Source organism: Lissotriton vulgaris, chromosome 1_2 (assembly GCF_964263255.1).
Source record: "Lissotriton vulgaris chromosome 1_2, aLisVul1.2, whole genome shotgun sequence".
Taxonomy (NCBI): domain Eukaryota; kingdom Metazoa; phylum Chordata; class Amphibia; order Caudata; family Salamandridae; genus Lissotriton; species Lissotriton vulgaris.
This window is the reverse complement of record NC_141686.1, coordinates 88,879,189-88,951,277: the sequence shown is the minus strand read 5'-3', so window position 1 is coordinate 88,951,277 and position 72,089 is coordinate 88,879,189.

The window sequence follows — 72,089 nt, the reverse complement described above, 5'->3', positions numbered from 1 at the left end:
AGGTAAAACTAATCAATAATGCACCATACTGCATCCAGTGACTGAGTTAATAATGCACAGGCTCCAACTCTCACCCAGACATATGGTAAAAAAAATGCCCCCCGGAAGCCCGCCGCGGCCGCCCCGGAAGTCAGGCACGGTCGCCTGTGACGGGGGCGGGGCCACGTCCAGACCGGAAGAGGAGGCAGGCGGAGTCGATGCGTCTCGCGGCCCGGGGCTCCTGTGAGCGGTGTAGAGTCCCGGGGCCGCGCCAGCAGGAGGTTGGGCAGAGTCCCCGACATTGGCCAGGTAAGTTCCAAAAGGCTGGGAGGGGGGCTTGGTGCACGTGTGTGTGTGTGTATGCTCGTGTGTGTGTGTATGTATGTGTGCGACGATGACGGCGGGCGAGGGGGGGCCTCGGTGCACTTGTGTGTGTGTGTGTGCGCGCGCGTGTGTGTGTGTGTGTGTATGTGTGAGGGGGGGTGTCTCTGTATGTATGTATGTGCGTGCCTGCATGGGTGCTTGTGTGTGTGTATGCGCATGCGTGTGTGGTGTTGCTGCTTCCCAGGAGACAGCAGCTGAGCGCGTTCGCGAGCGCGTGGCCAGCGGAAATCACCTCCTTGCAGAGGCAATGTGCGTGGCCGAGGCTGTCTCCTGGGAAGCACAGTCCCTGACAAAAGATCTCGGCGGAGACGCGCTTCCGCGCGTCTTTAGCGGAGACCTAAAAACACTGCGGGTGATGTGAGTTATGTCTTTCGTTGTTTCGTTGTATACCATAACTGGGGATTTTCATTTTGTTTTGTATTTTTTTAGCCAAAACCAAAACTCACTTGCAGTTTTTTTTCCATTGACTATGTATATAAAATGTAAATTTGGAAATATATAGGCTATGTAAACATCCCAGTTTGGAAATAGGTCATATTAAAGTGATGAATGATTTATTCATTCATTTTGTGTAGTGACAAGCTCAATTTTAGTTTCATTATCCTTTATTTATTCCGACATTTAATGAAAACTTGTCTGCCAATATTTTGGGACGTCTTCATTTTTTCTGTAAATGAAGAAGTGGGTATATGCACAATGTGATTTTCATGCATCAGTTTGGGTTTCAAATAGCTTTCAAAAAGTGCATGTATCTCTTCCCTGCGTGACTTTCCAACTTGTACATTTGCAATTTTTTTTTCTGTTTGTATCTTTTATGTAACTCATGTAATCCTAAGTCCTTGTTTATCGTAAGTGGTTCTTTTGTAAAGCGCTCTAACACCTTCGGGTAATGTTTGCACTATAGAAAATTGCATTAAATAATTAAATAAATAAAAAATGTGCGACAGCTTTTAGCCAAGTTGAGTTTGTAACAACAGAACTTTGAAGGCAAACATTGTTCATTCTGTGGCATTCATATTAAAACTACCAATCCCAGAAATCAGTGTGCTTCCTGCTAAATAGCAGACAGGATGAACGTGTAATACGACTCAGAGCGTCTTGGTAACTCTGCATTAATGTATTCTCCACATGCTTTTCCATGGCAGACTTTGTGATTCTATTGCTGTGTGTAGAAGACACACTTGGCAGCACAGCAGTTTGCTTTCCTTTGTATAATTTTGATGTGCGGGGACTGTAAATGAAAAATAAGTTTCTCTTAGAACAATTATTTATTTATTTAAAGAGTTTTATATAGCGCTGGCTAGACCCGAAGGTATCAGAGCGCTTTACATGAGAATCAACAATGTTACAGAAAAAGATCAACAATTACACAATGAATCACAAAATAATCAATACAATTAGGAGAGGAGAGAGAGGATAGAGAAAAGTAGTGGAGGCGGCAGGGGAGGGAAGATAAGGGAAGAGACTAAAAGGAAGTCTGTCGAAAGACCGACTGGGTAGGTGACGACCGAGGCGGGAATCCACAGTCCATCTCCCCTATAGCTAAACCAGGTAGCTCCATCGGGCATCAGACAAGATACTTCAGTCTCAATACATTGAGAGAGGAGGGAAGGAGAGATGCTTAACTATCTGCAGCAGTCCAACTGTAGCAAAGCAGAAAAAGGCAGGCCTAGCATGCACTGTCATAGCATGCGCTGTCTGAGCAACGCACCTTGCTAGGTCTCGCCTGCAGACTGCTTTAGCTGTTGGTTGTCAAAGACCTATTGTCTACAATATAATGTACATATACATGGGCTTTGGGTCAGGGTCTAGCTGGTGATTGTATCAGTGATAAATTTGTAAAACAATATGTGCCAGGGCTCTCGTCTGTGGGCAACTGCAGCTTGCACCACACATTGCCCCTGCCATGCTGCCAATGATGGTAACAACACAACTACTAACATCACACTCCTACAAGTGGGACAATTCGGACTAATTCATGCTCCCACAGCTATAAAAATGGCTTGGGCGGCAGGTAATAGTAATTTTTTTAATGTATATTGTATACTTAGCATACCGTTATTCCGCAGGTATTTAGTTTGAAGTTTTTACTTCGCAAATACCATTACTACGCATGATTTAAGTGCGCATGCTTTTACATCGCAAATATATACAAATACATTAAAAATGCTTTTACTTCGCAGTTAATTATTACGCATACCATTACAACGCATTAGTGGTACTTTAAAACAAAAAATGAATCGTAATAGTAACCTATCCCCAGGCACTCACCCTGAACCCTAAACATACCCCCAAACCCTATCTCACCCTGACCCCTAAATATATCACAGCACCCCAAAGCCTTAATGCATCCTGAACCCCAAAAATACCCCAGCCCCCCAAAACCTTAAACACACCCTGAACTCTAAATATACACCCTGTACCCCAAAGCCCTAACACACACTGACCCCATAAAATTCCCCTGTACCCCAAAACCTAAATGCATTCTGAACCCCAAAAATACTGCAGCACCCCAAAACCCTGAACCCCAAAAATACCTCAGCACCCCAAAACCTTAAATGCACCTTGGGCCCTAAAAATACTCCCCACACCCCCAAAATCTTAACCCACTCTGACCCCTAAAAATACCCCTGTACCCAAAAACCTAAACGCACCCTGAGCCCCAAAAATACCCCAGCACCCCAAAACCTTAAACTCACCCGCCCCCTCAAAATACCCCATGCACCCCAAACCCCTAACCCATACTGACCCCAAAAAATACCCCAGTACCCCAAAACCTAAATGCACCCTGAACCCTAAAATGACCCCTTACACTCCTAACCCACCCTGACCCCTAACATTGCCCCAGCACCCTAAAACCTAAATGCAACTTAATTTGCATAGTAACTCCATTATGTGTAGCAAGTGCAAGCTAAGTAATGGAACATGCGTAGTAAATGCATGCTAAGTAATGGAACATGCGTAGTAAATGCATGCTAAGTAAATGCATTCTAAGTAATGGCATCTGCGAGTTAAAATATGTGTAGAAATGGTAATACCAAGTAATGACCACGCAGTAAAGGTAGAATACCATGCCTAGACGTTAATAATCCACATTTGTAATAATCCACATTTGTAAAGCGCGAAAAATTACCCGTAAGGGTCTCTAGGCGCTGGGGGCCGTCGGGAAGATTAGGCAAGCTATTGCCCAGAGTCACATAGTGCTGGGCTAATCTGCCGCCGGTGCAGGGGATCGAACCGTGAGCCCCAGATTCCGGAGTAAGTCTCCCTGGCCGCGGTGCCACACCTCCTCCTCCACGTTGGTCCCTTGCTCACTTTGCCACTGGATTCAAGCTAGACTGGCTGATAAGGGGCGTAACCATGAAAACGGTCCCAGGATGCTTTTTTCTGGTCCAGGGAAGGCCTTGCTTGGCAGTTCATGGTGGACTGCTCTCATGAGGAAGAGGGTCAAGACTGAGTTGCATATAGCTGGGTCTGAACTGGGGTGGCGAAGTGAGCTAAAGAACGATGATGGATTCAAACCAGATCTAATAGGGACTGTGGGTGAGTGTCTGAAAAGCTTCAGCGCTCCGTCCATCAGCTCCTTGTTTGCGTCATCTCTAAATTAGCCAGACAGTGCCACCTTGTGGCAGTCTGTCACAGGCCTCAGTGTTGACAATTAAGTGCCAATGCCGTGTACCCTAAATCACCCACTCAAATTAAGCACTGGATTGTATGGCTTTCCTGTCTACCTCAGATCCCTGTTCCTTATTAAATGGCTTTCCTCTTTAGTGTTGCGTTTTCCCACCTTTCACATCATGTCTGATTGGTTGACTATACAATCTTTCAGTGGTGGTGTGAGTGCACTACTTTGATTATTTTTCAGCACTCTATAAGATGACATCACATCTTCAATTTCTTTCCTGTAACATTAGTTCCCTTGCACCGCACATGCTTATCTGTTGCTCACCCTCCCCTTTTTCCTCTTGTTTCCATATTTTTTAAATATTCTTTCGAATTTTACTGTAAATGACCCCTGAACTTCTAGATGGAAATATGTCATATGCTGCTGGGTCTCTTTTGTGTATTGCATGTTTTATTCACTCGTTTTTGTAAGTGTCAACTCCGTATTCAATTTACGCCACTGGTGATTAGGGAAATCCTTTGTGTAACTTTCATTTTACTTTGACATTGGAAAGCTGCTTTCATGGCAATGATCTAATCTCCATGAAATTCGATTACGAAGTGATGGCATTATTTGTCATGAAAGACTGCTTTAGAAACCACTGTCAAATATGATAACAAAGTGTAGTGTCTAATCATGCAGTACTTTTTACTACAAATAATCAAACAGTGTAGTCCAGTATTTCACTTACCGTTTTTAAAAACAATCTGATTGTTTGGAAAATCATATTTTCCAGCTAACTTGGCCATAAACATGTAATATACTAAATAATTTCAGTCCTGTGGTTTATGATGTCACTAGGATCCCATAATGTCAGTTTTAAACCATATTACATGGTTACCCATTATGAATCCTATTATTCTCAATTTTTTTGCCCACTTTGCGAACCCAGGCACAGGACAACCATATGCAAATAAGTCTTGGTTCTGCTCCAGTAGGAAGAGGGAATCCAAGCCTTACAGTCCATATCTCCTATAAAACAAGCAGCCCAATATTGTTTTAAGCCTTATTCAGGGCATCTTAAGGATTTTGGGGGGCATGGGCCAAATGTATTTTTGGGGCCCTCTTCAGAACAGCTTTGATTTTAAGATCCAGTTTCAACTCTTTCTAACCCCATTTTGGCCAAATCACTGGCAGTGCACAGGCACACTCATTCAAATTCTTAATGGGTTCACATCTAATATTCAGGGATAGTTACCCGTGTTTTCGATATTGTAACACAGCAGCAGCTCACTAACATTACTGCAAATAACCTCTCTGACCCCCCTCCCATTTCTCATATGCGATGCCCTGTTTTGATCTAAAAGAAGCTTTTTTTATGGATGTCGCATGAAACATTAACACAACATTTCTCTGCAAAATGTATGTTATAAACTCGCACATCACCCATGTTACTGTTTACTGTATGAATATGTATAAATACCATAAGTAAAAAATTAAATAAAAAATAATAAAAAAACATGAAAGGAAAACGGTATTTAAAACAATCTGTTTCACATTTATTTCAGGCCATCTGGGCAAGACTGTCTACAGAACAGAGCTGACTCTATCCTGGTGGCCCCTGAAAGGCTGGGGTCCTGGGCCAGAGCCCACTTTGCCCATGCCTTAAAACTTCTCTGGCCTTATTGGGCCTCATTAATTACAGGCAGCTCAGCACAGTCCTGGAACTTCTCCAACAGGAGCAGTGCAGACTGAACTGCTGGGCAGGTTTGCTGTGAACAGCAGCCAGACTCATTTCAGCACAGTTGGGCCTCAACAGCGAGGGGCAGCTTGGATCACATGGCACAGTGAGCCCAGGACCCCCGTGATGACGCCACTTACTGTAGTGTTTGTCTAAGTGCATTTAAGAAAGGTATTATATCGCTAGCATTACATGCTCGAGGGACCATGTCATATCTGCATCAATATGTAGGAGTTAATTGACTGTAACTTTCCTTTGTTTTGCCTCGTGGCTCAGCTCACAGGCCACCTCTGGAGATAAAACTGCTTGCCAGAGATATTCACGCTCCCTAGCGCTGAAAGTGCACTTAAGAGAGACACAGGGAGGTCCGTCCTCAAAGGTTCTTGGTCAGTTTTGTTCCCAGCATGATTCTCAAGTTGTCTGCATCTGTCAGGCTGCAGAAGTAAGTGGTGGCTTAAGGCAGTCCAAGCAGCGCTGATGACATCAGAATAATATTGCACTTTTTTCCTGTTTACTCCTCACAAGACATACACAATACTCTGTGGTGCTTTGCAGTCACCTAGAAGTTAAAGGGATCTGGGGCCAGATGTAGGTAGCCAAATACCGGTCGGTAACAACCGAAAATACAGAATTTCGGCCATTACCGACCGGTATTTGGACATTGAGATGTAGGGCTCCCAAAAATCTACCGAATCGGTAGATTTACCGAATCGGTAAATATTCCGAATCAGAAACTTTTCGAATCTGTAGATTTACCGAATCGGAAAATATTCCGAATCAGTAACTTTTCCGAATCGGTAAATGTACCGAATCGGTAAATAAGAAATGAAATAATAAGACTCTTGAGATGTAGGTGACCCCTAAAATACCGAATTTGCATGAAATTCGGTATTTAAGAATTAGTATTTAGCATGGATTGAAAGCAGGTGGTAACCAGGTGCAGGCTATAAAATAGTGCCCCAAAATGCAACAGTGTAACCAGAATGGCAGCATTCTACGTCATAGCAAGGCAGCTACGACTACAGGCAGCAGGAGAGAGAGAATGGAGAAGAGAGGAGCAAGTGTACCGGCAGTGGTTAACAATCTTCCAATTGACTGAGCCAGAGATACTGCAAAGGTACAGGTTACACCCTCAAACCATCCTGGACCTGATCAGGGACCTGCACCCACTCTGGAGCACCCAACACCAAGGGCGCACGCCATCCCACCCCATGTGCAGGTGCTCTGTAGCATACACCTGCTTGCATCTGGTAGTTAGCAGAGTGTTGTTGCTGTGGTAGGTGGGGTGTCCCAGAGCTGCCTGTCCCATTTCTTCAGGAAGTTCCTGGAAGCCATGATGCAGAGAATGGAGCATTACATCCGTTTCCCGGAAACTGATGCAGACCTGCTCAGGACCAAGACTGACTTTTACCTAATGGCACATTTCCCACATGTCATTGGCTGTATTGATGGCACCCACATCCCAATATGCCCACCTGCTGCCACAGAGTACATTTACCGGAACAGGAAGTCATCACACACAATAAATGTACAAGTAATCTGTGATGCCAAGTACATGATCACGGACATAGTGGCCAGGTACCCAGGAAGCACCCACGACTCCTACATCTTCCAAAACAGTGGGATCTACACCCGCATGACAGCGGGGGAATTTGGCGACGGATACCTGCTAGATAAATTACTGTGTGACACTCCCTTGATAGATAATGGAGACGTATGTTAATTTGTGCCTGTGAGTAATGGTTTTCTCATTTCACTTTAGGGGATAGTGCATATGCCCTCCGTTCCTTCGTCCTGACACCCTATCTCAACCCCACGACCCCCAGCCAGAGACGATACAATGTGGCACATAAATCAACCCGGAACATCGTGGAGCGCACCTTTGGCCTTCTGAAGAGCAGGTTCCGCAGCCTCCAGAAAAGTGGAGGGGCACGGCAGTACTCACCAGTCATCTGCTGTAAGATCATTGCAACTTGTGCAATGTTGCACAACCTCGCTACTAAGAAGGGCACCAAGGTGGAATTGAGTGACTATTAAGACCATGACGATGACTATGCACTACCTGCACCCAACACAGTAAGAGAACCAACACCAACAGACGGCAAACATAGACGGGCAGACATCACACACAACTACTTTTGAGTAAGTAGAGAGACACAGCAAGGGTTTCAATGCAATAAACATGGTTTAATTGGCACTACGGTAAATGTCTGAAGACACATTTGTTAACTCTTAAGTGTGCCTAGCCCAAATGTGCGGACAGGGGTTACCTCACCCTCACATGTCCACTCAAAATTTGGTAGCCTTACTGTGGTTGGGTCTGCTCATTGTCTGCTGTGCCAGCGCCTGTACTCTGGCATCTGCTGATCCTCTGAATTTCCGGGATAGGGGTGCTGCTCCTGCTACTGGTGTTGTCTGTGTCCCCTAAACCTTCACCTCCTGTGGTGGCTGACTGGTTAGTCAGCAGCACTTCCATTGTTGTAGTGACTCTCCCCATCCCCCTTGTGAGATCTGTGCAGCAGTGCACCAGCCACTCCTGCATTGCAACAGAACGGCGACACAGCAGTGAAGTCGCTGTTGCTAGACGGTGCATGCCCCTTGTTTGCTGTTGCATGCACTGCCTCCCCTGCACCTTTGTGCGCGGTCCTCATGGAGTTCGTCACAAAGGGACATCACACACTGTGACATGTCCCTGACCCCATCGGCCATGTCCCTCATGCTGTCCGCCATTGATGTGATCCCCCGGTTCATGTTATCAAAGTTTTGATTCATTTTGCGCATTTGTCTGTGCACTGCACTAATTGCTTTCGCCTGCAGGCGCTGCACCTTCACCGTTGTTGTTTCAAGACCAGGGAAGACACCGTCACCATGCCCACTCAAGCTTGCCTCCCGGGCCCTACGGCGTCTTGTGCCTCCGGATACAGTGACAGGAGTGGATGGAAGACTAGCTGTATTTTCCAACATGGACTAATTTGGGATCTCACCCCTCCCTTTCCTCATCAGAGGATGTTTGTAGGATTCTTAGCGGGGGAACGTCATGCCTCCAGGGCCTGCAGATTTCTGACACCACGGAGTCTGCTGGTGTGGAAAGTTGTTGTGGCTCATGTTGATGTGAGTCAAGGAGCAGAGGAAATGATGGCAGTTGCATGGTGGCTGCCTCTGGTGTGGCAGCTGCATGTGTTAAGGGTGCTGGAGGTGTTGCAGTGCTGGGCCCTGCATCCCTGGCTTCTTCCTCACTTGTCTCCCTTTGGGGTGGTCTCTTCTCCCTCTCCTGCATTGTCTTGCGCGAAGTCTCTCCTGTGGACAGATATGGACAGTGGCTTAGTGATGCTTTCACCGTGTATTTCTATAATAAATCACATATCATTTGCACTATTTCATGGTCCTCCCCTGTCTCTAATTGTATTGTGTGGCATGCCTGACATCCTTTCATGTTGCCTGCTCTGATGTGAATTCTTATGACTACCACTCCCATAATGCATTGCAGGTGGATACAGAAGCCTGTACTGGAGTTCCTCAACACACATCCACATTGGGGGAGGGAGACAGGCAAGCGGTGAGGAATGATGGACATGTCCCTTAGCTTTCTTTGATGCAACTAGGGCTGAGCTGTCAGCATCATCAATTCCTAAAACGCTCTCTGGCTCCAGTGTGGACTCCACGAGCTCTTCCAGATCCGTGAGAGCAGGTGCCCTGTTCTTTCCTCCACCTGTAGCATTGGCCTCTTTCCTGCTTGCCACCAATTTCTTTTTGGTAATGATCCTCAGATCATACCATCTCTTCTTTAGATCTTCCACTTCCCTGGTTGTCACTCCAATGGCGTTCACCTGGGACTGGATCCCCAGCCAGGTATTCCTCTTCACAGCCTCTGCTACCTGCAGAGACTGCTTTCCAAATAGCTTGGAGTAGTGCTTTACCACCTCCTCCACCAGCACCTGAAGTTCACCTGTGCTGAACTTCATCTTCCTCTTCCTCTCTGCACCTTCCCTCTGGGGGTCTTGGGGATCCATTTTTCACTCCTGCACAGCTCAGCTTCACAACAGCCTGTCAGTGTGTAACTGCTCTCCTGGGTGATCAGTTACTCTGCACCTGCATGGGTGTGGCCACTTCCTGGTTGTGGGGTGGGGTGGAGGCACAGGATTGGTTGATTCCTCTGTTGGTTGGCTGAGGGGCGGAGTGGAGGCACGTGATTGGTTGGTAGCTCAACTGCTTGTTTTTTTGTATCCCCGATTCGGTATTTACCGATTCGGTATTTACCGATTTGGTAAATACCGATTCGATAACTCCCATTCATTCCTAAGGGCCTGAATGCCCATAGGAATGAATGGGATTTACCGATTCGGTATTTGCAGAATCGGTAAATACCGATTCGGTAAATACCGAATCGGGGATTCCGATTTTTACCGAATCAGTATTTGTTACCGATTTTTTAAATACATCTCATTTCCCATTTCTAAAATACCGAATCGGTAAAATTCTGTATTTTTGAATCGGTAAAAAATAGTTACCTACATCTGGCCCCTGGAGGCTAAGCACCTTGAGGCTGTCCTGTGTCAAGTTTAGTAACCTATCCATTACTGGAGAGGTGTGGTGCAGCGGCCAGGGCAGCTGATTTAAGAGATAGGAGTTCACGGTTCGATTCCCGGCTCCGGCGGCAGCCCAGCACCATATGACTCTGGGCAATAGCTCACTTAATTTCCGCGTTGGCCCCCAGCGCCTTGAGACCCATAAGGGTGAGTAGTTTGCGCTTTACAAATACGGATTTATTTATTACAGTTTAAACCTTTCAGCCTACAGGTGGCGCTAGCGACATGCTTATAGTGTCCTGCTGGACACGTTCTAGTGTTTGGCAATGTACTGGTGCCACTCCCCGGGGCTGGCTGTTACGCTTACCCCACACCCATTCAGCACAGGTGTCACAAGTGACAGGTGCCTGACAATAAAAGGGGCCAGGCACACAGGCCACGAGCCAGTTATGTGCAACAAATACTAGTGTCCGTGTCGTTCCTGTGTGTGCATGCGGGCCTAAATCCCACAACTCTACAATGACAACGAGCTGGTCTGACACAGCTCTGCAATTCCTTGTAGGGGGAACATAGCCTGAGTCTGAGGGTGAAACGAATGCTTGAAAAAATGTCTTGCAGACATGCAAGAGAGGTCCGGCTGTGTGAGCCTCCTGCTTGTACCTAGATGTATATTTACAACAAGGGGTGGTGAGGGACAGAGTCTCTGAATTAAGCAGAAAGCTCTCACCCAGTCAAGAGATCAGGGCTAGATCCAACACCGTTTTTTAGCTCACTGCACCATCCCAGTTTCAGAACCTGGCTGTATGCAAATTAGTCTGTTCCTGTCCCAGTGCATGATGGGAACAGGGCAAACCAAACTACAAAAGCCAATTCTTACACTGGGAAGGAAACAAGCTCCCGGGGACCGGTTTCTGGCATTACAGCCGTCTTCGGCCCGGTTTGCTTGAATCCTGATGGTGCAATGAGCAAGGGTCTCACATCTGAGAATACCCTTCCACGCTTAGGGTGGACAAAAATATATTTACAACAAGGGGTGGTGAGGGACAGAGTCTCTGAATTAAGCAGAAAGCTCTCACCCAGTCAAGAGATCAGGGCTAGATCCAACACCGTTTTTTAGCTCACTGCACCATCCCAGTTTCAGAACCTGGCTGTATGCAAATTAGTCTGTTCCTGTCCCAGTGCATGATGGGAACAGGGCAAACCAAACTACAAAAGCCAATTCTTACACTGGGAAGGAAACAAGCTCCCGGGGACCGGTTTCTGGCATTACAGCCGTCTTCGGCCCGGTTTGCTTGAATCCTGATGGTGCAATGAGCAAGGGTCTCACATCTGAGAATACCCTTCCACGCTTAGGGTGGACAAAAATATATTTACAACAAGGGGTGGTGAGGGACAGAGTCTCTGAATTAAGCAGAAAGCTCTCACCCAGTCAAGAGATCAGGGCTAGATCCAACACCGTTTTTTAGCTCACTGCACCATCCCAGTTTCAGAACCTGGCTGTATGCAAATTAGTCTGTTCCTGTCCCAGTGCATGATGGGAACAGGGCAAACCAAACTACAAAAGCCAATTCTTACACTGGGAAGGAAACAAGCTCCCGGGGACCGGTTTCTGGCATTACAGCCGTCTTCGGCCCGGTTTGCTTGAATCCTGATGGTGCAATGAGCAAGGGTCTCACATCTGAGAATACCCTTCCACGCTTAGGGTGGACAAAAATATATTTACAACAAGGGGTGGTGAGGGACAGAGTCTCTGAATTAAGCAGAAAGCTCTCACCCAGTCAAGAGATCAGGGCTAGATCCAACACCGTTTTTTAGCTCACTGCACCATCCCAGTTTCAGAACCTGGCTGTATGCAAATTAGTCTGTTCCTGTCCCAGTGCATGATGGGAACAGGGCAAACCAAACTACAAAAGCCAATTCTTACACTGGGAAGGAAACAAGCTCCCGGGGACCCCTTTTCTAAATCGTTTTTGGCCACTATAGGTGTGGCAGGGTATACTCAGACATGAGTCCCTTTCTCACTGCTCCATCAGGATTCAAGCAAGCCGGGCCGAAGACGGCTGAAATGCCAGAAACCGGTCCCCGGTAGCTTGTCTCCTTTCTGGTGAAGAATTGGCTTGGTAGTTTAGTCTGCCCTGTTCCCATGATGCACTGGGCCAGGGACAGACTGATTTGCATATAGCCAGGTTCTGAGCCGGGGTGGGGCAGTGAGATAAATAACGGTGATGGATCAAGCCCTGATCTTTGGACTGGGTAAGAGTGGTCTGCTCAATTCAGACACTCTGTTCATCACCACCCCCTTTTCTAAATCGTTTTTGGCCACTATAGGTGTGGCAGGGTATACTCAGACATGAGTCCCTTTCTCACTGCTCCATCAGGATTCAAGCAAGCCGGGCCGAAGACGGCTGAAATGCCAGAAACCGGTCCCCGGTAGCTTGTCTCCTTTCTGGTGAAGAATTGGCTTGGTAGTTTAGTCTGCCCTGTTCCCATGATGCACTGGGCCAGGGACAGACTGATTTGCATATAGCCAGGTTCTGAGCCGGGGTGGGGCAGTGAGATAAATAACGGTGATGGATCAAGCCCTGATCTTTGGACTGGGTAAGAGTGGTCTGCTCAATTCAGACACTCTGTTCATCACCACCCCCTTTTCTAAATCGTTTTTGGCCACTATAGGTGTGGCAGGGTATACTCAGACATGAGTCCCTTTCTCACTGCTCCATCAGGATTCAAGCAAGCCGGGCCGAAGACGGCTGAAATGCCAGAAACCGGTCCCCGGTAGCTTGTCTCCTTTCTGGTGAAGAATTGGCTTGGTAGTTTAGTCTGCCCTGTTCCCATGATGCACTGGGCCAGGGACAGACTGATTTGCATATAGCCAGGTTCTGAGCCGGGGTGGGGCAGTGAGATAAATAACGGTGATGGATCAAGCCCTGATCTTTGGACTGGGTAAGAGTGGTCTGCTCAATTCAGACACTCTGTTCATCACCACCCCCTTTTCTAAATCGTTTTTGGCCACTATAGGTGTGGCAGGGTATACTCAGACATGAGTCCCTTTCTCACTGCTCCATCAGGATTCAAGCAAGCCGGGCCGAAGACGGCTGAAATGCCAGAAACCGGTCCCCGGTAGCTTGTCTCCTTTCTGGTGAAGAATTGGCTTGGTAGTTTAGTCTGCCCTGTTCCCATGATGCACTGGGCCAGGGACAGACTGATTTGCATATAGCCAGGTTCTGAGCCGGGGTGGGGCAGTGAGATAAATAACGGTGATGGATCAAGCCCTGATCTTTGGACTGGGTAAGAGTGGTCTGCTCAATTCAGACACTCTGTTCATCACCACCCCCTTTTCTAAATTGTACCTAGATGTGGCATCCCCGCAGGTGTGAGGTGCACAGCTGAACCAGAGGCCGCACACCCCCAAGGGCTACCCTTCTTGCATCTGTCCCTGCAGTGCCCACAATGGGGACACGCCCGCAGCATCAGTGAAGCTGCCAGGGCACCCGAAATGTCGCTGCAGTGCCACCTAGCTGCTCTTTGAAGTACCTCACCCAGAGTAAGAAAAACAAGCATTTGCAATGCAATAGGTCTCGCAGTTATTAGACTTTGAGCTATTGGCATTGTAAATGGCAATGCCTTTTATTTATGTGTTGGTTTTGAAAACATAAATAAAAGGCATTGTCATTTACAATGCCAATAGTTCAAAGTCTAATAACTGCGAGACCTATTGCATTGCAAATGCTTGTTTTAAAGGGCCTTCGTTTTAACGTTTTTTTTTGTCGCGGGAGACCGTTTCTTACTGCAGAATCCTCTTTATTGGCACAAGTGCGTCACTGAAATACAAGTTAATAAACATATTTTTGTTTTGTCTGACGCAGATATTTTAGACTGGTTTTATTCCACGGTGTTTATTTATTTACTCCCGCCCCCTTGGGTGGGTTGGTTCCGCCCCAAAAGCCTGACTCTGGCTTCACCGATTGAGCGAGGGTAGGAGACCGTGTGCTCTCGCTCTGCGATTGGCTGGCTTCGAGGGGGGACCTCAGTCGCACGCCGACTTGAGCTAACAGGCCGGTTCGTGCGTGCTCCCGCCCGCCACGCCCCCTCCCGCGCTCGAGGCTGCACAAGGAGGAAGCACGTGGGCAGCTGGTGTTAGGAGCTTCAAAGGGACTCGGCAGCCTTTAGTCCTGTCCGGCGGAATCCAGCTGCAAGAGGACACAGAGGGCCGCTGTCTGCTGTCCGGGGGACCCTTCGGGCGAGCATCGACCCGTGAGGCGCAGCCTGCCGCAGGAGAGCCCGGTGGTGAGATTTATGTTCGTTTGTCGGGGAGCCCTGGGTTGGGAATGTTGCCAGTGTGGGTGTGAGCGGCTGATTCAGTGGTCGTGTGCGTGCAAAGTGCATCCCTGGGGCTGTCCGTGTGTCCTGTCTTGTAAGTACCCATTGTGACGGCGGGCGGCCCCACTGAATGCTTATCTTATATGTGTGTACGTGTGTATATGCAAATGTATTTAATTGGGGTCTATTGTGCTTCCCTGATGGTACTGATCTGTGTTTGATTTTCATGATGCTCATGTTGAATGTAATTGAATCCTTTTGTGACATACTGGAAATAGGACATTTATCTGACGTATGGGGGGGGGGGACATGCTCCGCATACTGGGCCCGAATTGTTAATGTAGCGCGTGACAGGCGGGCCGCCAGCTTCAGACTCCACGCGACCATGCCATAGGGGGGGGGGTGCCTGTATCTGTGCGTGTGTCTGTGTGTGCGAGGGGGGGGGTGTCTCTCCGTGCGTGTATGTGTGCTTGTGTATGTGTGTGCGCATGCGTGCAGGGGGAGGTGTGCCTGTATATGTTTGCGCTTCCCAGGAGACAGCCACGGCGAGCGGCGAGCGCGTTCGCTCGCCGATCGCCTTTTGCGAGATGCGCGCGGCCAGGTGCTGTCTCCTGGGAAGCAGAGTCAGTAACAAAAGATCTCTGGCGAGAGACAGCGCTTATGCGCTGTTTTCGCTACGAGACCTAAAAACACAGTTGTCAAATGGTAAATGGCACCGAACTGAACAAACACTCATACAGCTTATAAGTGTTCCTGCATATGTTCAAACCCTGCACCAGCACTGACGAAAGTACCACACCAGTGCAGCACAGAGCCCCGTACCGGTATCTCCAGTCCAGCATAGCCTGCATTTGAAGTGCCAGCACTGAGCAACTAGTATGCAGCAGCCCTAACCGGCCTATCATTGTGAAAGTGCCGCCCTGCCGCCCTAGCATTGTATGCCCCCATCTGCATCTCTTGCCCCCATGCGGGACACAGTCATAGATAGACAGCTGCTGCGGGGAAGGAGCAGTGCAGCACCACCTAGCGGACATTTACTGCAAACACAGGAAAAGAGAGGTCGTTCATGTCCCTGCAAAGCAATTCGAGAGTCCCATGGCACAGCAGGTGAAGAGGACAGAAGCACCGGGGGCATGTATCTACGCCCACTGAGGAGACCACTGCAGAGCCCCAACCACTGGCAGGAAAATGAGCAGAAGAGACTGAGTACTGCTCCCAGGCACCACAGCAGGAGACAGGCACTGAGAGTGCCAAATGCCCCTTGTTGGTTGCCTGTCATTGCCGCTAGGAGGGGAGAGACTGTGAATCTCTGCAGAGAGCCCCAAAAAGCCTAAAAGTGCCCCAGCCAAAAGAGGTGCCAAGAGTCCAGTGAAAGCCAAGGCTGTGAAGCATCTGGTAGTCAGGAAAACTTCAGCAAAGGCAGTTGAGCCAAAAGGCAGCAAGCCCCGACAATCAACCAGCAAGCCCACTAAAGCAAAAACAACAATTGATGGACAGAATGCAGAACAATGTCATACATTCACCCCACTACAGAAATCTGGGCCTAAATCCATCGTTGTTTGCTCACCATGCCATTTACGTTTGGACCAAGTCATATGCAAATCAGTTTTGACCCTGTGCCCAATGGGAACAGTCCAACCCGAACTGCCAAGCCAGGTCCTCCCTGAACTGGAAACAAGTTATTTGATCAAAAGTGACAAAAACTGTAAACACAAAGTTAACTGGTAACCAGAATTAATACTTATGCCTCACCCTCAAACTTACAAATTATAGCTCCAATTTGCTGTGCTTCAAACAACAAGCCAATCTCATAGCACTTCTACTAACTGGGCAGCGGTTCATTCCAATCTCATGTTTTCTCACCCCCACCTCCATGTCACTGTTCATTCTCACCCTTACGGTTTCATGCTCTCCCCACAGAACAATCTGGTCATAAAACATGGGCACAGCTACAATTGGTGCAGAAGGTGCACTGGCCTACTGACCCCTGACAATTGCTGTATTTTACTTTCCCAACTGCAGTCAAAGTCTTTTTTCCTATCTTGCACCAGAGCCCATGGCATCCTTGCTGCACTACTGCCATAAGAGTGCTAGGCCAGGACATGAAATTCTGCTCCTCTCGCTGACTTTGCAGAGTTTTTCCCACTCCGCTACTTTCCTTGCTCGCACTCGCCAACGTTAAGTTGGCAAGAGAGAGTGAGGAAAATCTTACTCCAGACAAACTCCCGGAGAGATTTCTCAACACAAACGGTCATGAATGGCTGCTACCGCTCATGTTGGATAACCATCGGCTTGCTGCTGCTACAGTAGAACATCTACTCAAGTGGCTGAAAGAAGCTTCGCCCTCTTGTGTTGCGCATGGTGCCATTCGCGATGATTTTTCAGCGCGGGACAAGCAACCGTGCAAAAAAATTATTTCGCTTGTGGAATTCTGTGTACCACAGAAGAGGTGTTTGGATGCTTCGAGTTGTTGCCTGAACTCCTCCCAGGCCTTAAGCATACCTTTCGGAAATGTCCACTGCCAGGCAGGTGTAGGTTGTGATGGTGGAGAGATGGTACCAGGGTGCGGTGTGCCCAGAGAACCCTAATATCTACCCTACATCTTAAAATTCCTAGACCATAATGAATCCTGCTTATTGATCCTCCTCGACTTATCTTCTGCCTTTGACACTGTGAACCACATCTATCTACTCTGAAACACAGGATGGGCCTTGTCGGGTTGGTATTGAAGTGGTTCACTTCCTTCCTTCAAAACAGACCCCAAAGAATAAAGAGAATCACTCTCTTTCCCAGCCCTGTACAGTAACTATGGGGTTTCCACAGGGATCCGCCCTGTCACCCATACTCTTCAATTTATTCTTGGATCCGTTAGCAAATGCCTTGAACTTTGCGAACATCCTTTTTCATATGTATGTGGACGACACTCAATTCTATTTGAAAATCACCTCCCCAAAAGACCTCATCTCACTCAACTCAATCCTGATGAACCCTCAAAACTGGCTCACAGACAACTATCTCATGCTCAACACATCCAAAACGGAATACCTTCTCTTCGCCTCCCATAATCACATTCCCAAGACTGGCCTTTGGATTAAACACCTCACTGCTTTCAACTGTTCACCCCACATTATTGAATCAGCTAAATCACTTGGAATCACACTAGACTTGCACTTGAATATGAAGATCTCCTGGTTAGCATCATCGAAGCCAAGATAGATAGGATCATTAAACCCTTGGTAGACAAACTTGATTTGATTTCAATGGAGTTAAACAGATTGGGATGCCTTCTGAACACCCATCCTGACCTAGCTGGAAGCCCAAAACCCATTGGAAAAGACTCTAGTGTCAGTAATGGGGGGGGTCAAGTGCTAATAAGATAGTGACGCCGGAGCCCCCGCAAATGGTTTGCCAGGAAAAACAGGCCACAGCAGTAGCTGCTGCTGAGAGTAAAGAGGGATGGACAGAAGTCAGGAGGAAACGTTTTATTAATCTCCCCCCTGACTGTGCGCCTTATGTGGTGGTTTTAACTAATGTACCACCCTCTGGTTCATTAATGACCCAGCGCCAGCAGGAATCACACGTTTCTTTAAAAAATAAAACAGTTTCTTGGCTGCACAAGCAATGTGGGTTCCCAACGGCCTACTCTGACCAAATTTTGACTACAAGAAGGGTTAATTGGATAGGTAATTCCAGAAAGAGTTATAGGGGCGACTGTGTTATTATTAATTTTAAGCACCCACAACACGTCGCAACCGTTCTGCTGAGAGCAGCTTCTTTGCCATCCAACGATAATAGTGTGTGTGCACGCCCACTTGGCTTTTTTTATAGTCATCCTATGACTAACCCACCTAAAGATTACATCAGAACCAGGCCACTCATGTCTTTTAACCATCCAGTTTTTGATATCCCAATGCAGAACCGATTCCATACGTTAAATTGCATGGATTCCAATGATTGACATAACCAGGTCTGTACGCCACCCTGGTGCAAGATCCCCACCCGGGTGAAGGAGACAGGCAATAACCTCCTGGTTTTGGAGCCAATCCCGGGGGCTGATTTAAACCCGAACTACGATTGTGGGGAGCCACTAAGTGGAAATTTAGACGGGGAAGATGGTTCTAATGAAACTACGAATATGGATAATTCTGGTCCAAGGAGCAAAGGGATAACCATTGTTAGCTGGAACATTGCAGGTTTGAAATCTAAGGATAATGTTCCCGGCTGGCTGGATTGTGTTAACACCTATGATATTCTATGTTTCCAGGAGACATGGTGCAGGGAAGATGTTAATTATGAGGGGTTTGTTTCCTATAATTTGCCTGCACTGGGTACTGGCCCAGGGAGAGCCAAAGGCGGTTTAGTAATATTAGTATCCATCTCTCGCCCGATTGCAGTAAAAAGGTATATTACCGTAGGAGCCCATGTACAGATTCTTTGGCTCCATTATGACTTGGGTCGTAATATTTTATTGTTAAATTATTATAACAATATTTTTGACAACTCTAGGGCAACCGTTGTAAATGACCTGGCAAATGCGATTGATAATCTGAATCTAGAAGTTAATGGTTCTTGTGATTCTATATGGGTAGGCGATTTTAATATTACTTTATGGGAATTGTCTGCACAAAAATTCTGTGGGGTCACTGATAATGCTGGATCAGATGACCTGCATTTTGCACATAATAGTTATGGGGAAACATTGAATAAATTTATGGGCTGCCACGACCTGGAAATTCTAGACTTTGTTAGAGGTGAAAATGGACAGACCATCCCCACCTTCAAGAGCCGGCATATCAGTACCAGTACCAGCTCGGTTATTGACCATGTGATTGTTTCCTCCCATATTGTTTCTTGTTGTGCTCCCCCCAGGATTGAAGTAACCTCAATTAGTGATCACAATTGTATTATCTTGGAAACTATCTTCTGGGGAGGAATTTCTGTCAAAGTAGGGAGTACAATCACGAATGTAGAACCGCACAGACAAAATGGTGTCAGACTAAGATGGGCAGGGGATAAGGCCCACAAATTAATCATTTCTATTGTCGAGGACTGTTTGGTAGATATCAATCTGATCTTTGATAATGTTACTAATTATGAACAGGTTTTATTTGCTTTTAAAGGCATTAATAAATTAATTGACGCCAGGTTCACGTGACCGAACAATGCCCAACGTAGAAAGGGACCGGCTTGGTTTGACCACACGTGCACTATTTCATTAACTAAACTAAAATGTGCTCTTGCCCAAAAGCTTAGGGAAACTGGCCTTATTACAAAACTAAGAATAGAATATAAGAATGCCCTGAAAAGGAGGAAGTGTGAGCGACAGCAACAGGCTTGGGATTCCCTCAACCAAGCCGCTGAGCTATCCAACAGTACCCTGTTCTGGGCTACGGTTAACTCCCCTTTCCTTAAGGATGAACACACTCTGGAGCTAACATCTAATGTCCTTAGTGATGGATAGGTAACACACTTTTCCAACATTTTTGATTCTAATAGTAGCATAGATGCCAACCTTAATTGTTGGACTGTTTTGCCGCTGAACATCTCAGTGGGTGAGGTCAGTAAGGGGGGGAAAGCCCAGGGTCCTGACGGGGGGCCCATTTATGTTTATAATGTGGCCCCTGAGATGTGGAGCCCCCTTTTGGCTATTGTTTTTAACGCAGCAGTCTGTTCCGAGGACCCTGAAACTTAGGGGGAATCGATCACTATACCGATATATAAAAAGGGCAGTAGGTCGGATGTAAAAAATTATCGCCCCATTTCCCTACTAGACTCCTCAGTCAAGATTATGAGCAGAGTCATGCTGGTCAGGCTAGAGGAATGGGCTGAGCAAGAGGGTATTCTGGCCGACAGTCAATACGGATTTAGAAAGGGCAGGGGTACCCTAGATCAGTGCATAAACCTTGACCTACTGATCGGGAAATATACTGAAGCTAAACAAGGCTCTCTTTATCCCTGCTTTGCAGACCTAAGTAGTGCCTTTGATATGGTCGATCATGCTCTCCTATGGACAACCTTGCTACAGCTAGGTGCGCCAGAGGGCATAATTTTCATTTTAGCCAGGCTATATGGGAAATTACAAACGTGTGTACGTTATGGCTCCAAAGGGGAATGCACCCCGAAATTTAGAGTTAAGAGAGGGATAAGACAGGGCTGTGTTTTGGCCCCCCTTCTTTTTATCTTATTTATTAATGGAATTGATGCTATTTTAAAAAACTTAAACGCAGATGCCCCTAAGATCAAAGGTGTCCCTGTGCCAGTGGTACTTTACGCCGATGACGCTGTATTGCTCTCAAGAACCCCTTTGGGATTGCAGCACCTGATTGATAGATTTTCCACCTTTATTAAGGAAAGAAAACTGATCATTAATAAAGGGAAAACATACACCATGACCTTCGGGGCAAAAAGCAATTTTTTAAATGTCTTTTTTATTGATAGTGACAAGGTGCAACATGTAGATACATTTTGTTACCTTGGTATAACCTTCTCCAAAGACAGAAAATGGTTTAATGAATTTAACAATATCCGTAATAAGATGGCCAAAAACGCAGTGGTGTTTTTAGATTTGCAGCGAAGGTCGGGGATCGCCACACCAGGGACATGCTTAATATTTATCAAGCAAGATGTGTCACTATTGCACTTTATGGAGCGGGTGTGTGGGGTCACAAATGTGACCATAATCTGCAGCAGGAGGAAAATCGTTTTTTTTAAAACTGCTGGCTCTACCTGCGTCCGCCTCAACTGAGCTAATTCATTGGGAATTGGATACTAACTACCTGATTGATCTATTATCCTTAAGGCCACTTATGATCTGGCGCTCCATTTGGCTACAAGAAGAAAAGTCCTTTAATAGATCTATAATTGAGGACTGTCTCTCTCTGGATAAACACTTTAAAATTCCCTGGTTAAAATACGTGGCTATTTGTTTCTCTGAGATATTTAATTTAAACGTATTGATTGACTCTAGTGCAGCATCCCTGATTCCTAAAGCAGAATTGAAAAACAATTTTCTGATTTTTAGCGAGTAAGTGGGAACTAGCAAATGGATCTCTATCCACTGCCCTGTTTTATAGCACTTATAAGGTTGGCGAAGGTTTTAAATTTATTTATTTATTTTGTGTACTTGTAGAGCGCAGTCCTGTCACCCAAAGGGCATCCTGGCGCTTAGAACTTGAGCGGTTGCACTTTTCGCTACTCAAACAGTTTTAGGAAGCAAATGCGTTTTTAACGCTTTCCTGAACAGAAAGTAGTCCCTGTGGCTTCTCAAAGAGAGTAGCAGGGAGTTCCAAAGTTTGGCCGCTGCAACAGTAAATGAGCGGCCACCCATCCTAACTCTCTGAAACCTCGGGACTACCAGCAAATGCGCCGAAGAGGAGCGGAGAAGTTGCGGGGACAGAATACCAGGTGAACATATTCTGCAGAGGCACTGGGCCCAGTTGATGTACTGCCTTAAACACCATACACGCGGCTTTATACAGCACTCTCAGGTGTACCGGGAGCCAGTGTAGATCTCTCAAAGCTAGAGTAGAAGAGCTAGACCTAGGGCGGGAGAGAGCCAACTTGACGGCCATATTCTGCACCCGTTGTAACTTCCCCACCAGGTTTTTTGGGGCCTCTAGAAGTAGCGCATTACAATAGTCTAAACGACTTAGTATGGTACCGCGAACTACTTCCGGCCTAGCTTGGGCGGGGATAAGGGGCAGAACTTTACGCAGCATGCGTAACAGCATCATGCATGTAGAAGTGGTTTTATTGACGTGCATGTCAAGCTGTAGATTTGGGCCGAAGATCACCCCCAAGTTGCGAGCAGATTCCGCCGCCGACACTGGCTCGGGAAAGGTGGCAGGCCAGAAATTCTCTGGATGTATCCACGAGATCCGATCAGTGGAACAGTAGAGCACCTCCGTCTTTGAGCTATTAAATTGTAAGGAGTTGGCCCATAGCCAGTCCGCTGTGGCTGCCAAGCAGCGATGAAATGTCTCAAGCGAGACCGCATTATTTCCTTCCAGGGAAAAGACCAGCTGGGTGTCATCGGCGTAGTTAAAAGCCGAGACACCAAAAGATTTTATAAGCTGGACCAAGGGGCGGAGGTACAGATTAAAAAGTATAGGGCTGATGGCCGAGCCCTGTGGGACCCCCTGCCCTACTTTCCTTGGCTCAGAGCGAAATGGAGGGAGCGAGACCAACTGTTGCCGACTGCCAAGATAGGATATCAGCCAGTCTCTTGCATCCTATGTGACCCCACACTCCTCCAGTCTCCAGATAAGGGTCCGGTGGCAGGCCGTATCGAACGCGGCCGACATGTCGAGCAGCACTAAAAAGGCTGCCCGACCACTGTCGACACGCGTACGAAGGTTGTCCAATACGGTTACCAGCGTGGACTCCGTCCCGTGCCCGGGGCGGAAGCCAAACTGTGCCTCGTCGAACCATCGATATTCTCCAGGAAGCCTGAGAGCGAGCGGGTCACCCATTTTTCCATGATCTTAATAGGAAAAGGGAGCAAAGAAATTGGCCTATAGTTGGAGAGACAGGTCGGGTCCAGCGTTGGTTTCTTGAGCAGAGGTGACACTACTGCTAGCTTCCAGCACTCGGGGACAGATGCCAACTCCAAGGACTGGAGGCAGATGGAATACAAAGGTTGAAAAAGTTCCACCTGGCAAACCTTCCAAAATTTGGGAGGCAGTGGGTCAAGCGGAGAGCCAGAGGACACCGTGTTTGCCAGACTGCAGAATTCCTCAAAAGAGGGACGGGGAAAAAGTTTTAGTTGGGGTCGACTGGAAAACATGTCCGGAGCTCCCAAGCTAGAAACTGGGACGCTCGGCTGGGGTCGACTGGGTGAACTGTCCGGAGCTCCCAGACCAGGGCCAGGGGCACCCGTCTGGGGTCGACTGGGCAGGCCAACCAGAGCTCCCAAATCGAGGGCTCCTAATAAGAGAGCACAGTCGGCTGGGGTCAACTGGATAACCCGTTCGGAGCTCCCGAGTCAAGGCTAAGACCAACTGGCCGGGGTCGGCTGAGCGGGCTAACCGGAGCTCCCAAGCCGAGAGCAGCGGGCATGGGGTTTTTAGGCCCTCTAAAATCTTAGCAGTCTTCTCTTCAAAAGCACCCACCAGGGAGTCGCACAGGGCCTGCGACGCGGGGACCGTGTTAGCCACGCACACAGGGTGGGACATGTCCCTGACAATTTTAAACAGGGCTTGAGATTTATTAGGCGCCTGATTCAAGGTGGATTCCAAAAAAGCCGCCTTGGCCAGCTTAATCTGCGCCTTGTAGCCCTGCAGTGCGAGCCTGAACGAGGCCTTTGCTGAGGGTGAATACTGCTTCCTCCAAGCTATCTCAGCAAGTTTACAGCTCAACTTCAACTGTCGAAGCTCTTCCGTATACCAGGGAAAGGCCCGGTTCACTCTCCCTCGAGACTTACGAAGGGGAGCAACCTTGTCTAACGTGTCGGTAATAGACCGGCACAGAGTCAGATAGCTTTCCTCCACCGAATTACCCAGACAAAAAGTGTCTGGTAGTAAAGAGGGCAAAGGAGACAAACTGAGTAGTCGAGACCAAGGTCTACCCAGTTTCGACAGTCCTACCCCGGCTGCCTCAGAGGAATAATCCCCTATGCGGAGGGAGAAAGCCACAAGTGCATGGTCGGTCCAGCATTGGCATAAAATATCGTTGATCACTACTGATTGAGCGTCAGCGAAAATCAAGTCCAAGACATGACCTCCCCTGTGAGTCGCTGAACAGACCAATTGCTGCAACTGAATGTCCCCAAAGGCTTGGCAAAGTGTCGTAAACGCCCCATCCAGTGGACCCCCCTGCCATAAGTTGAAGTCCCTCAGGACCAACAGCTTAGAGTGAGTATTGGATAAATCATATATTAGGTCAAGGAAATCTGATAGGGAGGGTGCCGAGCCCGGTGGACGATAGCAAAGCACACCTGTAAGCAATGTTCTCCCCAGATCTTTAATAGAGAACCCCATCAGTTCAAAACCCAAAACCTCACCGATTTTAAGCTGAAAAAGACCCATCTTTTCTCTGTAAATGATGCCAATTCCGCCACCTCTGTTCTTCGGCCGAGGGGTGTGAATGATTTTAAAGCCTGGGGGGCAGGCAAGTCCCAATTCAACTAGACAGTCCTCCCGAGTCCAAGTTTTGGTTAGAAACAACACATCCAACCCTGAGGATTCAATCAAGAAGGCAATCTCTGTGTGGTGCTTACAAAGCGACCGAACATTAAGCAGACCGCAAGACAGGGATTGAGACGGGAGAGAAGCAATATCCTTCTGAGTCCGGGGCGCCTGAATCAGCCTAAGTTCCAAAAGGGCAGCCCGAGAATAAACTAGGCGAAGAGATTGCAGAAGTCCAGAGGAAGCGGCCCTATGCGCGCCCGTTGTGTGAACAGGCGCAAACGGGCTTACCTCTGGCGCACCATCGGCGCGCCTACGACACGCCCGCTGCGCGTGACCGCTGCGCGCTTTCCTAATTACCTAGCCATGGTGACAAAGCCATCCCATAAGTTTGTATTGACCAGACTAAGGTTTGGTGTAGCACACCATTTGGTGGCGCTTCCGAATTTTACGAAGCATCCAACAGGGCCTTGTTTATGTGACGGTATATCTAAGCAGAGCACCTTGCACTTTTTACTGTTTTACAAAATGTACATGAATTTTCGTATTGCCTATTTGAAACCTATGTTTGTTAAATATGGTGTACGTACAGTTTTAAATCAGTCTATTAATGCCAGGAAAAGCGTGTGTTTTTAAGACTCATGTCTGTTATCTCTTTGGATGTCTTTTTATTTTGAAATTTATTGTATGTAATATTTACTGTGCTTTATATCCTTGTGCTTTTATGGTCATTTACATTTGCTGAATAAAGCTTCATGAATTGAATATGAAGAACCATATCAGCAATGCAACCAAGTGAGTTAAACATCAGTTGAGTAAACTAAGGAATCTCAAATCATCCCTTCCACAGAAAGATTTCAAATTGGCTGTACAAGCTTTCGTTTTGCCAAGACTAGACTACGGCTGTTCCACATTATGTGGTCTCTCCAAATTGAGCCTGACCCCGTTAAGGGCTTCCCTTAATGCCGTAGCTAGACTGATTACTGGGAAAAAAAGAAAAGAACACATTTCCCCGCGCCCGAAAGTCCCTAAACTGGTTACCATAATTCACCTAAATATGGCCTGCATGACGCACAAAGCCTTCCACTTAAAGACCCCCATCTATCCGGCTCAAAAACTAGAACTATCAGGGGGCTGCGGAGCATCACGAAGTGCAAGTACAATACCCCTTAAACCACAGCTTTTCCACAAAAAAATATTGAGTAACAGAGCCTTCACGGGCATTGCCCCAAAGATTTGAAACTCTCTTCCTCCGGAAATCCGTACAATCTCCCCGACTGCTTCCTTCAAAAAAGAAGTGAAAAAAATCCTAATGCTCAAGTTCCTGCTTGAATAGGCCTTGACTAGTAGACTACATTACTGCCCTCTATTCGCTCATCTTGATTGACTTTGGACATGATTATATACCCAGGAATACCATTGTTTAGCATGCATTGTACATACATATGTTCGAATGTTCCTCACCCAATGCTGTATCCGCTCGAACCTTATGAGAAGAGTTCCGACACCTACAAGAGCCTTGCACATGTCTTGTATAATTATGTAATGAACAAATGTGTTTGCTTCCCAATACTGTATCCCTCTCACCCAAAATTGTGAAGCGCTCTGATACCCGTAAGGGTCATGTTCGCGTTATACAAAACTTTTTAAATAAATACTATCTGAGGAGGTTCGAGACTCACTGCAAAGACTGATACCACATACAATTGAGCATACTTGGGAGCCATGGAGGAGCTTGGGGTTCCGGTAGAGACTCAGGCCTAGATGTAGGTAATTTTATTTTACCACTTCTTAAAAACCGAATTTTACTGATTCGGTATTTAAGAAGTGGTAAAATAGAGGGGGGGTGTTGGTATTACAGAATCGTTAAATACCGAATTGTTAAGATTCGGTATTTACCGATTCTGTAAATACCGATTTGGTATTGCCCATTGATTTTAATGGGCATTGAAGCCCATAGGAATCAATGGGCATTACCGAATCGGTATTTACCGATTCGGTAAATACTGATTTCAGCAAGGGTGCAGGGGGTGTCACTTTGACACCCTTTAGCACCCCAAATACAGGCATGTGTGCCATGTGGCACACAGACATGCCCTAAGGGCATGTCTGTCTGTTACATGGCATAGGTGTGCATGCACACATGTGCATGCACACCTGGATTCGGTATTTTACCACCCAATTGAATTGGGTGGTAAAATACCGAATCTGAAAGGCTTTTGGGACTCAGAAGAGTCCCACCTACATCTAGAAGTTACTGTATCGGTAAAAATACCGATTCGGTATTTTACCGATTCGGTAAGTTTACTGATTCGGTAAATTTACCAATTCGGTAAAATTGGCCCCCTACATCCCAAAAACCCATTTACCGGTCGGTAACGGCCGAAACCGCTTGACAATTAGGGCTCCCGGTTTCATGGCATTTATGTTTTTTGGACATTTTCGTCTGCATTTATCAATACTATTTTTTGTCAATTTTATGTGTATTTATCATATTTATGTTGGGGTTTGTGAAAAAATGAAGTTTAAATTAGTATATATTTCCATCTTTATTTAACCGATAAATATGCAGTAATGCTTGCATGCCTGCCAGGTTTCAATGCTGTGAACACCCGCAGAAGATAAATCAATGCACTTATATGAAAATATGCACATTTCAGTATAAACCTTATACATGTCTATTGTTGTTTAAAAATCTTTACTAAAATTCCTTTCTTTTTTAACCCCAGTACCTATCAATCCACACAGCTATTGGCCTGACAGTCATGGCAGACAGTATTGAGAGTTATTCAAAAAAGCAATCCAATTTCAGTTTTTATCCACGTTTAAAAATAAATACAGAATAGAAAATAAATGTTTTCTATCTGTACAAATCAGTAAAAAACGAAAACGGGGAGCCTTATTGGTAATATATGAAGAGGGTGCAGGACGTGAACAGAGGAAACACCCTCAGGGTTCCATGCAAACCCACCCCCACTAAACATAAATGTCCTTGCGTTGCCTGACATGCTAGTGTCAGGTGAAAAGAGGTGGAAGCAATGGGCAAGTTGAATGCTGCACGATATTTCCAAGCAAACTGTTTACTGAATTACCACACAATTGCACATTGCTTTTCCGGGGGTCAGCTGTGGCTGCATCAGTCCAGCTATTCATTCAGCGCCGTGATGCACTCCGCTACGTTTATTGAATCTTGGCCTCTGTGTACAATGTCGATCAGAGGACACACAGCTTAAAAAGCATTGCTCAGATTTCTTATTGTGCAAAGCACTGACGTTGTTCCCCTAAATATACTCCTATGGAGCCACATGGCTCAGAGAGTTAATCGCTCATTGCTGACATCTGCTGTGACCTAAAGGGCACGAGCGTGCATTCTGTCAAGAGTAACCAGACATCCATTCTGCAGAGGCCGCTGTCCAGAGGACATTACGTTGAGAACTAGTAACACCTGTCATTGGCAGTGCTTAGAAGCCGCAAACTGTGATCGTGCAGTCATTATTGTGACAATGGCGAGTTTGCAGCCATTTTCTCTAAGCCGTGGCGTGCTTTTCGTGCCGTTATCATGGTCCTGGGGTATTTTTATTTGACTCTACATGATGAGATCGGATCGCAGCCGAGTGTGTCGTCCCAGACACCGTTTTCCACGGCTTGACTGTATTCCTCACACCTCCGGCTCGCTGCGGTGCCTCTGCCGGCCCGGGGATGTGCGTGGTGTAAAACGCGGTGTGAGGATCTGTGTGGTTGTGTCAGATTTCTGTTTTGTGAAAGTGTCAGCGGCACAGAATGTCTTCGACACGGGTCTCTCTTCTCTGTATAACACGGACGCCTTATCGTCGCAACAAAATTGTTTCTGATCCCCAAAACATTTCATAAAATACATGTACAAAGACAATCCAATGGACGGGGTGCATATTTCATTTCTACGCGAGTTTTGCAAGGCATCTGCGTGGCGGCTAGATAGCAGTCTGGGGGGTGGGCACTCACCTGCAGGGTGCTGTGTACAAGCAAGCTGGTTGTGTGTGGCCCAGTGTCGTGGATGTGGCGTAGAGCAGTGTCATGGTGCGAGAGATACAAGTGCAGAACTCTTCTTGCATGTGTGTGCTGGTGTGGACTGTGGAAGGAGCAGTGTCTTGTTACTAGAGATCGTGTGTGGGGAGCCCCTGCGGTACGTGAAGGGGGGGGGGGGGGGGCAGAGTAGGTCCCTGTCATGAGAAGGTGCACGGGGGAGTACCACTGGTGTACAAAGTTGGAGAAGATAAGGAGCCAGTTGTGAGAGGTTGCAAGGAGAAGGACCTCGTGAAGCGAAAATGTGGGGAACTGTAGTACCCTGTCGTGAGCAGGTGCAGGGGAGTGGACCCTGTGGTGTGCGATGTAGGGGAGGAGAAACAACATTTTGTGAGTAGTTGCAAGGGAAGTACCCTATGGAGTGGAAATGTGGGGAAGTGTCGTACTCCTTGGTGTTGTGGGTGTTAGCCACAAGTTTTGCTTGAATGTTGCAAGTGATAGCCATAGGTTTCCCACAATTGTGTACAAATGGAAAGATTCGACAGGTGAGTAATGTGGGAGACAGAGTACGTTGTAACTCTTTCGTGGTGCATTTTATTTAATGGTGTATGTTCGTGTTGTATTGGAATTGCAATGTTTAATGCAGCTCTAGTGTGTTGTAGGTGAGCACTTCTTTATCTTATGATGCGACCTGGGGTTAATGGTTGCTTTGCAGGACTGAAATGAAATGAAATGAAATGAAATTTAGGTTTTATATAGCGCATGGCTGCCCGTGAGCGTCCCAGCGCTGGGATTGCAGAACTTCTGAGGGTGAAGTCGGAGAGAGGGAGGAAGTTATTGCGGGAAGAGGTGTGTTTTTAGAAGCTTGCGAAATTTCAAAAGATTGGTCTCAGAACGAAGATGAAATGGCAAAGCATTCCAGGAGGTGGCCGCTGTAACCGAGAAACGGCGTCCTCCAGTTCGGGCTTTTCTGGTTTTGTGGACTGTGGCCAGATGACCTTGAGCTGAGCGTAGGGGCCTGTTGGGTCTGTATGGGAAGATCATAGCTTTTAGCATTGGGGCCCTTGATTTTGCAAAGCTTTATGGGTAGAGAAAAGGGCCTTAAATTTGACCCTTTCACGGATCGGCAGCCAATGTAGTGCCTTAAGGGCGGGTTTGGCTGAGACTCTGCGAGAGGTCCCAGTAAGAATCCTTGCAGCAGCATTCTGTGTTCTTTGAAGAATGTTGATCGTGGATTCTGGGGCAGCTAGAAAGAGAGCATTGCAATAATCTAGTCTTGATAAGACTAGACCTTGAACGAGCAATTTCTGTGAAGGTCCCGGAAGTAGAGGGAGGATCTTTCTGGTGGAACGCAGTAGCCCCACACATGTGCCAGCTGTTTTTTTCGCTTGCGTTTTAAGGGATAGGTCCTGTTCAAGCCAAAAACCCAGACTTTTTAATTCAGTCTTGGGTTGAGGGAGGGGGCCTAAGCATGCTGGCCACATGGCGGATGGAAGAGAAGATATTTTATTTTATTTTCTGCTCTAACATTTGATTGTTGTGTTACTCATTTTAAAGTATACCTCTACTGGAAGGTGTCAACATACTGTTCAGAAGACATCCTTAATTTTCTGGGGAAGTTTCCAGGGGGTGCAGTAATGGGTGCAGATTAAGTGCTTTCTTGGGCTTGGCCCGTTAGCATGACTTGGTGTGGGCAGTGTTGAAGTGCTGGGCTGCACCCATGTGTGTGAGTGCGTGGTGCAGTGCGCGGTTCTCGTAGGCATGTGTGTGTTGCTTGTGGAAGATGGAGAAGGTGTGAAAATTTGTTATGCTGTGCAGTTTAGTGAGGTGGATGTCTGGGGCATTTTTGTATGATTGTAGTTGTGACAACACGTCTTGTGTCTGTGTCAGGCCAAGAGAGTTTTGAGTTAAGGTGATGTATGGTTAAACTTTCCGCTTTTGTTTTGTCTGTGCCTCGAATATGTAGACTTAGAGATGATGGGGAAACTCTTTATTGATGGAAGTGAGTCGGTTCCGTGCCTTGGTTGTCGCGGAAATGAGCTTCTTTGACTAAATGTCCTGCATGCATCAGTGTTCTATGTTATCGGTGGGAGTGTGCAGACATGTGTTGGTAGGGGCTTGTGTTTGAGGTTGCACAACGGTAGTCCCAACCTAGTTGTGGTCTAATTTTTTTGTTTGACATGTGGTGTGGGGAGTTTCATATCTTGACCTGTTGGAGAGTTTCTGTGACTCCTATTTGTTGTATTTTTGTGTCTGCGTAGGTATTGGAGAGTTTAATGGTTGCTCTTGGCAAATGTGTAACCTACACATTTTGGAGATTGAGGGCCCGATTCACAGAACTAACTTAAGACAAAATCCTAAACTTACTACCATTTTGGTATTCACAGAAGGCACTTACTCATTTTGGTATTCACAGAAGGCACTTACTCATTTTGGTATTCACAGAAGGCACTTACTCATTTCGGTATTCACAGAAGTCAGGAGTCCTAACTTTAGGACTCCTAAATGCCTTCTGTGAATACCGAAAGTCTTAAAGTTAGGATTTTGCTCAGTTTAGGAGTCCTAAAGATAGGAGTCCTAACTTTACTACTCCTAAACTGAGAAAAATCCTAACTTTAAGACTTTCGGTATTCACAGAAGGCATTTAGGCGTCCTAAAGTTAGGACTCCTAACTTCTGTGAATACCGAAATGAGTAAATGTCTTCTGTGAATACCAAAATGGTAGTAAGTTTAGGATTTTGTCTTAAGTTAGTTCTGTGAATCGGGCTCTGTGTAATTAAAAATAATAAATTATTGTTCCTGTACTTTATATGCAAGGGAATGGCTGTTCTTTGTTTTGTTGTTTGTAAGAAAGGGAGGTGTGTAGTATCCAATGTGTTCACGTTCCGTATGTATCTGGAAAGCTCAGAGTGGAATGCAAACAAATTCATGATATGATAGAATGTTGGTATGTTTGGTGTAGTGGTATCCAGGAGATTTGGATAGTTGCAGGGAGAATGGGGCACTGACACAACCTACCTGCCTAAGGGCCTAACAGGAATCAGTACATTGGAATAGTCAGAGCACCATTAAGGACAATAAAGAGGCTCAGGGCTTATACTGGCTGGTATGAGCCTTCTATTTCAACATTCCAATGTTTGTCTTTCTGTTTCTCCATTTGAAAATTTAGAACATTCTATCTTTAGTCAGTGGAATTTTCTAATAGGGGTATAGCCCTTCTGCCTTGGGCTATACATGATGTTAAAGGCCCTCACCCTCGTTCTCGGCCCTTAACTTCAGCTCAGGCCTATAAAGCGGGTTCAGGGCCTTTAACAACTAACACAGCCTTGAACAGTTGGCTATAAGGCTATAATAAAGACCTGAGTAACTCCAGACTGTGGAATGAAGACATTGCTCTCTAACCACCTTGCCTTGCTTTCTAACTACAACAGGTGGTTCGTAAAATTCAAAATCTTAGTGGGTTGCAATTCCACCAGCTTCATGAATATTGTGAAGTGAGGTCGCAGTTTTTGACTCACAATGATTGAAGGCAATCGCAGAGATGGTGACGTTCAGGGCCATTTTTAAAAAAATACCCCATTCCAGGAACACGGGCTGGTTTTAAAAAGAAAAGCTACTTTTTTTGTTTGGGAGTTGGCAGTAATCTTGTGAACACCCACCTATTCCACAACAATTTCTTTTTAATTCACACAAGAGAAGGAGTCCCAAGGGGACCCTTGACCTTTGCGAATGGGTTACCACCTCCTTTGAGATGTTTGAAACATTTCAATGTTTTGCAACACGATTTCAGTGTGGGATCCAAATCGTTCCATTGGTAGGAGCCAAAAGGCTTGAGTGCAGTGCTTAATTAGAGCCCGTAGTTTCTGTTGCTCAGCACCGGCACTTAATTGTCAACAATAGCGCTCATGACAGTCTCCCACAAGGTGGCGCTGTCTGGATAATTTATAGATTACCACAGCAACAGTTAATTGTTAATTCAATATACTTTAAAAATGACAATTGCCTGCTGCCCAACCCATTCTTATCACTTTGGGGGGCCTGAAATAGTCTGAATTGTCACACTTGTAGGAGGGTGATGGTTAGTGGTTGTGTTGTTACTATAATTGGCAGCATAGCAGGGGCAATGTGTGATGCAAGCTTCAGTGCCCTCCTGACGAGAGCCCTGGCACTTATTTTTTTTTTTAACAAATTGAGCGCTGCTTGAGGGTTGTATTTCTAAAGTGCAGTATGTTTAGATCTTAGGTTCCTGGCAGACACTTAGTCTGAGGTCAGTTTTAGGTCTGGCTTTACATCTGGCTTAATGTCTGTTTGCTGAGACGCAGTGTTATCAATCCTTTAAAATATACACAGAGTGAGCTTTGGCCTACTAGAAGGGGATTGATCTTCACATCATGCTATTGGCTACTTATTGTATCATTCTGCCTTCCAGGGACTATTTTACATCAGAAAGGGGCATTCAATCATCACATTGTTTCTTCTATTCAATTCTTTATTTTCTACATGCATTCAATACAGAAGACAATCCTTTTTTTGCAACTTTTTTAGCAGTATTTGCAAAGCCAATAGAACAGGCTATAACATGACAAACAAGGGACCCGATTCACAAAAGTAATCTGAGACAAAATCCTAACTTTACGACTTTCGGTATTCACAAAAGGCTTTTAGGAGTAGTAAAGTTAGGATTCCTAACTTTACTACTCCTAAACTGAGACAAATCCTAACTTTACGACTTTCGGAATTCACAAAAGGCATTTAGGAGTAGTAAAGGTAGGATTCCTAACTTTACTACTCCTAAATGCCTTTTGTGAATACTAAAGGCGTAAAGTTAGGATTTTGTCTGAGATTACTTTCGTGAATCAAGCCCTACACTTTTGTTTTCAACACACGTAAACTCCATTTGTGATTGCCTGTGTTTTCATGCTTTGGCACATTAAACCCAGCCCTAATCACTTTGACAATGCTCATTACAAGTAGTCCATGCATCAGGTGACCCTTTGCATGAAGCAGATGAATTTGAAATGTATCTATATTGTTACTTGTTGTAAAGAGCTTAGTTAATATATTTGAAAGCCCACTCTACTGGGCTATTTACATGGCCAAATATATTTTACCATCAGCCAGTGAGATTCAAGCTGGATCTTGCCAACATAATAAAGTTCAACAGAGGGGCTGCCTTCGACAAAAAAAGAAGGACAGATGCCAGCATACCACTGAAATGAGTTGAACATAGCAGAGTCGATTAAAAAAACCCACAGACATCTCAGGAGGTAAGTACATTTCTGTTGGACTTTGAACTAATCCTTGTACCTTATACTGCAAAAACGCTTGTTGGGACCATAAATCACCTTAATATAAACAACAAATGGTCCCAGGCTTATTAGAGAACACCAAGGAAAAGATTTTTAAAAATCAAATATACTTTGTTGCTTGAATAATCAGCACATGGTGATTAATACATAGCAAAAGAACACTTTAAAATGCGCACCAGAGAAAGAGATAAGACGCCCACTGTTTTTTCAGTAGAAAACTTAGGGGCATATTACCAAGGCGGGGCTATAAAATAATCGCCTTATCAGCAAAGACACGCTATCGCGTGTTTTGCTGATTTAGCGCCTCTTACAACAATGCCCAGCTTTGCATCTCTAATGAGATGTAAAGTGGGCGTTCCGTGCCAAAATAACGAGAAATGTCGCTAACCGACATTTCTCCAATTATCAAGCTGCACGCAAACAAGCAGAGTGTTAAGAAAAGTAGCGCTAACCACAGTTAACGCTACTTTCCTAACCCCTGCTTGTAACCTGACTTAGCCATGTAATCCAATGGGAGGTGGATTACATGGCTAAGATCACCCTGCTCAATCAGCAAGGTTTCGCTGGTTGCAGTGTGATTATCCCTGGATTTTCAGCGATAATCACACTGTTTTCCAGCTAACGCATGGATTCCTATCGCTTGGGAGATAGCATGCTATCTCCGCGATAGAATCCTGCGTTAGCCTGTGATAATTATCCTCGCGCTAAAAGCGCTAAGCGATAATTGTCACGTTTAAAGGTAGAGCGAGGGCAGCGTGTCCAATAAGGGCCATAAAATGACTGAATGATAGGAGTGGTATGAGTGTACTACATCTCCCAGAATTCCTAAGGAGGATGCAGTCCTATATTTCTTTCTGTCTTTATCTTCTACATAATCTTCTCTGCCCCTGAACCGGTGCTTGTCACCTGATCTGCAGAGAAATCTTGCCCGACGGAGAACCGGCTGAGAAGACCGGCTCTCAGTACTTTCCAAGTCGCTAGTATTTTCCTCGTGTCTTCACAGAGCGATGAGCGCTCTAACTTGATTACTCTGTCACGTCCATGAAGCGCGAGATATCTGAGACGCCAACATCGGGAACACAAATAAGAAACGCTGATTGCCCCGCGGTGAGAATGCGCTGGAATCCTTCGCATTAAGGAGCGCATGTGTTTTGATTTACGTGACAGAACGCGAGGAGCGTTAGCTGTAAGTAACATCAGCAAGCTTGGGCGCTTGATAGTTCCCTTAACCCCTTCAATGCTTGTGACGGAACGGTTCCGTCACGAGCGCCGGTTGGGCTGTGCTTATGATGGAACCGTTCCGTTACGGCCACGCCCGTTTCTTAGAACCTTCAGCACAGCGCGAAAATTCGCGCCGCGCTGAAGGTGTTAATTCACGGCCCATTTCCTGGAGAAGAAGTACGGGAGGGGCCACTGATATTTTCCACTAGAAGGAGACAATCATCTTCACAGAAGTGCAGGGCTGCACTCAGAGAGTATTTTATTTATCGTGCTGGAGCGCATTTCTTACCCTGAATTGTCAATTAGTTTTTTGCAACATAAGAATTGGGAAATACATTACCCTTTAGCCCCATGAGCTGTTGAGGGCTCGTATTAGATTAACTTTCGCTCTTTCTTCATTTTTTGGGAACTTGGTGTATTCCTTCTACAAGGATTAAGAATTACCAGAGGTCGGCCTGGTAACAGATAAGTACTGTTGTTATCTGATGACTAACTGAAATCTATTGAATTGGATACATGAAAACAAATATCACTACAAATTGAAGTGATAGGAACCTTATTTAATTTCAATGCTTTATTTTTACCTTTTGAGCCTTTTTTCTTATGATGTACGTGCAGCAGCTTTCAACAGTAAGTGTAAATTTATGCACATATCACATTGATAGAGGCTGCTAGCAATGTGTGTATATTTATGTGTGCTTTGTTATATCTTTACACAGGAGGCATTGTGTTACTAGAGAGAGAGGTCAGCGCCACTCCGCATCAATGCTCGTCGGCACATATTGACTGCTGCAACTTTATTGTTTCCTTTGTCCCTTTTTTCCCTTCCCCGATTGTGGTGTTGGTTGGTGAGTGTTGTATTACTCCCAGGTGGTCCCATATTGGGGAAGAGGAAAGCTAGCTTCTCACATCGCTCCTGCTGTATCCGGTTGATCAGGTTAGTGGTAACCTCTGTCGTGACAGAGTGACAAGCCCACGGATACTTACAGCCTGAGCGATGGACACCAATACTGTTCTCAGTTCCGTGTTGGAAACTTTAACTGCCTTACGGATGGAAGTAGATGCCTTCCCGGGAAAGAACTTAGAATTAAGGAATGAAATGGGCACCCTAAGAAGGGAGGTAGCAGGGTTGCCTCGTGGTAGCCCTACCAGCACTAGGGGAGCCTCATGCATTAGGAATTGGACTCTACCACCCCCTGCCCCACATGACACAGTGCAAGATCAGACAGGAGGTGTAGGACCCTCTACAATACAGGTTATTCACCCCCTTCAGTTGCCTTTAGCTCCACCTGAGAGATATTTTGGGGATCCAAAACAGTTCGAAATTTTTTAGGTCAGTGCAAATTACACTTCATGTGCAAACCTGCTGTGTTTCCAGATGACAGGTCCAAAACAGCCTTCGTTATGTCCTACTTGGGTGGGAACACAGCTAGTTGGTCCTTCCCACTGATTGAGAGGAATGATCCTATGTTACTTAGCTTCCTCCTCTTTTGCAATGAAATGCGTAAACTCTTTGACAGGAAGGCACACCAGCTTTCCCTGGATAGGGGACTCATTACACTAAGGCAGGGCACACAGGACTTATTATCATACATAACCACATTCAATAGGCTTGTTGTAGAGACAGAGTGGCCTGCAGAGAAACGGACTTCCTTATTCTACCAAGGGCTACGAGCCGAGCTGAAAGACGTATTGTCACAAGTGGTTCATATGACAACTGCCTGTGATGAACTGATCGACCTAACTGTACAATTAGACCATCGCCTTCAGGAACGAAAGGGTGACAAACAACGTTCCGAATCCCATTTTTTGTTCTCACGTCCAAAGGCCCTAACAGAAGAACATCCAACCGTCTTGGATGGAACTGAACCAATGCAAATCAGTGGCATAAAAGGACCCTTGAGTCAAGAAGAAAGAAACAGAAGACGTTCACAGAAGGTATGTATGTATTGTGGAAGGCCTGGTCACTACATCAAGGATTGTAAATCAAAAACTAAGACAGTCTCTAGAGACAACAAAGGGCCTAGGAATGTACCGGTGGTGGACTTCCTGTCAGAAAATTCGGAAAACTAGAATGCTCAAGCAAGACAGAGGCCCCATGTTTGAAGCAAGAATCAGAAGAGGTCTTTTTGGCGGTGGCTAATACTGTTCAAACGTCTGTGGCCCATATGAATATGTGTGTCATGTTGGAATTGCCAGGAGAGAATCCCATTTTGGTACATGCCCTGCTAGATTCAGGGGCTACAGGCAATTTTATTGATCAGCAATATGCACATGAATTGGGTATATCATGTATACAAAAAGAAAAGCCGAAACCAGTCAGAGCTGTGGATGGAACTGCCTTAACGTCAGAACCAGTACGTTTCCACACACGTAGGCTGCCCATGCAATTCGGAATTAATCATTTTAAGACCATACAATTTGACCTTATTGATGCCCCGAACTTCAAACTAATCCAAGGAATGCCTTGGCTTACGCTACATGAGCCACTAGTGAAATGGGCAGCCCTTACTGTTACCATAATTCCTCTTTTTGTGCGGAACATTGTATCCGGGACAGAAAACCAGTAATTACCCAGACAGAAAGCGCGGCTGAATTACTAGCTAGTGCTTGTAGTACTCAGAGTGTGTGAAGTGTTTCTACGTTACCACAGGAATATTCACGCTATGAAGTAGTGTTTGATGAACAAGAAGCAAACAAATTGCCTCCCCATAGGGACTATGATTGCGTAATAGACTTGGAGCCTGGTGCCAGCATTCCTTGCAGTCGCATCTACGCAATACCAGAAGCAGAAACCATCTATCTACAGCAATATCTGAAAAAATTGTTATCCTCTGGCTTTATTCGCCCCTCCAGTTCCTCGGCATCCTCGCCCCTGTTTTTTATGCCGAAACGCGAAGGAGGCTTGAGTGCGTGCATAAATTACAGGGCAATTAACAGAGTGACAAAGAAAAACAGATATCCTCTGCCCCTGATACCTGTTTTATTGTATCAGCTAAAAGGATCCACAATCTTTATCAAGTTGGATCTTAGGGGAGCCTACCATCTGGTACGCATGCGGCGGGGGGATGAATGGAAAACGGCCTTTCGCACCAAATTTGGGCTGCGTGAATATCAGGTAATGCCCTTTGGTCTTTGTAATGCCCCGCCGCATTCCAATACTTCATGGATGAAGTATTGAGAGGATTGTTGGACGTTTCTTGCATCGTATACATCGATTATATTTTAATCCACTCCGCTTCCTTTGCGGACCATGTAAATCACTTTGCTGCAGTGCTGGAACGCCTGCAACGGTATTCTCTTTACGCTAAACTTGAGAAATGTCTTTTTCACACTACAGCAGTGGAATTCCTAGGATATGTCATCGGACCCAAGGGGATTTGTATGGACAAGAAGAAGACAGATGCCATCACCCATTGGGAATCACCCTCTAGTGTGAAATCCTTACAAAGCTTCATTGGCTTTGTTAATTTTTATAGGAGGTTCATCAGAGACTTCTCCAAGATCATAAAACCTATGACACACCTGCTACGAAAAGGAGCCATCTTTCATTGGAATGACGCAGCAGAAAAGGCGTTTCAAATGCTAAAAACCTGTTTCACCAGTCCACCAATTCTAAGATATCCTGATCCCAGTCAAACTTTCATGATGGAAACAGACGCCTCCTATTATGCCATAGGAGGAATACTTTCGCAAAGACATCCTAAGACAGGACAGCTTCATCCCGTTGCTTTCTTTTCCAAGAAACTGACTTCCTGCGAGGTGAATTATAGCATTACCGACAAAGAGCTGTTGGCCATAAATAGGGCATGTGAAGAGTGGAGACACCATCTGATGGGAGCACGTCATACGGTAGAAATATATACCGACCACTGGAATTTGCTCTTCCTGAAAAGTGCCAGAGCTTTAACACCTCGACAACTTTGTTGGTCCTTGTTCTTTGCTGACTACGATTTTATAATCAATTGTAGACCCGGACCCCAGAATGCGAAAGCGGATGCACTATCAAGACCCATGCCCTTGCCAGAAGCCGGTTCTGCCCCTGCAGATGACCCTCCCATTATCCTCCAGAAGGCTTTGTTTTCAGCAGAAATAATGGCTGTGACAACTTCTTCTGCCTCCCTGGAAGATGTGAGGAAACAACTTGAAAATCTTGATATGCGGGATTAGGTCCTCCAAGATCCTCAACATCGTTCCATGTTAAAGAACTTGCTGTTTTATCATAAAAGACTGTATGTTCCTGATAGTCGACTACAACAACAAGTTCTGCAATGGACTCACGACTCGTCTTTAGCGGGACACTGGGGAAAGCAGAAAACCCTAGAACTCATGAATAGATATTTCTGGTGGGAGACCTTGAAGCGGGACACTGAAAATTATGTCTCAAATTGTTCTATTTGTGCTCAGACCAAGTCTCAACATCAGCGACCCAGCGGTTTACTTAAACCCATACCCCTACCTTCAGCACCATGGCACACCGTACCCATGGACTTCATACTGGAGATGCCTCCCAGCTTGGGTTACAACACCATACTTGTAGTCATTGATCATTTGACAAAAATGGGTCACTTCATTGCATTAACCAAACTGCCTACATCGGGGGAATTGGCCAATACCTTCTTGCAAAATATAGTGAAATTGCACGGACTACCTTCAGTTCTCATTACTGACAGAGGTACCCAATTTACATCTAAATTTTAGAAAGCACTATGTGATGTTATGAAAATCGATGCTCAGTTATCCACAAGCTATCATCCTCAGACTGATGGGAAAACGGAAAGGTTGAACAAGACCATTGAACAGTATCTAAGATGCTTTACCTTGCAACATGGAGAAGAGTTTAGAACGCTCTTATGGACAGCTGAGTTTGTGTATAATAACGCAGAACATTCCTCATTGGGTTGCTCTCCCTTCTTTTGCCTTCAGGGTCATCATCCCAATACGATGTCATTCGAACAGCCTATCACGTCCACACACCCCACCATACAAGAACATAATGCATATCTCAAACCAGTGCTTGTGAATGCTAAAACACATCTCGATGCATCCGGAGCTCTAGGTAAGCATAATGGAGACAAGAAGAGAACTTCTGAGCCTTCTTATAAAGTGGGGATAAGGTGTGGTTAAAAACAAAACATCTGAAGTTTAAGAGGGAATACTAGGTTGAAACCTAAGTTTGTAGGCCCCTATGCCATCCACAGTATAATCAACTCCGTGGCCATGAAACTTACATTACCGACATCATGGCACATCCACCCTGTGTTTCATGTTTCCCTTTTAAAACCCTGTCTCCCGGGAGCTAGATTGCCCAATGAACCGTTGCCTGTGGAGGTTGAAGGGGAGGAGGAGTACGAGGTGCAGGACATACTTGACTCTAAACACATTCGGGGGCGGCTACACTATCTTATTGCATGGAAAGGGTATGGCCCTGAGGATCATTCTTGGGAGCCAAGGGTTAATCGCCATTGCCCTGGTCTCCTGAGGCATTTCCACTCACGGTTTCCTTCCAGACCAGGTGGCCCGCCGAGACGTCGTCATGGAGAGGGGGTTCTGTCCCAATTAAAGGTAGAGCGAGGGCAGCATGTCCAATAAGGTCCATAAATTGACTGAACGATAGGAGTGGTATGAGTGTACTACATCTCGTAGAATTCCTAGGGAGGATGTAGTCCTATCTTTCTTTCTGTCTTTTTCTTCTACATAAGCTTTTCTGCCCTGGAACCGGTGCTTGTCACCTGATCTGCAGAGAAATATTGCCCGACGGAGAACCGGCTGAGAAGACCGGCTCTCAGTACTTTCCAAGCTGCTAGTATTTTCCTCGTGTCTTCACAGAGCGATGAGCGCTCTAACTTGATTACGCTGTCGCGTCCATGAGGCGCGAGATATCTGAGACGCCAACATCGGGAACACAAATAAGAAACGCTGATTGCCCCGCGGTGAGAACCCGCTGGAATCCTTCGCATTAAGGAGCAACGGCTTTTCGCCCATAAAGATGTAGATAACAAAAACCTTGATGGAAGTCATTGAGCTAACTCTTGCTTGGACAGCAGCGACATTGTTTTGTTTGTTCGGGTGGGCCATCCCAAAAGTGAGTGTGGGGGCCGGGAGGGTGGGGGGACGCTCCCACCTCGGCTGTGTGGTCCAGACCTAGGCAAAATTCCCTCTGGTTCTCAAAACTGATGAGGCCCAATGGGGTAAACATCCACACGGGTGTGGCCTAGTGGTTTGTGCCCCCATTGGCCGCAGTAGGAGGGAGAGAGGTTGGAATGGCTGAATATGGTTAATTCCTTTTTCATTTGTCACAGAGGAGCCACCACCTAATGGAACATGCTTTCCAGGTATCCCCAGCTGTTTTGAAGCCTTACCTCATTGTCATGTGCTTGTATAGCGCTTCCATCAGTAGGTGCTCGTGCAGCGCCTTTTCTTTATGTTTGATTGTATTTTATGTATTTAGTGCTTATATTTTTGTCTCATTTGGTCTTTTAAAGCGTTGTAATCTGCTTGTCTGTGGAAAAGCTCATCCTCGGCCTTTAGGAATGAGTGGAGTAGTGTAAGAGCATTTGGCACCCTCGAAGGAGCTACTGCAAACCCAGCCTACCACGGTGTAACGTTTTTTCAAGTTTCTGAAGTTGCCCAATGAGATGACCTTCTGGCAAACAGCAGAAAGGAGCAGTCAGTGGGGAACACATGACGCTGGCACGGATATTCTGGTGAGGGCCATTGTCTATCCTAGTTCAGGTGCTGCTGCCTACAACGTTTTACTATGAAATACCGCTGTGATATCAAATTTTCAAATGACATATTAGCCTCTTTCTCTTATTCCCTCTCACACTCTCCATCACCCTAACCTCTTTATTCCTTTTGTTTTTTTCTACTTCTTTGACTCTCAACTCATTTTTCTTTTGTTCTTTTTGTCCCACGTCCTCTCTCTCTTCCCTCTCGCAACACCCTTCTTCTTCTACCTACAAATTCTTATTCTTATCGAATCGTAGGTGCTTAGATGACAGTGCTGATATCAAGATAAGCCCTGCCTGACTTCAACATGGCGCCCAAGACGAGACATGCCTGACCCGGACTTGGCGCCTGCCATACAGTAGATGAGCAACATGCAGGAGTAAAGCTATTATAAGATGGCAACCAAGCTACATACTCTTTCCTACCATACCATCCTCATCATCCCCCCCATCCCCCCGTTTCTCGACTCAAGACTTTTCGGTCACTTCAAGATCTTCAGTCTAAATCCGGTGGAACCCGAACCACATGGCGATTTCCGGTGGAGCTGCTGAACACCAGGTTGAACGATGGCAAGAATTTCTTGCTCTGTAAATATGTAATATATAATTGTCTAAGCCTAATTGCTGTTAAAATGTAATACTGAGTGAATTTCCTACTTGTATATTTATATAACTCTAACCACTAGTATGTGTAGTAGACCTTTGTACTTACTATCATTCCTATGTGATTTTAGAGTGTATCTGTTTGTATCTCTTCCTTGTGTGACTTTACAACTTGTACATTTGCAATTGTTCCCTCCTTTCACTCCATTTATATATATAACTCTAACCACTAGTATATGTAGTAGACCTTTGTACTTACTACCCCTCCTTTCACTTCAGTTGTATATTTGCATTTTTTTCTGTTTGTATCTCTTATGTAACTCATATAAACCAAAGTCCTTATGAAACACAACTGGTTCTTTTGTAAAGCGCTCTGACACCCTTGTGTAATGTTCGCGCTGTATAAAATCACATTCAATAAATAAATACATAAAAAATAAAAATACTACTGCCCATGCTCTACCTGTCCTTCCACTCCCTCTGCACCTCTTGGTCTCCACTCGCTTCCCAAGAAACTGAAGTTTTCTCTCCCTCGTGTCTCCGTGTTGTGCCATCTATTTCTTGTTCCACCAATTAAAGTAAGGGATCACATAGTGGCCTGGTGGAGGTTGGCTAGAATGGGGTTGGAGGAGCACACCTATTCAATCTCAATGTTATCCGTATCTAAATCTTAGTACCTGGTGCTACAGTGCTACACTTGCTGTCGAACCAAGTGACTAATTGGACAAATGTTATTACAAGTACGGAGACTTGCATGCACTGTGCACTGCTCACTGGGTCATCAAACCCTACACATTTGTTCAAATTAAAGCTGATAACAATACTAATAATTTTCAACACTGTACACTTTGTTCAACATGAGCTGTTATTTGTTTCTCATTGACAATAGCGTAAACAAAACAGTAATATGAGCTTAATCAAGCAATACAATGTTCACTTTCATTGTTTCCTCAATAAAATGTTGCTATGTACAATACATCATGATAATTATACAAACTAGGTATGTATGTTTATTTTTTCTCTTTACAGGATGGTCCCTGAGGAAGGAACTATTTCGTCCCGTAATGCACCGGGCATTTATGAGATTGTTGTATAATTATCATGATGTATTGTACATAGCAAATTCTTATTGAGGAAATAATGAAAGTGAACATTGTATTGCTTGATTAAGCTTATATTACCGTTTTGTTTACGCTATTGTCAATGAGAAACGAATAACCGCTTATGTTGAACAAAGTGTACAGTGGTGAAGATTATTAGTATTATCATCTTTAATTTGAACAAGTGTGTAGGGTTTGATGACCCAGGGAACAGTGCACAGCACATGCAAGTCTACGTACTTGTAATAACATTTTTCCTCATGGAAGTTGGCGCCATCTAACATGAAACCTCCCTGCAGGGCACTCCCTGACTATATGTACCAGTCTACACACTACAACAGATACCATGGTGCCCCTCCCCAGTCAGTGATTGATTTGTGGCGGAGTTTACCGATGCCTGGCACCACTTCTTTATTGACACTGCATATATATTTATGACAGTCCACCACATGGTGGAGTGGTCTGTCTATTCAAAACATCAGCAGTCTATTTAACATTGCAAAACACATACAAATAATACCAGCAACTGTTGCCCTGAAGAATTTCCCCAATTGGCACTGTGCTCCCCGGCCAACTAAATTCTTCAGCTAGGTCACTACAATGCTAAACAAATGGTACTCTGCAGTTCCTCTATCCATGATCCCTAACTGGCTAAGGTATAAAGAAACTCGAAAACACTTGTTTGTGAGGCAGGAAATTGCCCAGCTCCCTTTCCCACAATCTCTCAAATAGCAGCATCCTCAACCATATCAAAATCACACTAACCATCTTCCCCTCACACTCGCCTTGAAATAAACACCAATTTATAGCGATGCAAATCAGTGCTAGAGATGGAGACTTATTTCACATAGAAGATTTCATAGCAGTGGGGGGAGGAAATAGAGCTAAGAGAAGCAGTAACACCGAGGGGTGGAATCTTGAGGATGGAGTCAGTCACAGCCTACAAGAGCATTATTATTATTTTCTGAACGATATCCCCAAAGTGATTGGCAGCATGCAGAAATGCTATAACAAAGCTATTCTGCCTTACTTGTCACACACAAATCTCATTTTGCAAGCCCTGAGGTGCTTTGGCATTTCACTTAGCACAACTGTCAAAATCTGATGAAACGTTATGTCTGGTTTCTGACATAAACGTATAAGGTCTGTTGCAGAGTTACCCAAACACTGTTTTTCTGACTAACATCATTTTTATGTTCCTTGCATGTTAATTTAGATCACTTTGAACTGAATTGTATTGCAGTATTTATGTATCAACTGAGTGCTTTCCCACATGAGTACCACACTACACCACGCAGGGTGTGGGGTGGGAAGACTGTTGTCTTTGTTTTGAACCTATGTGGGAAGTGGTTCAGTGCTGTGCGTGAAGACCACCGAGGTGCGATTATCAGTGTTATGGGACACAGCGTGTAGCAGTGTGTTGGATGATGAAGTGTGAGAGACAGACGTGCAGGTTTATGGCTTTCAGTATGCTGGTAGTTTTGAACAGCTCTGCAAGTCTTTCTATGGTCTATGGGACAACTTGAATCATGGCTGAATAGAACTTCACCCCCAAAGCAAGCACTTAAGAAGCTTTACTGGGACTGGATTTGTTCACAAAGAAACTCTAGTACCTCCTTGGGCAGGCTTACAGAGGACTTTTTGAGGTTTAAAGACTGCCCTAGACGGGAATTGTACCTTGATGCAATTGGAAAACCCTTTGATAGGGCCTTGTACTTCAGTTCAGAGTGGGAACCCTCCCACTTAACTCTTTTACCAAAAGATGGAAATCCCATATGGAAATGCCTGAGCTATGCCCAGCATGTCTTGCTAAACCGGAAACACTGGCACACTTTATGTTCGTGTGCGGCGAGTACGCAACTCCAAGGAGGGTCTGGCTCAAAAACCTATGCCGTCAGCTGGGGACTAAGAGCCATGACGTGGCAATCAGGATACTTATTTCGGACAGTAGCGTACCCTATGCTTGCGCCCTAGCCACATTTCTATCAAAAAGCTAAAACAAACTGTTTAATTCTACTTTTACAAAAATCTCTTAATTGAAAGTACTGCCATACTTGCTTGATCTGTAAAAATTCAATCAATTAATTGGCTAGTTCAAGATTGTACAAGCATTCTCACTGAAATTATTGTCTTTTTTAAATGTTTTGTACACAGACACAAAATCTTTTTAATTTATTACTGTTGTTTTTATCTGCAACTTTCTATATACTGAGCTGCTTTTATGATAATTATTTTTATCGAAATAAAGCTTTTTGACTTTGACTTTCTATGGTATTTCATATGATCTAGTCTGCTTAGTGGTCAGTGCACTGGGTTGTCCAGTCTGAGATTGAGTGTATAGTGATAGCCCTGAACTGGCTGGCATGGTTGGCATGGTTGGAGAGAGAGAAGTGGAGACATCTGTAGGGATGGGTATTTTTATTATCATCCCATACCGGAGTGTCTTTGTGAGATGTAAAGTAGCGGTCAGACGGTATAGATATTTGGACCTGCAGTGCTGGACTATAATAAAGTCCTCTGAATCGTCTAGCCATTTGTGACAAATCTCTTCAATTATTCCATGCCTTTTCATTTGGTGATGGCTGTTTTTTTTGGGCTGTACAGTGCTGATGTTGCACAACCATATGTGAACTTATGCGAAATTATAATTTGTTGCTGACCACTGCGTTGTATGGTTAGGTCAGCCCTTCTTAGCTTACCTTGAAATCGAAAGCAGTTCGCTGTGAGTGAGTTGTTCATTCTTGTGTTGTACACTGAGGAAGGGGGACACAGACTAACAAGAATGACATGCATGTATATATAAACACACACATTATTACCATTGATAAGCGCATGCCCAGGTAGGGATTGGTACAGAGGCCTATTAGTCTTATCATTAAAATGAGGGACCATGCTAATAATAAAAAGTGTTTGGTGACTTGGAATCCTGCACCTGCGTTACCTGTTCCCCAATTACACTATACCTTCAAAAAAGGTGTCTTCCAACAATTCACAGAATTGATTTTTGGAAGATTAAAGAGGAGAACAGTGCATTCAACTGAGGATATAGGAGTCTGAAAGCCAAGGCTGTCTTGCCAAAGGGGGAGAGCTGTGAATAATAAACAAAATAAGATGAGGCTCTAATCATATTTCCATCCCTCCTCCTTCAAAAATATGAATATCAATCATTCAGCATTTGTAGAGTGTGGCCCTACCACCCCTGGGGGTATGTGGGCGCTGGGGTGTGAGGTCTCTGACGAAAAGCCAGGTTTTGAGGAAATGGCAGGAAGAGGGAAGAAACAAGCAGAAAAAGGCAAAATAGAAGCCTGAAAAACGAGCGAGCAGAAGGACAAAATAGATGACAGAAAGACAAGCAAGCAGAAAAGACAAAACAGAGCAGGAGACAGAAAGGCAGTGGGCAGAAAAATGAGCAGAAAGGCAAAACAGAGGGAAGAGAAATGACTAAATATGGCAAAATTGAGCAGAAGAGGGCAGAACAGAGGGCAGGAAAAACAAGCAGACCAGGTAAAACAGAGGGTAGAAAAGCGAGCGGAAAAGGCAAAACAAGACAGAAAACCGAGCTGGAAAGGCAAAACAGGGGGCAGAAAAAAGAGCAGAAAAAGGCAAAACAAAGGGCAGAAAAACAAGCTGAAAAGGTAAAACAGAGCAAGAAATGAACAAAGGAGGCAAAACCAATGGGCAGCAGGTAGACAGGCAGCAGAGGGTAGCGGACTGCGGGCAAGCTGGACAGGAGATCTGTTGCAGGAGGGATCTGGCACGAGGACATAAAAATAAAAGGCAGGGTGGGTATATTTTTGCTCTGCTCTCCCACTGTGCCCTCTGCTAACAAAAAAAGAAATTAGAAGTGCACCAGAGCCTGGTTTTACTCCCTTTCATCCCCTAACCATAACAACAAATATATTTTTTGATATAGTGAGCCTGTGAACCTTTAAGTTGCCGAAAAATAAAAAAAACACTTGAAATCATTTCTTCTCTGGGTAGAAAGAACAAGAAGCACCTGGCATTTTTTTCTGCCACCGCTCATTATGAGCCATCGGAAAGTCCTTAATGAGTGTCAATCACTTTTTTTTATCCCTGTTCTTTGGCAGGTAAGATAGGGAGATGGGTCAGTCATAGAACGACAAAGCCTGGTTGTGTATTACTTGTTTTGGTTGGGTAGGGAGAGTCATAATGTTTTACACAGGGATGAATGCATTTTCTTTGCATTTTGAAAGTCACCAACTAAAATTCGGACTCATCAGTTCTCCTTGTGCAAGACAGATTTTTAGCAAAGTGTATTTTCGTTTTCTTTTTTGGATGCTGCTATTGTCTTAGGTTGTGGACTAAACAAATGGAATAGTGGTGTCTGGAGATTAGATTGTTGTCGCATACACCCGTTTTTTGTTTACTGATTTCCGGGCATTGTTTATTCTTTGCAAATTAAATTGTTTTTGTGTCATCTTTAGGCATTGATTCATAATTTTTGTGATTGTATCAAGAAGGGTATAGGAGAGAGGCCCTTCGAGGCTTACAAATGCCTCAGCCTGCCTTCCGCCTCTATTTTTCTATATATTTTTCTGCAAGGTTTCACTTTCGAGTTTGTTAATAAATTCTCTGTTGTCTAAGTAAGTAATACTCAGTAAGCATTTTCTTCAATTTTAGGTTTGGACTAAATGGTTCGCATCGCCTTTCTGTTCAAACAGACTCTAAGTGTATTTATTATACACATGTTGACAAGGCAAAAAGGAAACGTAGTAGTTTGTCCTTCTCTGGTATTTCATCACATTGATACTTTTATTTCATAGTCCAAGGACTGGGGGCAGAGAGGACGAAACCATTGCATGGGAACTAGGGGTAGTTATCATTAAACAACTCAGCCTAACCCCTCTCTCCATCAAGTTTTTAACAGCCTAGTGCTTAATAACATAGGCTAAATCTAAAAATACAACAAATGGTCGGCACACTACTGAAAATGGGTTGAACAAATAAGAAAATAATCAGAGTTAAAAATATATCCAAGGGGGGAGGAGCTACGCTACGATCCAAGATGGCCGCATAAGCTCCCGGCTGCGCCGACCTCCACCGGCATCTCGTATATCCTGCCCTTTATCCTTCCAGCATGCCGGACTCCCACATGTATGAAGTGCTCCCGACTCCTGCGGTGCAAACCCGGACCCTCCAACTTACCGGGTGACAAAGTTACGTCGAATTTACTTCTCGGCCTATTCCAGAGCTTCCACCGGGACCTCGATTTCTGACCCATCCGGGTTGGATGTGATCAACATCGGCTGTGGGACCAGGGTTGCTTCCGGTCTCCCGACCTCGGTCCAAACCTTCTAATTCCAGTTGGCAACTGAGTAATCGGCTTCATTCAAGGACACGGCACAGTGACGCATGTGATATCGGTGACCACGGTCGGGGGTCCTATGCCCGGTGACCCCCTGGGGAGCCCGGGTTGTCGGGCTGGCCCCCGCGAGTGGCGAAATACCGACCCTGCCTGTTGTGTGAGCGCTCGTTGTTGTCATAAGCCCCGTGTGTGCCTGGTTCCTGGACGGTGTTTCAGGGATCCGAATCCTGCCTCGTCTCATGCCGGAGGAGATGGGGGATACTGACGGTACACCAACACTGAGGTCCGTAATGGCCGCAATTGGGGCGCTCCGCTCTCACTTTGCCGTCCTGTGCCAACGGATGTCTGTAAAGCTGGATAACGCGCACTTGGAACCGGAAGCAGATAATCCGACAAGCTGTCAGCATGCCTTGGACCCCGTGGATTATTCTCCGCACCATTTAGAGACCCCCGGACGGAAGCCTGTTTTAGCCTATTTTGATGACTCTGGTCTTATGGAGGGTGCACCTGTGATCGTCGTTGGCTTTCCCTGCTCCATTCCTGTTCGACGGAACATTGTTGCTAAAGGTTTTTACCGCCAAGGACAGTTCTTCAGTGACTTTCGGAGAGGTTTGCCTTCCTTCTTCATCCTCAATTGTCGAATTTTCAGATGCCGCCATTTTGTCTCCTCTCCTCGATCCGTCGCCATTGTTTTGAACTGTCTTGGACGCTTCGCCTTCTTCGCGATTGTTGTGGCTTGGACGACATGGGCTTTCGTGAAGAACCGAACTGGTCAAGGTTGACTTTGACATTCGGGGTTAGCTTTTCTATCTGTTTTATGCCGGATATGCACCGTGTATGCTATTGGGAGACGGGAGGTTTTTATTGGAGTTCTCCCAATGTACGTGTTCAATACTTGCTTTAATAGTCCACATGGAATTTGGGGAGGCTGCTGCTGGTGGGTTGTAATGAGGACAGGGAGTGTGTCTATTGCTCTCCTCCTCCGCTTTCTTTCCTTTCTTTAGGGCAGTTCTGGGGCGACAGGCACGCTGTTAGTGGGGTTGGCCATAGCCATTACAGGGGTGCAGGGTGGTGGGTGTTGGGGGGGGTTTATTATTTTAGTTTGTTTTGTTCTATGGTCTCTGGCTCTTTCTTTTCTCTTTCTCTCAGGTGGGGCTTTCCTTCCTCTTCAGTAGGTTGTCTGTCTCTCTCTATCTCACCTCTTTCTCTATCTGGCGTCTATACTTGCCTATGCCTTACTTCTCTGGAGGGTGGGTTTTTCGGGATGATGCTCTAGCTGAATCGCTCGCTATTATACTGATTTTGGCTCCTTGTTTCCCTTAGCGGGCGTAGTATGTTTAAGGCTGTAATGTTCATCACCTGGTTCTGATTACATTGCGGGGTGCGTCCCCCCCATCTCTTCTTAATTCTATTCTATGGTGTGACGCCATCGATAGTGCAGCCACTACTGCTTCTTCATAACCAAAAAAATGAAACCTTTGATATCCTTTGCTTAATGGCACATGCAATCATAAGCTATGCTTGTCTCGTTGATATTACGCAGTCGTATACATTTGCATGCCACCTGAATCTATATCCTGAGTTTGCGGCCGGCCCCTGTGGTTGTAGGCCTGCGCTTACAATGCTTTGATAATTCAATAAAGGTTTTAAAATAAATAAATAAATAAATAAATATATCCAAAACCCACTCTGAAAAGATAACATAGTGCATTTCCAGCAAAAGTTACAACACAGTGCAACAGAAAGAAGTTAAATGAATTATGAATGTAAGAAACAGTGAAAGGGTGAAGTGACCAGGCAAGGGTCTGTAGCCCAGAGAGTTATACCTTTACAGACTGATATATCGTATTTATAGCTATGACATCCGAAACAGGCAGCCGCCACATGTTTCGTCCGAAAGGACTTTCGCAAGGCTAAACACAACCATAGACCATTATGGAAATAAGAGTTCTATGCTTACTCCAGGACCACGCGTGACGAGACTGCCCATCTTTGCAGGTTTATCAAGACCTCAATCGCACATAGAAGTTCAGGGAGAGAAGATATCTAGTACTCTCTATATTGCAGGTGTTACACCGTCGACTGAAGTTGGTACACGTTTCATATGGACATAGAACTCTTATTTCCACAATGGTCTGTGGTCGTGTTTAGCCTTGAGAAAGTCCTTTCGGACTAAACACGTGTCGGCTGCCTGTTTCAGATGTTATGAAAATCATAATTTGGAAATAAAGGATACATAAAGGAAAATCAAGATTGCTATATGGACTTATCTACTTGAGTGGCTAACAGCCAGCAAGACTATGTTGGACTTCTTTTTGTGCCTCAGCATTTGTGTTACTTATTGTTTAAACCTCAAGTGGGTTTCTCCATCTTGAGTGTTGATCCAGCCTTCTATGAGCAGAGGTAGGCTATATGCTTGGAGAGCACTACTTTCTACTTACATCTAGAGGAGTTACTTCCTGACGGACGAAAGGGGTGGATGTGCATGTGTAGAATCGGCATCTCTGCTTTGTTGCTTTCTTGTGTATTTATATTTATATTATAGTTTGCGTAGTTTTGTATAAATTGTAGTGGGAATAATATTAGTATTACATTTTCTATTTTATTATTTATTTTATAATGTTATAATTTTATAGTTTATAATTTATTTTTTATTGTTAACATTTATATTATGTTTTTGTTTATTTAAAATTATAATATTTATAATTATTCATGTTTTTATTGTGGAAAATATTTTAGGATGGTTTGTCTTCTGAAGATTTTATATTATTGGTGTATGTGTATATATATATATATATATATATATATATATATATATATATATATATATATATATATATATATATATATATATATATATATATATATATATATATATATACGAATCAGCTCCTCTCAGCTTCTCAGCATTCTGCAACAGGCAAGCATGTACGCCAACCCGACAACGAAGGAGACGGACCACCAGATAAAGCAAGATGTTATTTTATTGCGTTAACACTGCAAAACAGCTACGCGTTTCAGGCCAAGTCGCCCTTGTTCACACTGCAACGTCAATAAAGTCAATTGCATTTTTTATATGCTTGAAGTGAACCACACCTCCAACAGTGACATCAGTGATCACATGGTCATAAAGATAGAAGACATACATAGATATTACTGTAACGGTGTGTTTATACATATATATTTGTTATATTTTCATATTAGTTAGAACATTTGAAATGATAATATAAATTCAAATTATTAGTTTAATTATTGTTTTTTATGTAGATATTAATTACATTTATTTGTTATATTTGTTAAAATATATTTATTAATTATTCTATTTAATGTATTTAATATTTTGGGGCACATTAGGATGGTGAGCGGACTTTGTCCGTCCGCCATCCTGTCATAACAAGGGACCGCCCGCCATAAGGGCGGGGGTCCCGTATATGCCATTAGGATGCGCCCGCCACAGTGGCGGGCGCATCCTGCATCCCTAACATTGTGGCGGGCGGTGCACTCAACACTGCCTGCCACAATGCCAGGAAGGCATGTTGTGCACTTCCATGCACAACATGGCAGGCACTGCGCAGTGCCTGCATTGTTGTGCATGGAACTGCAGGGGGGTACCATAGGTACCCCCATGTGCACCCCCACCCCCGGAGTCCCTGGGGGCGGTAACAGGCCCCCAAAGCAGACTCTGCATGCATCTAATATGGCTGGCGGTGTCTATTAGACACCGCCACCATATTGGACCATCATGTCGACCGGGCAGAAAGCGGCGGATGGTCTTTCCGTCCGCCGCGGACCCCCCAGTCATGTTAATATGGCGGGGGTCGTTTCTGCACGGTTGGCGAGCGGATCGCCCTTAGTATTTAGATTTATATATATTTAAAAAATGATTTAATACAACAATGTTTATTTCCGATATTTTTGTACTTACCATTCTAAGTATGAGTTGATGATATTTTTGCCATCGATATTTTGATCATGATATTTTGGTATGGGGATATTCTGAGGGTCGATATTTTGGCAGCAAACCTGATTTTAGGTCTCTAACAGTTGTTTAAAGAGGTGGGTAGGTGCAGCCCACGTTAGCAGGAGGGTCAGTGCTTGAAATGGAGAGCACTATCCGCAGGTATTTATTGTCTTATGATAATTGCTTCTTGCTCTGAAGAGAAAATACTGGGCAACTCCATCTTGTTCTCGCACTATGATTACTCCACTTTATCCTAAACCTTTTTCAATTGTTCCGAATAAGCTCCATCACTCCTGCTAGATGCCAGGTTGCCATTGTATCTAGAAGTATTTTGTTATGCTACTACAAAACATTACCCCAAGAAGTCTTATTTCATGATCTTTTTGTCGTCTACAAGAATAATTAAAATGTACTCATCATGCCATCTGTAAAAATACATCTAAAATATTTACAGACTTCATTTTTAGCAGTTATTCTTCATGCACCAATGCCAAATATTTTTACAAAAGGTTACTTTTTAATATTTAGTTGCTACTAATGTTCATGAATGTGCAGACGCAAAGTCCATAAGGCCCGATTCTTGGGTAGAACCCAACTTTATTTTACGCACACCGAGTCTCCTTCTCTATTTCTGCTGATTTATTGTCATATCTGCCATTGTCGCAGATGTCATCCGACCTTATCTTTCTAAGAACTGTGAAAGTGTCAAGTCATTCAGATAATGAGATAGAAAAAACACCTGATGTGACTTCAGTCCAAGAAATTCATCTTATTATTGCAATGTCAAGGTCAAATAAGAGCAAATACTTACGAATTATCAATACAGTGTAGTCTGCATTGATGTCCATTTACTTAATACGATCATCAGGATATGTCTGGGACACACATCTTGATGCTAATAATCTATGTCATAAATTACTGAGCTTATGTCAGAAATTCCTGAACTTATGCCAGACATTCCAGTCCTTGATAATAGAGAGTATAGAAGGACTGCCACTTGACCACTTGTCAGGAGAGGTCCTTCACCCAAATCATCCTACAAGATACAGCAGGAGACTTCCTTGACCGCTGCCAGTGCACCAAGAAGATGCGACATCGCACCTGATGCAGATAATGAGCTGAGTTCAGGCGAAAGGACACTGCTGTAGCATGTGTTTTCCTTTCGCAAGGAACACTGCCTTTATGCCTCTCTGATAACCGCAGCTTTTGCTGTCAACAAGTTATGCAGTGCATTGCTTTTCCCTGAGAGAGTCTAGATTGCAAGGTCTACTTTCCATACTCTCCTAATGTTGCGCATAGAAGTACGTTTTAGGGTGTTAGGTTTTAAATTACATTTTAACTATGTTAGAAATGTTCATTTTATTCTTGTTTGCAATGTGAATTCTTGCGGGTTTTTTTTCAAAACAGATTTTATTGATAGATCACATAGACAATCGCAGATCTCTGTACCCCAGAGGTATCCGCCAGATATCAGCACACATATAAAACAACGCAATCCATCATTACTTTTACATTTAGTACAATGGGATCAATGCAAGTAACCAACCCACCCCCTTTCCCCCCTCGCCCCCCCAACTGACCCCAACTCCATCCCACCCGGATCCCTCCCCCCCGCACGGTTTCTGACATGTCCGACTATTCACGTACACACATCCTATGGCAGAGCTCACTCAAACCTCCAGCTCCGGGTCTTGTTCTGTCGGGACTCTAGCCAGATACCTCTGTAATAGGCCCACCTCTTCCAAATCTTGTAATGTTTACCGGGGCAGCCTCGGGCAAGAAATATAGGCTTCTCCATCCCCATACAGAAATCTAGGCCCCTCTTCCATGCGATGAGTGACGGGGCCTGCGGGTTCTTCCAGGCCCTCGCAATATCTCATTTGGCCACTGTGAGTCCTAATAATAACCGATGTCTCTTGTGGAGGTTGCCTCCCACTCCCTCCAACACATGTAACAAACCCAGTCGCGGTGTGCGCGGGAGCACCTAGCCCAACGCCTCATCCATACCATTCCAGACACCACTCCAGAATCTATCTAGTCACCCACAGCCCCACACTGTATGAAGGAAGGTGCCCTCCTCACATCCACACCTAGTACACTCTGGGGATGCAATGAGGCCCGCCCTCTAAAGCCTCCGTTGTGTATAATATACCCTGTGGAGGTATTTGAATTGAATCAACCTAAGGCGGACCGATATGGCCGCACCTCTAGGACCTGCCAGCGCCTCGTTCCAATCTTCCTCCTCCAGCGGCCCAACATCAGCCTCCCAGGTCTCCTTAAGTTTGTGTAAATCTGAGGAGCAGTGTCTGATCAGGGATTGGTATATGCGTGAAATCTTTTTGGTGTCTATAACCCCCATTAAAACTCGGGCCTCCAGTGGGCTAAACTCGGGGAGTGACGTCAAACCCTCCAGATCCGGGGCCCGGGCATGGCGAAATTGTAGATAGCGGAAGAATTGCGCGCGGGCATGTCATACTCCTCGCTCAGTTCTTGGAACGACTTGAGCGTCGTCCCTGTCATAACGTCCCCCAATCTAGAAATACCAATGGCGTCCCATCCCGCAAATCCCGAAAGGGCTGCCAAACCTGGTAGGCGGCCATTACGCCAAAGGGGGGTTTCTTCGGTCAAGGTCTGCCACCATCTCATCCGCCGCAACGCTCGCCTCCAAACATCAAAAACCACCTCTGTCACCGACGGCAAGGCCTTGCGCCCCCTTGTTGCATAGAGCAGCGTGTGGAGCGTATGAGGCTCCATCAATAGCCTCTCCAGAGCATAGGCCGGGTCTCTCCTATCCCCATACCACCATTCATTTAATACTAGGAGATGTGACGCCTGGTAATAAGAAAGAACATCTGAGGTCGCCAACCCCCCACTATACGTTGAGCGACAGCACGTGCGCAACGCCACCCTAGCAGAGCCGCCCCCCCAGAGGAATTGTCCCAGGACTGAGTCCACCTGCTTAAACCAGGAGGGTTGGATTGGGTACTGATAGTTTTGCAACTGATACAACAGTCGGGGTAGGGCCACCATTTTAAATATGGCTGATCTACCATAAATGGTCAATGGCATGTGGGACCATATTTTAATATCAGCCCGAGTCCGTTCCCAGACCGGCACCACGTTTCGCTCCCACGCGACTGCAGAGATATCGGTCAGGAACACCCCTAGATAGTTGATGCCCCCGATTGCCTTCTGAATCTCCAATGCCCAATCCCCAATCGTCGGACCACTCCCCAGTACCCAGAGTGTAGATTTGCGGGGGTTCATGTAGAGGCCCGAAGTCTCACAATTCTTGCTGTTTTTATGATATTCTGTGTGGTCATTTTAGATGTGCTGAAAAACAGGTTCACGCTGTTGCAACAAATGCTTTTAGTTAAAAGTCTCTATGGTTCTTAGTGCCATTTGTGTGTGTGATATTGTGAAGAGGGACATAGGTTTGTTTCTGTTACCACGGTGCTCCAGATCCTGGTTTAGGGATTGTTCGTAACCCAGAAGCAATGATTGCACTTCAACAATGTACTGGGTAGGGCTCTGTAGGGCCACAATAACCAGTCTGTCACATTCAGCAGTGATGCATGTGACTATGTTTACTTGTGTCACCCGTATGTGAGAAAGAAAACCTTGGAGAGCTATGCCAGAGTCGTAGTTTACGCAATAATGCTGCAAGTTTGGGAATCTGTTTTGTGCTTTCATGGATGTCACATCACTAAAATGTCACCCAGTGTAGCAGAAGTGACACTGTACATGCTTTGGCCATTTATGTCAACAGATGGTTCTTTACATAACTCCTTATTAGCCCATTTATGGCTTAGGGATGAAGTGTGTGAACTAAAGAAAGAGCACAGAACATTTGGAACAAGGTCTAATTAATTCCTGACCCTTCCACTGCCTGAGGATCCCTGAGGCCAGCAAGGCAGTGCCAGGAGTACAACATGACAAGACAGCGGCAGTAGTTGTAAACTCTAGTAACCTCTAATTTAGATCCACAGTTTGGGGACACCATGGATAATGACACTGTTTGCCTAAACTCTATGCATTACTTGTTATTAGTGACAAATCTCTTGCAAATGTGACTTGTCTTTAAGGCTATGAGACTGGCCAAACATATCAATAAAATGAACATATGATGGTAGGTGAAACTCAGGTTATCGTGTGATACCGCTGAATCTAGATTGACCATCCTTTGTGTTCAATCAAATGCTGGGGCCTAAAGCTTGCTTCAACATGGCAACAAGAGGGGTTGTCTGCTAGAATAATCTTCTGTACTGCAAACATGTTGTGCATTAGGAACTAAAGCATTAACATAAGAGTAGCACCATTTGCCACCAATGTTCAAAAACTTCCTTTGGGGAAGAATGCCCCAATATCTTGTGGGTCCTACGCCCACTATTCTTAGCACAGCAACTCCTTTATCATCAAGAGGCTTTTACATTTTTATATCATCTGAATGATATCTATACTTGTTGCCCAATCCTGACATACATTAAGTTGGCACTTAGGAGGCAGAAGTCACTCAGACATCTAGAATCATTACACTATGGGGAAGTCTAAAGTAATAACTAAATTAATATATTTGCGTATTTTGCACAAATAGCTTTTTGGCGATGGTTTTTTTCTTTAGTGTATTCTGTATATGTTTGCCTCTGATTATAAGTGTCACAAACTGTGCCTCGAAGCATATTTTAATATCATTACCTGTAAATTATGGTATCTGTGCTCTTAATTAGGCTCTAGATGGACCATATCAGAAAGGTGTTATAAATGGCCATCGTGGTGTTTGATTGCGCCATTAGTTGTGTGTGCACATAAGACAGTTTACTCAATTATGCTAATTGTAGCTTGGGATGTAAATCCTGCGGCATAATCTGCACTAAAATACTTTGCAACTTTTCTTATACTAATACGAGTTATCAGCCTGTAATGTAATCTCTAGGCACGAATCTGTACTAAACTTTTTAATTATTTTATATTGATTTTACCTTGAGAAATTCATCAATTATGTATCACATGCTCCTGTTTTTATTCTGTTTTTATTCTTTTATGGATATCTGTGTATCTTAATAAACATTGATTGGATTGTAATTTCCTGAAAAAAAATGTTTTTGAAGTCTTAATGGGCTTAGACTAATGCCCATCTGCCTGTGTGTTTTGGAAAGCACCATTTTCCATTGGTTTTAAACTGTAATCAGAACCCAAAAATTCCCATCCTGCTATGGAGCACTCCAAATGTAGCACGTGCCATTGATTCTGCTGAGTCGTCTTAAGGAAGAACCTTAACCCACAGTAAAGCATATTAAGCTGAGGGGAATGTTAAGGGCCATGTGTGGTTTAAAATGCACCACTGCACACACATTTGTAAAAAAAAAAATAATACTGTTAGAACCGGGGGTCTCTAGTTGGCACAGGTAAGTAACTTAGACCAAGTAGGGACCCTTGCTTCTAGTCAGGGTGAAGGAATAACCCTCTGAGATAACCCCCGCTCACCCTCAAGGTAGCATGGCGCGAGCAGTCTAGGCTAAACAGAGGCAACGTGGATAATATTTGCACTTAACACAACAATAATCCCCAATCCACCACAAACTGAGACCACACAGGTAAGTATATTTTATAAAAATATATAACTTTATCTAGTTTCAGCAAGGTAAATCAAGCAGTTGCACGGTATTCACTTCATTATAAAAATGATGCACTTAATCTTAATGGTGGTACTTAGTTTCAGGAAGTTCTCAAAAACAATGTCTCTAGTCTCTTCTACTCAGGTATTAAAAATAATGCCCCTGATTTCTGAATGCTGCGCTCTCAAAACGAGCAGTCCAAACAATGCCAGCGTTGAAAAGATATGCCAGTGTTATTTGGTGGTCAATGCTCTTCAAATGAGCAAAGAAAACAATGCCAGCGTAAAAGAACTATGCCCCAATGGTCCCCTGGCTTCAGGGACCACAAGCGCTTCAAGCGCGTCTCACCCGGTATCTTGAGGGAGGGGGAACTCCTTTCCCCGTGCTCGCGGTGACGCGGGTCCCCCAGGGGCACCTCGCGGGGGAAGGCTCAGTGTGACTCCCGCCCGGCCGGTCTCAGGACGCTCTCCGCCCGCTCTGGATCCTTCAAAGAGCAGCGGGGAGCAGAGACGGCAGGCCAGGGGCTGGAGCACTGACAGAGATCCCTCGGCGAGGTCAGGTCACTTCTTCCCGGGCCCGGCGGTGATCGCGCTGGTTCCTCGGCTTCTTCGGCTGCCTCAGCAAAGGCAGCCAATCCCTTCGCGGCTCCTCAGGCGAGCCTCCACAGCACCCGGGAGTCAGCCAATGGCAGCGCGGCTCCCGGGACAAGCAACGATGACGCTCCGCTCCCTAGGCCAATCACGGCCCCGCACTGCTGATGACGCTGCGCCGCACGGGCCAATCCCGTCGCGGCGTTAGTGAGGGGGCTCGGCTCCCTCCACCAATGGGAGCGCGGCGGCTTCGTTCTTCGCCGCGGCAGCTCCTGGACCTCACAGCAAGTTACTGGGGGGTTCCTGGCCCCGGGCCGCGATGGTGATTTGGCGGCAAAGGGTTTTCAAGGGCGCTGGTCACGATTAGACCCCCCTCTCGACCTCCCCACCACGTTAGGAGCAGGTTTCACGAGGGGAGGCGCCACAAGCCTCCAACCCTCACGGGAAATGTGCCTATGAGCACACCGATCCCTTCCTCACGCTCCGCAGTCGAGTGCCACGCGCCAAGGGTCACAACAGCACGATTTTGCAGCTGTTTTCTGGCAAAGCTTTAGGAACCTTTAGCCCTGGGTTCCCAACAGGAGGCCAGCTCTTCTCAGGCCCTTGGAGATTCAGTAAAGACACAGCACACAGCAAAGTCTTTGTAGGTTCAAGCAGGCAGGGTCACAGCACTCAGCAAAGTCCCTTTCTCCTCTTCAGCTTTCAGTTGCCACAGCAGAACAGGTCAGCCCTTAGAGCACACAGCAAGGCAATCTTCCTTTAGTTCTTCAGCTGTCCTTCCTCCAGCAGAGGTTCCTTCTTGCTTGTAGAATTTTAGAATCTAATCTTCTGTAGTAAGGGGTCCTTCCCTTATACCCCTGAACGGCTTTGAAGTCCCTTGTGCAAGGGGATCCTTGGCTCTGGAATGTTTCTGGTGTTCTTCTTCCTGACAGCCTCAGGGCCAGAGGTGACAGCAGGCCGGCAGGGGAGTTAGCCAGCCCGGTGGTCAGGCAGGCACAGCCCAGCACTATCAGGCGCTTCTCTCTCCCCTTCCCCGGGCAACAGATGTCGCCTTTCACCCCTGGGCTGACTCCAACCCCCTCCGGGGCCCTGCAGCTCCTGTCACGCAGGCATTCCACACACACAAGCCCAAGCACACAGAAAGGTTTAAACAAAAGAACAGCCACTTTCTAAAAGTGCTATTCTCAACCCCAGGATCCAAAAACAACCTTCACTAAAAGATGTGTCATTTAATTCTGAGTTCAGGGATATCTTTCATTGATGTTCCATCTTGTTCCTATAGGGAGATAGGCTGGGGTCCAATGGGACCAGCCTCCCCATGTTACCCTAGGGAGCCTTACAGCCCTACAGCAGTAAGCACACAAAGTGGCTGCTGCTCTCCACCAGTGCATGTTACCTGCACTAGTACATGCTCTCCCCTATCCCTACACTGCACCCTGCCCAGGGGGGTACCTGGAGCCTTCCATAGGGGTGGCTGATGTGCACAGACAGGGGAGGGTTAAGCCCAGCCAGTGGGGACACTGGCTAGGTGGACATGGCAGTCCACTGACTGCACACAGGCCCTGCGCTGGCAGGCCTGAGACACCATTTTAGAGCTACTCATGGGGGTGGCGCAATCTGCGCCGCAGGCCCACTAGTAGCATCTGTCATCACCAGCCCTGGCACACACAGTGCACTTTACTAGGGACTTCATGGTGATACAGATATGCCAATCAGGTATACCCAATCAATATGACAATTTACAGAGGGAGCACTTACCCCCTGACACTGTTCAGCAGTGGCAGAGGGTCCAAAGCATCTAAACCAGCAAAAACGAAATCCAGCACAGCATCAAAAATACATGAGTCAGAGGCAAAAAGATGGGGGAATAACCACGCCAAGGATGTCAGGTCTAACACGTGTCCCCTCCAGCTGAAAGTGGGGAGAACTACCCAACCTCTTGGGAGTCCTCATCACTAAGGCGGAAGAATCTGGACAGACCGTCAGCATTGGCGTGTTCTGTACCAGGGCGGTGCTCCACCGTGAAGTCCATCCCCTGTAGGGAAATGGACCACCTCAACAGTTTTGGATTCTCGCCCCTCATATGCATTAACCATCTGAGGGGCCTGTGGTCGGTCTGAACACGGAAGTGAGTCCCAAACAGGTAGGGCCTCAGCTTCTTCAGAGCCCAGACCACAGCGAAAGCTTCCCTTTCGATTGCACTCCATCTCTGTTCCCTGGGGAGTAGCCTCCTACTAATGAAAGCCACTGGTTGGTCTTCGCCCTCCTCATTGATCTGTGAGAGTACTGCTCCCACGCCTTGCTCTGAAGCGTCAGTTTGCACAATGAACTCACTGGAAAAGTCAGGTGCCTTAAGCACCGGTGCTGTGCACATGGCAGTTTTGAGGGTGTCAAAAGCAGTTTGACAGGCCTCAGTCCAATTCACTTTCCTGGGCTGATTTCTAGATGTCAGCTCTGTCAAAGGGGCTACAATGGTGCCATAACCTTTGACAAACCGTCTGTAATACCCGGTGAGACCTAAAAAGGCTCTCACCTCAGTCTGGGTCTTGGGGGGTTCCCAAGCCAGAATGGTCTCAATCTTCGCCTGTAGGGGCGCCACCTGGCCGCTCCCCACCTGGTGTCCCAAGTACACCACAGATCCCTGCCCTATCTGGCACTTACTGGCCTTGATAGTGAGGCCTGCCTTCTGCAGGGCCTTCAACACTGCGCAGAGGTGTTGCAAGTGTTCCTCCCAAGTGGAGCTGAACACAGCAATGTCATCCAGGTATGCTGCGCTGAATTCCTCCAGCCCTGCTAATACCTGGTTGACCAGTCTCTGGAATGTGGCCGGGGCATTTTTCATCCCAAAGGGCATGACACGAAACTGGAAGTGTCCCTCGGGTGTTGAAAATGCTGATCTTTCCTTAGCCCCCTCAGTTAAGGCAATCTGCCAGTAACCTGAAGTCAAATCAAAAGTGCTCAGGTACCGGGCAGCTCCCAACCGATCCACCAGCTCATCAGCTCTGGGGATGGGGTGCGCGTCAGTCTTGGTGACCGCATTGAGCCCGCGGTAGTCCACACAGAAACTGAGTTCTGGTGGGCCACCAGGTGTAGCAGCTTTCTTAGGCACTAAGACCACTGGGCTAGCCCAGGGGCTGCTGGAGGGCTCAATTACCCCTAGCGCTAACATCTTAGAAACCTCTTCTTTGATGCTAGCCCTGACCTTGTCAGCCACTCTGTAAAACTTCTGTTTCACAGGCAGGTTGTCAACGGTGTCCACATCGTGGACGCACCACTTGGTGACACCTGGGGTCAGGGAGAACAGGGGGGCGAACTGACCCAAGACTTGGCGACAGTCCTTCTGCTGCTCTGGGGTCAGGGTGGGTGAGAGTATCACACCATCCACTGACCCATCCTGCTCCTTGACTGCCAGGAGGTCAGGGAGAGGATCACTATCCTCCTCCCCTCCAGCATCTGTAGCCATGAGCATAGTCACTTCAGTCCTCTCAAAGTGAGGTTTGAGACGGTTCACATGTAGCACTCGCAGGGGTTGCCTGGGAGTCTTCAGGTTAACCAAATAGGTAACCTCGCTCTTGCGCTCCACCACCTCGTATGGCCCAGACCACTTGTCACGGAGCGCACAGGGCTCCACTGGCGCCATCACCCACACTTTCTGTCCAGGTTGGAACTCCACTAGAGAGGTGTTCTGGTCATACCACCTCTTCATTTCCTCCTGGCTAGCCTCCAGGTTCTCTTGAGCGAGCTTCCTGAAGCGCTTGGTCTGGTTGCGAATGGCCAGCACATAACTGAACACATCCTGAGGGGTTTTCCCACGGGATTTCTCCCACCCCTCCTTCACCAGAGTAAGAGGCCCTCGGACAGGGTGGCCATACAGCAACTCAAAGGGACTGAACCCTAAGGATTTCTGAGGCACCTCCCTGTAGGCAAACAACAGGCATGGCAACAAGACATCCCATTTCCGCCTCATGGGCTCTTCCAGGCCCATGATCATGCCCTTCAAGGTGCGGTTGAATCTCTCAACCAAACCATTTCCTTGAGGGTGGTAAGGAGTGGTGAATTTGTATGTCACCCCACACTCCGCCCACAGGGACTTCATATACCTAGAAATGAAGTTTGTCCCCCTGTCTGAGACCACCTCCCTTGGAAATCCCACCCGGGAAAAGATTCCCATCAGGGCACGGCCCACCACGGGGGCTGTGACTGTCCTGAGCGGGATGGCTTCCGGGTACCGAGTGGCATGGTCCACCAAGACCAGGATAAACCTGTTGCCTAGGGCTGTCTTGGGATCCAGGGGCCCCACGATGTCAATGCCCACCCGCTCGAAAGGGGTGCTCACCACGGGAAAGGGTTGGAGGGGTGCCACGCACTTCCCTCCGCTCTTGCCACTGGCCTGACAAGTCTGACAAGACTTACAAAAGGCAGCGACGTGCTTCTTCATCTGGGGCCAGTAGAAATGGGTGACAAGCCTGTGATAGGTCTTGTCTTGCCCCAGATGTCCTGCGAGAGGCACGTCATGAGCCAGACCCAGTAGGAAGTTCCTGAAGCGCTCGGGCACTACCAGCACTCGTGCTGCACCGGGCTCAGCGAACTTAGGCTCACTATAAAGTAAGTCATCCTCCCAGTAGATCAAATGCTCCTTGGACCCCAGGCCTGCGGCCTGGTCGGCAGCCTGCTGCCGCACACCAACGAGAGAAGGGCACTCCTTCTGAGCCTGGCAGAATTCCTCCCTGGAGGGACCACCTTCCTGCTGCCACTGGGACAGCTCAGGCAATTCCCCTAGTTCGGCCACCTGCTCCCCTGTAGGTTCCAGGGCATCCCCCTCTGGGTCTGCCTCCTCCTGGACCGTGGGAACAGTGGGGGCCGGTTTCCCGCACCCTCTACCCCTTCTTCTCTTGGCAGGTTCCTGGGCCTTTGTTCCAGGCTCCAGCTCTGCTAGACCGCCCTCTCTGGCTGTCATGGCCCGGGTGGACACACAGATCCACGCAGGCAAACCCAACATCTCCAAGTGAGTCCTGTGCTCTACATCTTTCCATGGAGAGCTCTACAGGTCATTACCTAATAGACAATCTACAGGCAAGGCATCACTTACAACAACTTCCAATGTACCGGAGACTCCTCCCCACTCAAATGGAACCCGTGCCAACTTGCAGTAGCGCACTGAACTGTCAGCTGCCACCACAGGACGGAGTACATTGGGAATGATCTGCTCTTCAGACACCCATTGACACCTGACAGATGTCACACTGGCCCCGGTGTCTCTCAGAGCGTCTATCTCCTTTCCATTGATGGTCACCTTCTGCCCATATTTCTTAGTGTTTAAGGGCAGCAAGGCTTCCTGGGCCATCTCTTGGTCTCCTAAAGAGACAAGGGTCATCACTGCTAACCCCTCCTCCCCACTAGAAATCAAATCCCCTCCCAAAGCTACACTGGCCAATGCCGGTGCTGGAGCACCAGAGGGTGCTGGAGGTTTCTTTGGACATTTGGGGGCAATGTGCCCCACCTCCCCACATGTAAAGCAGGTAGGCGGGGGCCTGTTGTCCTGCTTGCCCTTACGGGGCCAGGACTTCTTAGACTTGGGGGGTTGAGACACCTTCTCCTGGGAACCAGTTTGGGGCCCTTTAGAAGACTCCTTTTGATTACCCGTGTCCCCCCCACTCTTCTGCTGGGGACCCTGTCCACCCTTGGCTGGGGTACTTACCACCCCCTTGTGGACCCTGGTGCTAGTCCACCGGTCCGCCTCTTTAGCAAGCTCACTGGGATCAGTTAACTTGCTATCCAAAAGATGCTGGCGCAGCTCTGGGACACATAAACTACTTAAGTGCTCCCTACTAATCAAGTGACACAACCCCACATAATCAGTAACCTTGCTGCCCTTCATCCAACCTTCCAGTGCACGCGTGTACATACTCACACACTCCACCCAAGTACTTGAATCAAGCTTCTTGAAGTTCCTAAACTTCAGGCGGTACTGTTCAGCAGTGAGCCCATACCTGAGGCACAAAGCCTCCTTCATGGCGGAGTAGGATAAAGCATCCTCTGCGTCTAAGGGTGCCAAAACATCCCTCCCAGAGGCCTCAAAATGCTTCCACAATCCTGCTCCCCAATTCCTCTCAGGCACTTCATTCATCTTTAAGGCAAGTTCATACGCTCTGAACCACGCATAAATATCCTCACCCCTCTGATAATTCTGTACCAGATCCTTTGGTATGTATACCTTACCCGCCTGTACTGGTTGTGCGCTGCCACCATTAGAACTGGACACCCTCTCTTTATACTTGATGGCCAACTCTTTCATGCCCCTCTCATGAGCCAATTCGAGCTTCTTCTCCTCCAAAGCGAGAGCATGCCTTCTCTCCTGCGCCGCTCTCTCCTGCGCCTCTTTCTCAATTTCCAGGCGCAGTTTCTTCTCATCGGCGTCCGCTCGGAGTTTCAAAATCTCAATCTCATGGGCCCTAGCTCTTTGATTCTCCTCCACTTCCTCTGGAGAAATATTCCTACTGGAGTGGTCGCTGCCAGCCTTAGATGCTGACCGCACTGGCAAATCACTGAGCAAAACAACATTCTCCTGTGTGCCGTCCACTTCAGTAGCTTCTTCTGAGACAACATGTTTGGCCTCCCACCAGGCCCTCAGAGATTTCTGTAACTCTTCCTTGTTTGCGCTGCCCTTCACTGGGCATCCAAGCTGTTTGCAGAATTGTTTCAGGAGAACCTTTCTGTAGTTGTACAACTCCTGAATTGCGAATTCCACTTCCAATTCTACTCTCACGCTTGCCGCTTTCAAAGACATGATGCTTCCTAACCTTTTCAACAAAAAGGTTTCACCAAAAAGAAAAAAATCTTGCGCAACCTGTGCTGCTAAACTAGACTAGTGATGTACAAGAAATCACTGCAGGTCAAGTGCAACTATTAGTTCACAATCCGCACCGCTGTCCACCAATGTTAGAACCGGGGGTCTCTAGTTGGCACAGGTAAGTAACTTAGACCAAGTAGGGACCCTTGCTTCTAGTCAGGGTGAAGGAATAACCCTCTGAGATAACCCCCGCTCACCCTCAAGGTAGCATGGCGCGAGCAGTCTAGGCTAAACAGAGGCAACGTGGATAATATTTGCACTTAACACAACAATAATCCCCAATCCACCACAAACTGAGACCACACAGGTAAGTATATTTTATAAAAATATATAACTTTATCTAGTTTCAGCAAGGTAAATCAAGCAGTTGCACGGTATTCACTTCATTATAAAAATGATGCACTTAATCTTAATGGTGGTACTTAGTTTCAGGAAGTTCTCAAAAACAATGTCTCTAGTCTCTTCTACTCAGGTATTAAAAATAATGCCCCTGATTTCTGAATGCTGCGCTCTCAAAACGAGCAGTCCAAACAATGCCAGCGTTGAAAAGATATGCCAGTGTTATTTGGTGGTCAATGCTCTTCAAATGAGCAAAGAAAACAATGCCAGCGTAAAAGAACTATGCCCCAATGGTCCCCTGGCTTCAGGGACCACAAGCGCTTCAAGCGCGTCTCACCCGGTATCTTGAGGGAGGGGGAACTCCTTTCCCCGTGCTCGCGGTGACGCGGGTCCCCCAGGGGCACCTCGCGGGGGAAGGCTCAGTGTGACTCCCGCCCGGCCGGTCTCAGGACGCTCTCTGCCCGCTCTGGATCCTTCAAAGAGCAGCGGGGAGCAGAGACGGCAGGCCAGGGGCTGGAGCACTGACAGAGATCCCTCGGCGAGGTCAGGTCACTTCTTCCCGGGCCCGGCGGTGATCGCGCTGGTTCCTCGGCTTCTTTGGCTGCCTCAGCAAAGGCAGCCAATCCCTTCGCGGCTCCTCAGGCGAGCCTCCACAGCACCCGGGAGTCAGCCAATGGCAGCGCGGCTCCCGGGACAAGCAACGATGACGCTCCGCTCCCTAGGCCAATCACGGCCCCGCACTGCTGATGACGCTGCGCCGCACGGGCCAATCCCGTCGCGGCGTTAGTGAGGGGGCTCGGCTCCCTCCACCAATGGGAGCGCGGCGGCTTCGTTCTTCGCCGCGGCAGCTCCTGGACCTCACAGCAAGTTACTGGGGGGTTCCTGGCCCCGGGCCGCGATGGTGATTTGGCGGCAAAGGGTTTTCAAGGGCGCTGGTCACGATTAGACCCCCCTCTCGACCTCCCCACCACGTTAGGAGCAGGTTTCACGAGGGGAGGCGCCACAAGCCTCCAACCCTCACGGGAAATGTGCCGATGAGCACACCGATCCCTTCCTCACGCTCCGCAGTCGAGTGCCACGCGCCAAGGGTCACAACAGCACGATTTTGCAGCTGTTTTCTGGCAAAGCTTTAGGAACCTTTAGCCCTGGGTTCCCAACAGGAGGCCAGCTCTTCTCAGGCCCTTGGAGATTCAGTAAAGACACAGCACACAGCAAAGTCTTTGTAGGTTCAAGCAGGCAGGGTCACAGCACTCAGCAAAGTCCCTTTCTCCTCTTCAGCTTTCAGTTGCCACAGCAGAACAGGTCAGCCCTTAGAGCACACAGCAAGGCAATCTTCCTTTAGTTCTTCAGCTGTCCTTCCTCCAGCAGAGGTTCCTTCTTGCTTGTAGAATTTTAGAATCTAATCTTCTGTAGTAAGGGGTCCTTCCCTTATACCCCTGAACGGCTTTGAAGTCCTTTGTGCAAGGGGATCCTTGGCTCTGGAATGTTTCTGGTGTTCTTCTTCCTGACAGCCTCAGGGCCAGAGGTGACAGCAGGCCGGCAGGGGAGTTAGCCAGCACGGTGGTCAGGCAGGCACAGCCCAGCACTATCAGGCGCTTCTCTCTCCCCTTCCCCGGGCAACAGATGTCGCCTTTCACCCCTGGGCTGACTCCAACCCCCTCCGGGGCCCTGCAGCTCCTGTCACGCAGGCATTCCACACACACAGGCCCAAGCACACAGAAAGGTTTAAACAAAAGAACAGCCACTTTCTAAAAGTGCTATTCTCAACCCCAGGATCCAAAAACAACCTTCACTAAAAGATGTGTCATTTAATTCTGAGTTCAGGGATATCTTTCATTGATGTTCCATCTTGTTCCTATAGGGAGATAGGCTGGGGTCCAATGGGACCAGCCTCCCCATGTTACCCTAGGGAGCCTTACAGCCCTACAGCAGTAAGCACACAAAGTGGCTGCTGCTCTCCACCAGTGCATGTTACCTGCACTAGTACATGCTCTCCCCTATCCCTACACTGCACCCTGCCCAGGGGGGTACCTGGAGCCTTCCATAGGGGTGGCTGATGTGCACAGACAGGGGAGGGTTAAGCCCAGCCAGTGGGGACACTGGCTAGGCGGACATGGCAGTCCACTGACTGCACACAGGCCCTGCGCTGGCAGGCCTGAGACACCATTTTAGAGCTACTCATGGGGGTGGCGCAATCTGCGCCGCAGGCCCACTAGTAGCATCTGTCATCACCAGCCCTGGCACACACAGTGCACTTTACTAGGGACTTCATGGTGATACAGATATGCCAATCAGGTATACCCAATCAATATGACAATTTACAGAGGGAGCACTTACCCCCTGACACTGTTCAGCAGTGGCAGAGGGTCCAAAGCATCTAAACCAGCAAAAACGAAATCCAGCACAGCATCAAAAATACATGAGTCAGAGGCAAAAAGATGGGGGAATAACCACGCCAAGGATGTCAGGTCTAACAAATACCCATAGCATACTGTGTATCCCAATGGTGAAGGGAGCCCACGCAAGATATTTCAACCCAAGGTACTGTGGTAAGTATCACTGGAGCCAGTTGGATAAATTATGAAGGCCTTAAGGTGAGAGGTGTGGCGCCGCAGCCAGGGCGACTGACTCTGGACACTGGAGATCACGGTTCGATCCCCGGCTCCGGCAGCAGGGGTCTGCCCAGCACCATGCAACTCTGGGCAATAGCTCGCTAAATCTTCCCAACAGCCCCCAGTGCCGAGATACCCGCCAAGATACCCCTTCGGGGGTGATTCGTGCGCTTTACATGTACTGGATTTACATTTATTTTTTTATTCAGCAAGAAATGTACCCATGACAGGCAGCGAACAGCTCACATCCCAGGAGAAACTGCAGGAATGTAGCTAGGCCTTTTGGCGCCAGTGGTGGTCCCAGCCTGGACTGCCCTGCGGCAGCCATAAGAGCAGGGGGTGGGGGTGCTGGCGAACAAATCCTGCATTTGATGCCCAGTGGGATGCAGGTAAGAGTAGAGGGAGGAAGCCGCAGGCCCCAAAACTTATGCCGCCGGGGTGAACCGCCCACCCTTGCTACACCACTGAGAAACTGACCAGGTCAACTGGAATCTTCGCCTACTGTTCCCTACCAGCACTGGCCTAATAAGACAATGTCATATTTCAACACAAACACTGAATTGAACATCAACATACCGCTGTATGACTCGGGCCCACAAGCACACAAGCGCGGCGTGCCACACCGCTATACACTACAGGTACTATATAGAGGTTGACATGTGCAGAGGAACTGGGGAATGACATTCATAATCTGTATTAATTTGATCAAAACAGTCCCCATAATTTTTATTTAAAAAAAACAACTGTTGATGTACTGTTGTGTTCCCATAGGTTGAAAGGAGAGAACAAGGGTCTCCACTACTGTAACGTGAGAGAAAGGAGACGCAGCTATGGAAGAAACAACCAATACCCCCAGGGTGCCTGCTACCTGAAAGAAATGTTAATATGTTCCACTGGTTGGCCTGCACATCTAAAGGCGGCTTGGGAACAATACAGGCTTTAAAAAATAAATTCTGGAATTTTAATGGAAACCTAGAAAAAAGGTTGGCACTAGGAACATTACTAAAAACATAACTTTTGAAAGTACTGTGAATGTTTAAACACAATTGCTTTGCATTTGTCATAACAGCTTATTTATGCTGTGTGTAACCTTTCTTATACTATGTGAAAAACATAAAAAAAATAATGACTTACATATTCACAGTGTTTTCTGTGACAGGTCTAGACCTCTTATCACTATCAATACGCGTCACTATTTTCCTAGTGCACTGACCAGGATTCAAATCAGTGACCGCCTGGTTACAGCCATATACATCTTCTGTGATCGCCTTAACCAGCCAAGCTTTCCTACAAGAGAAATGGATTTCCCACAGATAAATGTAAGTTGCATTTATTTTTTTGTGTATGGTGAGTGCATTCTATTTCACATGCAGTTACCTGTAGATGAAAGGCCAGCATAATAGTTGCAGGATATCTTGTTTTTTTAAGCACGTCTGACTTGCCCTCTGGCCCCACACTTCTTGTACTCAGAACCAGAGTGCCCAAACTTTTATGTCTGCATTTCGATCGCTGGTCTGAAAACCACTCCATCCCCCTGTTGGCCATGTAGCCCATCCACCACCCAACCCCCAAAAAGATGTAGCTTAATCCTTGCCGCTGTGCTTAATTTGAGCCGGTGGTTTCCAGCGCTCGGCAACAGCTTAATTGTCAGCACCGGCTCTAGTGATAGTCCACCACATGCTGGCGCTATTTGTCCAATTATGAGTTTAGCACAACAATAGTGTTTAATAAGTCCATATCCATTCAAAAAGAAAGAATGCCTGTCACCCATGCCATTATTATAGCTTTGGGTGGCCTGGAATAGTCTGAATTGTCGCTTGTAAGAGTGTGATGGTTAGTTGTTGTGTTTGTACTGTCATTGGCAATGGGTGGTGCTGGCTGCAGTGTCCTCCTGAGAAGGACCTCTGCACGTATATTTTTACAAATTAAGCACTCACTTGCACACATTCGTTCATCCTCATTCTTTCCCACTTAATCTTTCTTTCTGCCCCCATCTTCCCCACACTCTTTTGCTATGTTCAAATCTACACTTCTCGGTCACTACTACAATCTTCACAGAGCAGGCCTTTTGACTTTGACAGCTGGCGTGGTGTTTTCTCTTTGACACTGTAATTCTTGGCGGTTGCTATGCCGATATTCTAACTGTTTTGATATTAAGATTTAACATCCCTGAGTTTGACGCCCACGGTCCTTAAGCAGTGGGCTTTATTCCTTTTTTTAGCTCAATGTCCCTCGTTCCATCCACCACCACCAGTACAACGCGCTCTCCTCCGCTGCACGACGGCCCCGCAGCGCACCAGCCCCCAGCCTCTCCCGTCGGCTCTCAGCGCTGCCGCCTCCCCCCAGCACTGCCCTCGTTCCTCAAAGCCACTCTTGAGACAAGCCACGTTGACTGCTTCCAGATGCCAGGCAGGGCTGTGACAGCCCTTTCTTGGCAGGCAGGGCCGTCCCCGCATCAGCCCGCCCCGCGCTCCCATGCCATCGCGCTGCCCACGGAGCGGGAGACTGTACCCGAGCGAGTGTTACAACGCAGACTACTCCCCACCGCCCCCGACCGGCACACTGCAGTGACGTCAGAGAGCGTGCACAGTCTGGCGCACTTACAGCTGGTGGCCCGGCGAGAAGGGAGTGTGAGAAGAGTCAGAGAGAGGGCAGTAGGGTGGGAGCAGGAGTTCTTCGGAGATAGCAGGCTCCGCCCACACGGGTATGTCCCCAAGGCCTAATGACACTGAATGCTGCTCTCAAGCTGTTAAACTTGCTCAGTGGGTTAATGCGCCTACCGTAAACTGTGCCTTATCTGTAGAAAAATAAAAGCCTGCGATGCTGACAGGCTGAAGCCTGACGCGCACTATAATTACCAGCATGCTTTGCACACAGAGCTCTCTGGCTGAACATTCACAATTCCCTGAGGCCATAATGTTCAAGACTAGTCTGGAGCAAAATCAGAATTCTGCTTGTGACCCCTCTTTTCAAGAACAAGAAAAAGAGTACGCTAACCGCATCTTTCAGATAATGCACCAAGGCCCCAGAATGCTCCTCCCGCTCCCTGCATGAAAGCACCCACCTTGACACGTTCAATACAAGCCGAAAACAAGCATGGGAAAAACCTATCGACTCTGGCCTTGGAAAGCTTGTATTTTTTAATTGTACTT